General features: G+C 50.3%; 1 protein-coding gene and 4 long non-coding RNA genes across 8 annotated transcripts; 4 read left to right on the top strand and 1 right to left on the bottom strand.

Annotated features, from left to right (window-relative positions):
* The first annotated feature begins 16,186 nt into the window (after positions 1–16,186).
* On the top strand, positions 16,187–17,280 carry LOC123389869 (thyroid receptor-interacting protein 11-like). The gene is made up of 2 exons (XM_045072660.1): positions 16,187–16,278; positions 16,377–17,280. The coding sequence occupies exons 1-2, from the start codon at positions 16,187–16,189 to the stop codon at positions 17,278–17,280; spliced, it is 996 nt and encodes a 331-aa protein (XP_044928595.1).
* Positions 17,281–17,844: 564 nt separating this feature from the next.
* On the top strand, positions 17,845–22,285 carry LOC123389867. 3 transcript variants are annotated; one of them, XR_006604527.1, is made up of 4 exons: positions 17,845–18,174; positions 18,919–19,032; positions 21,371–21,724; positions 21,852–22,285. It is a non-coding gene; the product is annotated as an uncharacterized LOC123389867 (long non-coding RNA). The 3 variants fall into 3 exon arrangements; XR_006604526.1 differs by lacking the exon at positions 21,852–22,285 and adding an exon at positions 19,901–20,123 and having other exon boundaries at positions 21,371–21,841; XR_006604525.1 differs by lacking the exon at positions 21,852–22,285 and having other exon boundaries at positions 21,371–21,841.
* Positions 22,286–22,447: 162 nt separating this feature from the next.
* On the top strand, positions 22,448–23,495 carry LOC123389865. Its single transcript, XR_006604523.1, has 3 exons — positions 22,448–22,523; positions 22,748–22,837; positions 23,402–23,495. It is a non-coding gene; the product is annotated as an uncharacterized LOC123389865 (long non-coding RNA).
* An 8,726-nt stretch (positions 23,496–32,221) lies between these two features.
* LOC123389868 lies at positions 32,222–35,494 on the bottom strand. The gene is made up of 3 exons (XR_006604528.1): positions 35,364–35,494; positions 34,535–34,655; positions 32,222–32,284 (listed from the first exon to the last, which is right to left on the bottom strand). It is a non-coding gene; the product is annotated as an uncharacterized LOC123389868 (long non-coding RNA).
* A 9,946-nt stretch (positions 35,495–45,440) lies between these two features.
* LOC123389863 lies at positions 45,441–53,802 on the top strand. 2 transcript variants are annotated; one of them, XR_006604516.1, is made up of 9 exons: positions 45,441–45,972; positions 46,725–46,838; positions 49,181–49,534; positions 50,083–50,328; positions 50,552–50,641; positions 51,207–51,325; positions 51,545–51,742; positions 51,878–52,031; positions 53,277–53,802. It is a non-coding gene; the product is annotated as an uncharacterized LOC123389863 (long non-coding RNA). The 2 variants fall into 2 exon arrangements; XR_006604517.1 differs by lacking the exons at positions 45,441–45,972; positions 46,725–46,838 and adding an exon at positions 47,800–47,932.
* Positions 53,803–55,244: the final 1,442 nt, after the last annotated feature.

Below are 55,244 nucleotides of genomic sequence, written 5' to 3'. Positions count from 1 at the left end.
TTCTGGAGTCCTGGAAATGTTTTCATCTGACCATGCTGGTCGTGGTTCTAAAAATGCATACAGTTGTCAAAACGAAAATTATGCATGTACACCTGAAACTCATGTAACACTGCACATCAAATATACTAAAAAATAAAAACAAAAAGCCATACACTTAAAATACACACACTGTACACGATTTCCCTAATCACACTGACTGTAACAAGTATCAAGAGAAGAATCCCACTCATAACTACATTAGAAGGAGTAAAACACCTACGAACAAATGTAACCAAGCAAGTGAAAGACCTGCACGAAACTGAAAAGATGCAATTAATGCAAGGATATCCCGTGTTCATGTATGAATGAGTACTATTAAAATGTCCATACTATCCAAATCAACCTACAGAATTCAACGCTATCCCAGCATTTTTCGCAGAAAAAGAACAAACAATCTTAAAATTTGTATGAAACCGCAAAACACCCCAAATAGCAAAACAAAAAACAAAAAACAAAAAAACCAGGAGGCACCGCCTTTCCCAATTTTAAACTGTTACCACGAAGATACAGAAATCAAACGAAATGGCATCGGCATGAAAACAAATACACAGATCAATGAGACAGAGGAGAGTTCAGAAATAAACATACATATATGTATAGATATATATGGGTTTAATCACATATAATAAGAAAGCCAAGAATATGCAATAAGGAAACAAAAGAGTAACCTCCATCAATAGTGCTGGGAAAACAGGACAGCCACATGCAAAAGAATGAAACTGGACCACTACCTTACACCACAAACAAAAATTAAATAAAAGTGGACTAAAGACGTGAATGTAAGACCAGAAACCATAAAACTCCTAGAAGAAAACATTGTCAAGTAAGCTACTTGACTGAGGTCTTGCTGACAATTTTTTGATTTGGCAACAAAAGCAAAAGCAAACAACTCAGACTAAATCAAATTAAACAACTTCTGCACAGCAAAGAAAAAAAAAAAAACGAAAAGGCAGCCTGGTGAATAGGGGAGAGTATTTATATATCGTATATCTGATGAGAGATTAACATCCAGTATCTATACAACAGATATTGTATAGATGTAAGACATACATCTATATCTTATACAACTCGACAGCAAAATCTAGTTTGATTTAAAAATGCCCAGAGGATCTGAGGAGACATTTTTCCAAAGGAGACCTACAGATGGCCAACAGACACATTAAAAAAAAAATGCTCAACATCACAAGTCATCAGGGAAATGCCAATCAAAACCATCGTGAGTTCTATCACCTCACACCCGTTAGAATGGCTACTATCAAAAAGACTAGAAGACTAGACTAGAAGACGAGACGTGACAACTGCTGGCAAGGAGGGGAAGAAAAGGGAACCCTTGTGCACTGCTGGTAGAATGGATATGATGTAACCACCACGGAAAACAGTATCCTCACAAAGCTCAAAGTAGAACTACCACAGGATCAAGCAATTCAACTTCTGGTTCTTTATCTAAAGGGAACAAACACTATCTCCAAGAGACAGCGGCCTTTCCATGTTCACTGCACCACTGTTTACGATAACTAAGATATCTCCATCGACAGGTGCAGGGATTTTTACAAAAATCAGAGACACGTGCACATATGTGTGCATGCACATGCACTCACACACAATTGTTCAGGCATAGAAAAGAACGAAATTTTGCCATCTGTAACAACACAGATGGACCCTGAGGGCATTACACTAAGGGAAGTGAGACAGAAAAAGATACATACTGTATGATCTCACTTAAACATGGAATCTTCAAAACAAAAACAAAAGCAGAAACAAAAACAAACCACCATGAAAAATACTATGAACTCACAAATACAGAGAGTGGATTGGTGGTTGCCAGAGGCAGGGTGTAGGGGTGGGTAAAACAGGTAAGGCAATCAAAAGGAACAAACTTCCCGTTATCAAATAATTAAGGTCTGGGGATGTAATATACAGCTCCACATATGACTCTAGTTAATACGACTATATTGCATACCTGAAAGCTGAGAGTCATTTTTAAACGTTCTTATTTAAAAAAAAAAAAAAAAAAAAAAAAGGATGATGTTAACTAGACTTACTAGGGTGATCATTTCTCAATATTGAGAAATATCAAATCATGACATACATATCTGAAACTAATATTATATGTTAATTATACTTCAATTTCAAAGAGGACACTCATTTTTTAAAAAGTACCTTGATTGGGGTGACTTATGTTTTATAGGTCTACACTTATGTCAGAACTTAATACATTATACACTGTAAATATGTACACTTTATGGGATGTCCATTCTAATTCAGTAAAACTTCGAAGAAAAAAATAAAAAACCTAAATGGTGTCTTGAATAATTCGTTCCCTCTTCCCTTTTCCATAAATAAATTGCTACAGACAAACACTAAAAATGTAGATAACTTTAGAAAAGAAGAAACTTGAGTGAGCTGGGAAAACCACTTAAACTGAGCCTATGAAACCAACAACAAATGTCCTTTTCACGTGTGAAACAATAACTATTAGTCAAAATAAGGATCTAGATGGGAAAGCCCACGGTACCAGGAAGTTTCTGACCTAAATCTCATTCTCCGCCATCTCTTCCCCAACCAACTTCCAGCCACCAGTGATCATTTAAAAAGTCTAGACCTATATAATACTTTTGAAGGATTAAAGAATTTGGCACTCATATACATAAACTATACTTTTTTCCCCAAGGATCTGAGAGAGAGAACGCACGTGTGCGTTAACAGGAGAGGAAGAGAGAATCTCCAGCAGACTCTGTGCTGAGTGGGGAGCCTGAGGCGGGGCTGGATCAAAGGACCATGACCCGAGCTGAAGGCAGAGGCTTCAACCCACAATGTTTAAAATAAACATTTTTAAGTTGGTTCTAGGCAGACACATGGTAATGATATTACACTATACAGAGCTCTGATCAGTCATGGCTTTCAAACACTCTCTCTTTTTTTTACTAAGAACATGTTAATGGAGGAAAAACTCTTGGGAGAATTGGTGAGTTTGCAACTTACGTCTCCAGCTGCGGCAGCCTGCGAGTTGGTGTAAATCCCAAAGGGTGCAGAATCCGAGTAACTGGCGTTAAAAGCGGAAACCTGAAATAGAACGAAATTTTACTGGATGTCATTTTACCAGGGAAAACAGGGCCCAATTTCCCAAATAGACCAAAGCCTGGGACCTTCCCGGTACAAGCGAAAGAGATGAATTACGATTTCACGTAACCAGTTCTGGCAAGGGCCGCAGTGTTTTGGATGCGGGTTAGTTCTTTCAAAACTACAATGGTTTTAACATTTTTCACTTAAATCTTTCTAAACCAGACTGCTCGCTTTACTTTTTTGCTGGTATTTTCTAGGTATTTTCTAACGTTCTTTGATGATTAAAGGTTAACGTCAACATTTATTTATTGTGATAACAGTATTATCACAGCGGCAGGATGGCTGAAGGGTACACACACTGTGGGCTTCAGTATCAGACAAGCCCGCTCTGTTCCCTCTGCTAGTGCTGAGGGCCCCCTTTTTTGCCAATTCACTTACACTTCTCCTACAGACGAAAGTCAAAGGGCTGGGGGAAAATGCTCAGCAGACGTGACCAGATATCCAAGGTAGCCGCAAGTTCAGCCTCAGGACTGGGTATTGCTGTCTGCAGTCTGAGCAGAGTGTTATGCTCCCTGAGGACAACAAGAATGCTCAGTGTCGTGTTTCCCAGTGTTGATGTGGACGCTTTACACAAAGATCACCTAGGCTGTTTTTAAAAGTACAGACTTTCCAGTTCCTCTAACAGATCCCCACAGATGCAATCTGGAAAGCCGCATTTCAAAAATAATTCCAGGTGATTCGTAGGCATGTTAAAGTTGGAGAACCACGGGCTTAGCCCATAGAAGGCGTAAGAAGAAATGTTCTTTAATGATTTGAAGTTTAATGACCATTTTGAGACTATCCTATTCATATCTCAAATTTCCGGCCAAATGCTCAAGTAGGAATTTCCATTAAATGACATCACTGATCAGAACTGAACTGCAGCCACCCAAAAGCATCCTTAACATTCAGAGGTAAAGAGTAGTATGAAGAAAACAGCAGCATGAGCGAGGAAAGAGGAAACATAGAGGGAATTCAAAAAGCAGCAGCTAAATGTGATAAAGGACTAATTTAAGATAACGGTTTTCAAACAATGCTCCAGGGAACGCCAAGGTTCTACGGAGACAATTCCAAGGCATTCGGTGACAAGTAAACATTAAAAAAAAATTTCCTTAAAAGGGAACATTTTTGGTTTAGCATTGCAGCTGGGAAACTGTAGGGGATGAAAAAAGGTTCCTCTGCTTTAAAAAACAAAACAAAAAAAAAAAAAATGTTTTTTTTGAGAACCATCATTTATGCGGTACCTGGGTGGCTCAGCGGGTTAAGCCTCTGCCTTCGGCTCAGGTCATGATCCCAGGGTCCTGGGCTCAAGCCCCGTATCAGGGCTCTCTGCTTGCTAGGGAGCCTGCTTCCTCCTCTCTCTCTCTCTCTGCCTACTTGTGATCTCTACCTATCAAACAAACAAACAAACAAACAAATAAATCTTAAAAAAAGAAAAAAAAAAAAAAGAAAAAAAAACCATCACTTAAGAGAGAAAAACCCTCTAAAAGCCTGAGATACAGGAGAACCATTTTAGATTTCTAAATCAACATGACCATATATAATGAACTCTGCTCAAACCAAAAGCCTGATTTCTGGCCTGACACCCACACATACACCATACACATCTGTTTTGTGAATGAGATGCCTCCAGGAAAATCACGTTGTCCTTAAAATAATGACCGGTGCCCCTACTCCCTGCGTTCCTTTATAATAAAACTTGTGATTCCTGCCTGTATGCTAATTTATAAATCTTTTGAGCTTTTACAAAATGTAAAAAGTAAATGATCCTATAAAAACTGTTCATCCTCCAGAGCACTTTCTTCCCTGTGAAGAGCATGTTCCCAGGAGCGCCTGGGTGGCTCAGTGGATTAAAGCCTCTGCCTTTGGCTCAGGTCATGAGCCCCGGGAAGGAAGAAAACTCAACCAAGAAACACCTCTGTAAGAACCCAGCCTATATAAGAACATGGCACAGGGTGGCAAAAAAGGCAACCAGGTCTAGCCTTAGACCTGTCCCTAGGTATGTTGTAGTGGGCAAGGCCTTGACTGCTCTTGTCTGTAATAAAATTTAAAAATAAAATGAGACTTAAAAAAAAAAAAAGTAAAATCAGTAAAAGCAAAATAAAAGCAATACAAGTAGCTACCATGCGTGGGGGGGGGGGGGGCGCCTGGGTGGTTCAGTGGAGTAAAGCCACTGCCTTCGCCTCAGGTCAGGATCTCAGGGTCCTGGAATCGAGCCCCGCATCGGGCTCTCTGCTGAGCAGGGAGCATGCTTCCTCTTCTCTCTCTCTGCCTGCCTCTGTGCCTACTTGTGATCTGTCAAATAAATAAAGAAAATCTTTAAAAAAAAAAAAAAAAGCTACCGTGTATTCAGCGCTTCTCATATGCCCACTGCTACACATCATTCTCATGAGTTCTCTTAATAATCCAGAGAAGTTATCCCTTTAAAAACACGGACCTGGGGGATGCCTGGGTGACCAAGTCCGTTAAGCTGCTGCCTTCAGCTCAGGTCATGATCCCAGGGTCCTGGGATCGAGTCCCATATCGGGCTCCTTGCTCAGCAGGGAGCCTGTTTCTCTCTCTGCCTCTGCCTGCCACAATGCCTGCTTGGGCTCTCAATCTCTCTCTCTCTCTCTCTCTCTCTGACAAATAAGTAAATAAATAAATAAAATCTTTAAAAACAAACGACAACAACAACAAACACCTGAGGCTCCAAGAGATCCAGAACAGCTCAGGCCTGCCTGACAGCCCGACAGTGCCATAAACGCTCCTGTACAAATTAACTCACTCACTCCTCACTACAATCCTATGAAGTCAGGACTGTTATTATTCCCATTTTTCGGATAAGGAGACAGGCACAGAGAGATTATTCAACTTGTCCAGGTCACACAGCTAAGCAGTCTACCTCCAGAGCATGGACTCCCAACCACCATGCAATTCTGCTGAAGGTCACTGAGCCAGGCATAAGAGCGAGAGCCGGGATTCAGACCCAAGCTGAGTAATTTTAAACCTCGAAAGCATAACCCTTTCCACTAGGGCAGAAGAGAAAAACAGGCAGCCAGTGGTGCAAACTCAGTGATCTCAGAAATCAGGAAATTTTATTCTCAAATAAAACCAAGACTGGTCTCGGACGAAAGTCCTGAAAAAGAGTTCTCAACTCTCTCACACACCCACACAGTAACAAGCAACTGGCACCGATCGGGGGACCGTCCCATCAGATGGGACATGGACACTCGGGTTCAACGTAGTCCTCACCACTCCTGCCTGCCTTACACTGGCCGACTTGATCCATGTGCATCACTCCTGCCTCTGAAGGAATCCGAGTCGGCTACCCCTCCACCCATAGGACAGCCCAAATTCCCTTCACCAACGTCTGACTCTACAGTAAATACAATGATAAAAGGAGAACTCAAAAAACTTCTATTAAGGCCAAGACAGAAGTTTCAAAGACTCTGGCCGTAAGTTCGCTGGAAATCAAGAAATCAGGGATGCTGGGCACTGCCAGAATCAATGAAAAAGGAGGTATGTGAGTGGGCAGAGGCAGAAGGAAAAGAGGAAGCGGGAAAACATACTGAGGTTGCTCAGAGAGTGTCGAGCCACCACGGAAATAGAGGCAGAAAGCAAATGTCTCACGCTCCCACTTACCTGTTCACAGTTTATGAACGTGGCAGTGTCAAAACTGCTGGCTGTCCACGTGAGAAGGCTGGCCGGCTGCTCCGGAGTCATATAAACCAGCACACATTGGGTGATCAGGAGTGTTGGCAATCTTACGAGAAGAAAAAAGGCACATCCACATGTATTCATCAAACCGACTCTCTAGGGATGACTGGGTGGCTCTGTTGGGTAAGCACCTGGCTCGGGTCATGATCTCGGGGTAGTGAGATCAAGCCCACATCGGGCTCCCCATTCAGTGGGGAGTCTGCTGGAAATTCTCCCCTCCCCCTGCACACATGCTCTCCCCGCCAAGAAAGAAAGAAAGTAAGAAAGATAGATAGATGTCAAGTACACACTAAAAAAAATGGGACTCTCTAATGGCACCCATGGGGCAGTACTGGTGGGGCAGTAAAACTCTGTTTTTCACACCCCAGGAAAACAAGACACACTGAACAAGCACATCAACAGTCAATGTACTAATAGATGTAGAACACCATCGTGACCCAAAGTTTCAGACTGTAAAAAGGTGAGCAATGAGCAAGGATTTGTCTCGCTTCTGAAACAGTGTTAAAGGCACGTGGTGTTGTGTAGACATAGCTACAAATTCTCCCCTTACCCTACCCCCGATAGTCCAAAATGGTGGAGGAGTAGGAGACCTTGGTTTTGGCTGGTCCCAGGAGCTCAGTTAGAGAGCTATCACATCATTCTGAACACCCACAAACTCAAGCGGAGATCGAAGCATAGCTGCAACTCTACAAATAGGAAAGGGACCCCTTTCTGCAAGGTAGGAGGTGCCGAGAAGTGAATCCGAGGCAACATACCGGAAGATAAACCGTGGGGGTTGGGGGAGCCTCCATAAACCGGCACCACAAAGTGACAGAGCAGCAGAGCACAAAATCGGAACTTTCAGACGTCTGTCCTGGCTCACTAGGATGTCCCTGCCTGAAAGGAGCTCCGGTGGTGAAGCAGGGCAGAATCCTGGGTAGGAGAGTGTAGTCTCAGGATCCCAGCGTCCCAGAAAGACTGGGGGTGCCTGAGTGTGGCAGAGCTCCTGGGCATCGGAGCAGGGAAGACGGCTGCAATCAGAGAGCCCAGGAGGGGGTTCTCAGCTTGGGGTTGCTAGAAACTGGGAACCAAGGCATGGTCAGGTGACTGCTCCCGGACTAGGGGCCCAGGAAGCAGCAGAACCACCACAAGAACCCCCTTCCTCCCCTGGGAGGCGTGGCACAGGTGCACACTGCAGGAGTCGGCACAGTTTGCAGACTTGAAAGGGATCATGTGCCTGAGATAGAAATGCTCGGTCACAGGCTGGATGAGGATGGAGTGTGGTTGGAGACCAGGGAGATAGGAGTGATTGACTGCTTTCCTCTGAGGGCTCACCGATACCAGACTGGATAAAAAAGCAAGACCATTGAGGGCCACCCGGGTGGCTCAGTGGGTTAAAGCCTCTGCCTTCGGCTCAGGTCACGATCCCAGGGTCCTGGGACTGAGCCCTGCATCCGCATCCGGCTCTCTGCTCAGCAGGGAGCCTGCCTCCTCCTCCTCTCTCTCTGCCTGCCTCTCTGCCTACTTGTGATCTCTGTCAAATAAATAAATAAAATCTTAAAAAAAAAAAGCAAGACCATCGATATAATCTCTGTCTGCAAGAGACTCATCTTAGACTCAAAGACACCTCCAGATTCAAAGTGAGGGGGTGGAAAAAACATTTACCATGCTCACGGACCTCCAAAGAAAGCTAGGATAGCAATCCCTGTATCAGACCTATAGAGATGAAACCAAAGACCAATAATGGATGATGAAGGACACTATATCATAAAGGGTCTATCCAACAAGAAGATCTAACCATCGTAAATATTCATGCCCCTCACATGGGATCAGCCAATTATATAAGCCAGTTAATAACAAAATTAAAGAAACACACTGGTGATAATACAATCATCGTCAGGGACCTTAACACGCCCTCACTGCCAAGGACTGACTGTCTAAGCAGAAGATCAACAAGGAAACAAGGGCTCTGGACGACACACTGCACCGGATGGACTTCACAGATACAGTCAGAGCATTCCACCCTAAGGCAACAGAATACACAGTCTTCTCGAGTGCACGTGGAACATTCTCCAGAACAGAACACCTACTGGGACACAGATCAGGTCCCAACTGGTACCAAAAGACTGGGATCATTCCCTGCCTATTTTCAGACCACCATGGTTGGAAACTGGAACTCAATCACAAGAGGAAAGTTGGAAAGAACTCAAATACATGGAGGCTAAAGCAGAATCTTCAACTTCAGGGAAACCAATGGAAATGAAAGCATAACTGTGCAAAATTCTGGGGATGCAACAAAGAGAGGGAAGTATCCAGTAATACAAGCCTTTCTCAAGAAACAAGATAGATCTCAGATTACACAACCAAACCTGACACCTAAAGAAACTGGAGAAAGAACAGCCAATAAAGCCTACACTCAAGAGTAGAGCAGAAATCAATATAATAAAACCAAAAGGACAGTAGAACAGATCAATGACTAGGAGCTCGCTCCTTGAAAGAATTAGGAAGATCGATAATCCCCTGGACAGACTGATCAAAACAAAAAGAGCAAGGACCCAAATAAACAAAATCATGAATGAAAGAGGAGACGTCACAACCGCACCAAAGAAATACAAACACCCGTAAGGACGTATTACGAGCATCTATATGCCAACAAATTAGGCGATCCGGAAGAAACAGATGCATCCCTGAGATAGATACACGACCAAAACTGAACCAGGAAGAAATAGAAAACCTAAACAGACCCATAACCAGCAAAGAAACTGAAGCAGTAATCAAAAATCTCCCAACAAACCAAAGTCCAGGGCCAGAAGTCTTCCCAGGGGGAAATTCTACCAACGAGCTACACGAGAATTAATACCCAACCTTCCGAAGCTGTTTCAAACACCAGAAATGGAAGGAAACCTTCCAAACTCTTTCTATGAGGCCAGCATTACCTTGATCCCCAAACCAGACAGAGACCTCACCAAAAAGGAGAATTACAGAGCAATGTCCCTGATGAACACGGATGCAATAATTCTCCCGAAAATACTAGCTAATGGATCCAACAGTACATGAAGACGATTCTTCACCACGACCAGTGGAATTTAATTCCTGGGATGCAAGGGTGGGTTCGATGTCTGCAAATCAATCAATAGGGATAGACTACATAGATGAAGGAAAGGACAAGAACCATATGATCCTCTCAACAGAGGCAGAAAAAGCATAGGACAAACTACGGCATCCTTTCTTGATCAAAATTTCACAGTGTAGGGAGAGGTACATTCCCATATGGGAATGTACCTCAATATCATAAAAGCCATCTATGAAACGCCCACAGTGAATACCATTCTCAATGGGGAAAAAGAGAGAGCCTTTCCCTTTTCCCCTAAGGTCAGGAACACAACAGGGATGTTCAGTATCACCACTGCTGTTCAACATAGCACTACAAGTCCTAGCCTCAGCAATCAGACAACAGACAACAGAAAGAATAAAAGGCAGGGGTGCCGGCAAGGCTCAGTTGGCTACGTGTCTGCCTTCAACTCAGGGTCCTGGGATCGAGTCCTGATGATGCTCTCTGCTCAGCAGGGAACCTGCTTCTCCCTCTCCCTCCGTCTGATGCTCTGCCTACTTGTGATTTCTCTATCCAATAAACAAATAAAGTCTTTAAAAAAGTAAGAAAGAAAGAAAGAAAGAAAGGGCAAAGAGGACATGATACTCTATGTGGAAAACCCAAAAGACTCCACCCCAGAATTGCTAGAACTCATACAGGAATTCAGCAAAGTAGCAGGATATAAAATCAATGCCCAGAAATCAGTTGCATTTCTATACACTAACAAGGAGACAGAGAAAAGAGAAACCAAGGAGTCGATCCCATTTGCAATTGCACCCAAAACCATAAGATACCTAGGAATAAAGCTAACCAAAGAGGTAAAGGATCTGTACTCCAAAAACGGCAGAACACTTATAGGAAAGAAACTGAGGAAGACACGAAGAAATGCAGAAATGTTCCACGCTCATGGACTGGAAGAACACATATTGTTAAAATGTCTATGCTACCTAGAGCAGTCTACATAGTCAACCCAATCCCTATCAAAATACCAGCAACTTTTTTTTTCACAGAGATAGAACAAATAATCCCCAAACTTGTCTGGAACCAGAAAAGACCCCAGACAGCCAAAGGAGTGTTGAAAAAGAACACCAAAGCTGGTGGCATCCCAATCCCAATCTTAAGCTCTACTGCAAAGCTGTAATCATTCAGAGAGTACTGGCACAAAACCAGACAAATGGATCAATGAAACAGAATAGAGAATCTGGAAATACACCCTCAACTCTAGGGTCAACTAACCTTTGACCAAGCAGGAGAGAATATCCAATGGAAAAAAGACAGACAGTCTCTTCAACAAATGGTACTGGGAATATTGGACAGCTGCACGCAGAAGAATGAAACTACACTATTGCCTTACACCATACACAAAAATGGACTCAAAGTGGACGAAAGACCTACACCTGAGACAGGAATCCATCAAAATTGTAGAGAACACAGGCAGCAAGTTCCGTGACCTCAGCTGCAGCAACGTCTTGTCAGACACGTCTCCAAAGCCAAGGGAACTAAAGGCAAAAAATGAACTACCGGGACTTCATCCAGATAGAAAGATTTTGCACAGCATAGGGAACAGTCGACAAAACCAAGAGACAACTGGCAGGATGGAAGAAGGTACTTGCAAAAGACGCGTCACATAAAGGGACAGTATCCAAAATCTAGAGAGAGCTTCCCAAACTCAACACCCAAAGAATCATCTGATGGAGAAATAGGCAGAAGACATGGACAGACGTTTCTGCAAAGACGACATTCCAATGGCCAACAGGCACATGAAAAACTGCTCCGGATCACTGGGCGTCAGGGAAACACAAAGCCAAACCACAAAGAGAGACCATTGCACAATGGTCAGAAAGGCTAATATGTACGCATGCACCAATCTATATGACACCAGCATAAATACACACAAGATTTCTCTTCTATGTTAAGTTCCCTATACAGGGGAAGGCAGGGGAAGGCTCAGGGGCAGTGCCCCAGGGCGATGAGGGGCGGGGCCGGGGCCCCAAGAGCGGCAGGGACTCGCGCAGGGTGGGGGGGGGGGGTCTCCGAGGGCCGACTCACCAAAGGGCTGCTCTGGGACCCCGGCACCGGTCCGGACCCGGGCTCCAGTGTGTGCCGTGGCCCAGTCCCGGGCCAGGACCCCCCTGTGCCTGCTGTGTGGTGGCGGCAGGGGACGGGAGCACGCCACCGAGAGAGCCGCCAGCCCAGCCCTCCTGTTCCGAGCCCAGGCCCCAGCGGGCGGGCGCAGTCGCAGCGGCGGGAAACGGGCGCGTCCCCCGGCCAGGCTCTGGTTGGCCAGCTGCGGCTTCACCATGGCGACGGCAGGGGGCAGCGGGGCTCCGGCGGGGCAGCTGCAGAAGCGATTCCTAAACCGGTGCACTAGCGCCAGGCCGGGCTGACTCAGGCCTCGGCCGCCCCACACCTGGGCCACTCTGTGCAGAGCGGAGGACCCGCGCCCACCGGGCACCTCCACCGCCCGGCGCAACCCCATGCCTGGTCTAGGCGCACAGCCTCGGGAGGCCACAGAGGCACGGCGCAGGCGGCGGCCCGGGAACCGCCAAACCAAGGTGCGGGCGGAGCTGTTCCTGCAGGGCTGACGGGGCAAGGAGGGGCAGGACCCTCTGGAGTCTCTGGAGGCTGGAAATACCCAAAGTCTCCGTGAGGCCCGTCGTCTGCGCTGGTGTAGACATCCCTGAAATGCACCAAGGATCCTCTCTCCTAGCTGGACGGATGCGTCTGACTGCACTTTTCACCTCAATGAAAGAGACGCTGTTGCGTGGAAAGCTCATGCCGCCGCACTTTGTGTACTGCGACCCCACTTAGGGGGACGTCCAGGGCCAGGTGCATGTTCTGGCGGCAGGCACCTGGGTGCAGTCAGGCAGGAGCATGCACGAGGGGCCGCCCCAGGACAGCCAGCCAAGCAGGGGAAGGAGGGCAAGGGCCCAAGCCTGGTGTGGGGAGCTGCAGCGATGAGGGGGCTGGGACCCAGACCAGGGGCCCCAGGGTCTTGGCTGTTCCGAACGACCTGACCTGCGGCGGCGTCGCTGGCTGCGGAGGCGGCTTGCGGGAGCGCAGCGCGCGCGGAGCGCGCGCGCGGTGGGGGGGCGGGGCGGGAGCGCGCCTGAGGGTGCTGCTTGGAAACAGCGGCGGTTGGCTTTTGATTCTTAGCCTGGCGCACGCAGGGGTTCTGTGACACTTGGCGGGGTAGTCCGGCTGGACTGGACGCTTTCTCACCGCGGACCAGGGCAGTTGTATGACCGCCAGATGTTCTCTCCTGGGCTGGTGGTCTGGGCTGTGGCCTAGGCCATACCCTAGGGGCCGTGGACAGCAGCCACACCTCTTTGACCAGGGACATCTCTGATATTCACAGACATGTGCCGGGGAAAGGGACCTTCCCTGGGGACGCCATGGATGTGGCTGATGTCATCTCATCCCAGACACAGATCAATAGACGCCTCCCTGAGACAGAAACGCTGGAGGCTGAAGTGACTCACTGGAAGATGTTGTGCCCGTGTCCCACCCGGGGACCAAATACCATCGACCCGGAAACAGTGTGGAAACTGAAGAGCCACATCAGGGACCTACAGCAGAAGCAGATGCGGGAAATGGACAAACATCAGCTGGAAGTGGCCGTGTTGCAAAACACCCACCGGCAGAAGCTGGCCGACCTCACTGACCGGCACCGCAAGCAACTGATGGACTACCAGCGACAGGTGGAAGACCTGCAAAACCAAGATGCTGCCGGGAACGTGAACCGTGACCTTCTGGAGGAGAGGGAAATGGATCTCAGAAGGCTGAAGCAGCAGCTTACACAAATGCAGCGGCTCAACGACAGTCTGAACAACCTTGCTTCCGACCTCCGAGCGGAAAAGGAGAAGTTGGTTCGTCAGCTCCAAGACGCAACCCATCAGCTGGAGGAATCCGTTCTGCGCAACAACGAGGATTCCCTGAAGAACAACATCGCCGTGAGGGCTTTAAAGATAGAGAAAGGACGGTTAGTGGCCAAACTGTGTCGGGCCGAAAAGAAGCTTTTCGAACACAAGACTGAACAAAGCCTCAGAGAATGGTCACCCGCAGACAATGGCCATTCCATTAAACTCGGTCAGGAGAAAGACCTGGAGATACTACACCTCCAAGAGAGGATCGAGCAGATGGACGCCGAGCACCAGGAAACGAAGGAACTGCTGTCCTTTGCTTTGGAGGAGCAGAACCAATTGACAGAATGCCTCAGGGAGCAAGAGGAGTACATCAAGGAACTCCGAGAAAGGCCAGAGCTTCAGGAGGAACTCGGCCAGTCGACCGAAACCTTCAGAAGCCATGACGTCTTACCCGCATCCGTGGAGGACAAAGACATGCGTCTCCCATCCACGACCGACCAACACCCTCCTGTGGACCAAGACCCGGAGCGCCTCACACGACAGAGTCGCGCTGTCCCTCTGGTTGACCCTAAAGTCCTAGAGGAGATTGAAGAACTCGAGTGTGAGGTCTTTCAGCTCAACAGGTTAAAAGATGATCTCGAGGAGGAGATACAAGAACAACAGAAGATCATTCACAACCAGCAGCAGGGGAAGAGAGCACTGCTTCAGTCCTTACAGGAGCAGAAGGAGAAGGTGGACCGTCTTCAACACCGGCAGGAGGAGATGAACACCGAACGCGCTCAGCTCCTCGCAGCCAAAGACGAGATGATTCGGAATCTGCAAGTCACGCTAGAAGAGCTGAGAGCCCAGCTGCCCGACAAAAGCCCGCACATTCCGAGAGAACCCTGTGAGGATGAGGAGGTGCGAGCAAGCCAGCCTCTCCCCAGAGAGAACGCAGGCGAAGAGCGTGATCCATCTCAAGCTGAAATTCAAAGGTTAGTCCAAGGAATCAAAGCACAGGACCCGGAGACGAAGCTTCTCACTGAAGAGAACGTCCGGCTGACCGCGCAAGTGGATCGGCTCTCCAAAGAGGAGATCGGGAAACTCACTCGGATCATCCAGCAAAAGGATGTGGAGATTCAGGGTCTTTCCAGCAGAATCTCGGCGGCTTCTCACAGCCAGAACAGGCACGTGGAACAGCTTCAGGAGCAGTTGCAAGAGTGTGCTTTGAAAAGCCAACAGATCTTGGCCATCCTGAACGAGAAGATGAGGGAGAAGAGCCATCTGGAAAGGGACGATCACGAAAGGACCCATCGACTTGCTGCCAAGGAAGCAGACCTCCAGAGGGCGCAAGAGGAAAATCAGAACCTGTCCACCGGAGGGGAAAGCAGCGGCCAGGAGGTGTGTACAGAAAAGGATTCGGGACTTGTCACACGTGATTCGAGAAAAAGACCTGGAGGTGGCTGCGTTGAGTCAGATATGCCAGACCTTACTGAGGATCCTGCAAACACCCAGCCCTGGTCATGGGGTTCGAGGAGGTCGAATCGATCAGTTCCAGCAGCTTCTCCAGGAACGGGACACGTTAACACAGCGAGTGAAGATCATGGAGGAGTGGAAAGAGCAGGTGCTGACCACCGTCCAAAATCTGAAGCGTGAGTCCCCCCAGCTTCAGACACATCTGCGACAACTGCAGGCGTGGGCGTGCCCCAACAGCGAGAACGTCCTGAAACCGCAGACAGCCTCTCTGGACCAGATCCAAACTGACCAGGGACATGAAATAAACTTCCACGAGCTAGAGAAGGAACTGGCCCAACTTCAGCTCCGCATCGGGGAGCTCTGCGATGCCAAGGACCTCCTTTTAGGGAACCTGGATGTGATTTTCCTCCAGACCTCCAGCGACTCCCGGAAGGCCGTGAAATCTGACCCCGTGAGGGAGGCCTCTCAGGTGATCAGAGAGGAGGCAGAAGAGCTCCGAAAATCAGGGCGAGGAAAAGAGACAAGGATCCGAACCCTCCAGGAAGATCAGCAGAGATGGATTGCTTCAGGGGCTGCCACGGGGGAAGGAGAAGGCAAAGCACGGGAACACAGCGAGGCCGATTCCCACACGGAACGGCCGACGGAGAAACCGGGCCCTTCTGCAAAACTCCCTTCGGGCTCAGGAGCTCCGAACCCAAGCGGCAAGTGAGGAGCTGCTTTCCTTACAGGAGAAGCTCTGTGGCCAGCTGAGTGAGAACGAGCTGCTGAGGCAGGCGGTCACCAATCTGAAGGAGAGGATGGCAGATTTCGAAATGGACGCGTGTCGGCTGAGAGAGGAAAACGCCGAGATCGTGGAACGATCTAGAGAACAGGAAATGGAGAATCGGGCGTTGCAAGAGACCAATCGGCTGCTGTCAGTGACGCAGAGAGAGGAGAGGCATCCCAGCATGCTGCGATGAGAGAGAAGGCCCTGGCCTTGGAGCAACTGCTGCGAGAGAAAGAGGAGGGCGAGACCGGGGAACTGAACCGGCTCGCCGCCGCCGTTCGGTCCACGCAGGAAAAGGCAGCTGCGTGCCAGCGGGAGAGAGAGATGACGTCGTGTTGGCACTGACACAGAAAGAAACGGAAACCCGCGCCCCCTCCAGAAGGAGGTTCACCAGCTACGAGAGAGAGAGCTGCGCCTCACCCAGGAGCTGGAGAGAGGGCGGCAGCTCGCGGCAGAAGCCCCAAGATTCTCGTCGCCGGGAAGCTTTGGCCTCGGAGGACCGAGTGGCTCAGCTGAGAGAGGAAGTGACGGTCTTGCAGGGAAAACTCGTTTGGTCTTCCGCTGCCATGCAAAAGGCCAGCCACGGAGCCAGGCTGCAGGTAGAGTCGCTGCGGGAGCAGCTGCACGTGGTCACCCAGCAGAAGGAGGAAGCTGTGCTCCGGCTTGCCGCCTCCCAGGAGGAGGGAAGGCACTGTGATCAGACCCTAGCGAGCCTGAAGCTGGAACTGGCCGAATGGATGGAAAAGGCAGACGCCCTAGAAGGAAACCTGAAGTCCTTACAGGGACGTTTGCATCAAACCAATGCCGACTTGGAGGAGAAGGAGGACCGACTCCAAGAGTTCAAGAAACAGAACGAGGTCCAGCAGGAAATCCTGGAGGACACACAGAGGAAACTGATGACCTTAGTCAGTCAGTCCGAAGGAATGGCGGACAAAGCCCTCCTAAGGAGACTCTTCGTGGGAGCTTTCCAGGCAGCTGATGCGGAACGGCAGGAAGCGTTGAGCTTGATGGCAAGCACGCTGGGGATCCGAGAAGACCAGCTGCGGCAGCTGCGCAGCCGGGAGCCCGCGGGTGTGCCCAGCGGGGGGACTGGGGGGCCTGGATCCAGAAGCGCCCCCAACACCCCCTGCGAAACCAAATCACCAAGCCGTGGCCAATCGTTCCTTTTCAGACCTTTTTGTCCAGTTTCTAGAAGCGGAATCTCATTCAGCTTTTCCACCGCCAAAACCCTCTGCTCGTGTCGTGAAGCCCCCAGATTCAGGAGGCAGGGGAAAGCCGCCTAAGAAACAAGGCCCATCACGACGGAACGCTACCCTGGCATCCACACCCGGAAAAAAGGAGGTCAAGCCCCGCACCACAGCTGTGTCTCTTATTAATCCACCTGGACCGCAAATGGATGGATCGGAGCACCTTCTTCTAAATGCTGTCACTGACGCTTTACCCGTGTACACGCCGCATATACTATCACCTGCCCAGAAGGTTGGAAAGGCGGCCAAAGACCTCTCAAAGAAATAGACGATTGTGAGCCAGAGTGACACCACGCTTTGAAGATCCCAAGTCACTCTGTGTGTCTACCTTATCTCCTAATGTTCTTTTTCAAAATGCCAACTGTTTCACGGTTTTGCTTTCAGCCGAAGAAACAACATCTTTCTTTTATGACTTAACAAAAAAGGGGTCTCTCAATGACTGCAGAAGTATTCGCCAAAGTGAAAACACACCGGTGACTTCTTTTGTATGTTTTAAGATCTTATTTATCTTTTCGACAGAAATTGAGGGCACACGTACAGGGGGAGCACCAGAGGGAGAGAGAGAAGCAGGCTCTCTCCACGGACCAGGGATCCTGACCTGTGACCTGATCCTAGGACCCCGGGATCATGACATGAGCCAAAGACAGTTAACAGACTGAGCCACCCAGGTGCCACAGCAGTGGTGACGTTCGTAGGACAGTCGACACTGATGGCCTTGGAAGCTGTGGTCTGTAATGCTGGAAGGCTTACACAAGGGCCAAGCGTCTATGGATACCTTATGCAGAGAACACATCAACTTGTTTCAGTGTTCCAAAGGTATCAGATACACGACCACACGATCCTTGTATGGGAAACGAGGTGACTAGCACGAAAGTACACGATGAAGAGGAGGTTTAAAAAAAAAAAAAAAAAAAAGTTTGCTTTCCCCAGGTAAGTCTCATTTCTCTTAATTTTTTATTTTCTAATTTTTAAAAATCATTTCCTTTTCTGTTGTCTGCAAAAGCACGCTATGGCTAACCTGAATTCTCTCGGGCCTTATGTAGGTCGGCCTGCGTGGGACTATACTACTTATTCTCTGACTTGCTCCCCCCCGCCCCCACCCCCCCCCCAATCACTCTGCCTTAGAGACCATTTTTGAAATGGGAATGAATTCCATCTTATTCTTAAATGGAAAACCCAGCGGCTTATGGTTCTGCCCTAAGTTCCAGAAGTAGCTCCTCTTGATCATCCTTTAAGCGGTTTTTAACTGCAAGGTCCATGGTCGACTCCCTTGTTCATTTCTTCAGAAGCCCCTTCAAATCTTCATTGGCTGGATCATGGCGCAGGCTGTCAGGGAACTGGAGCTTACTTGGGAAGAAACTGTGCCTGGTCCCCGTGCTAAGGAGGGCTTGTTGGCCAGGGGATCCGATCTGGGGGAGCAGAGTGGGAAGGGAACTTGGGGTGAGGCCATCCGAGGCCCTCCAAAGTTACCGGATGCCAAGACAACACTTCCTATTGAACCTTCATCTCAGGCTTTCCATCAGAACGGACTCTGATATATGGACATCCATTTCCTGCTGAGACTCTTAAGGCGTAGGACAGGTGCTTCTCTAGGATGTGAAGCTGTCATGTGACCAGGAGGGAGACGTGGTCATCAAATCCAAAATGTAGTAACTTCCATTGGTGTTCACGCAGTTGATCCCAAGGGAATCGCTGGGTGGCCAAGGGGTAGAAGGAAGAGCGGACGTCCTCCGGCACCATGGAATCTGGCAATGCACTGTGGACAGAAGCCCCCACCTCCACCTGCAGGTAGGATATGCAGACTTGGGCTTCAGCCTGGAGCAGGAAGGCCTTGGGAACTATATTCAGCTGCTGGTGGTGGTGGTGGTGGGGGGGGGGGTCCCCATGACCCAGAGAAGAATGGACAGCTGGAGGGGAAGGCTCAGAGTCTGTGAGAGATGCTGTTTCCGGGAGAGCCCAGTGCATGGCCAGCAACTGCTGCTCTCATGGTCTCTCACCAGGGCCGAGGAGGGCCGTTTCTTGCTTTGGGAGCCCATGGACGACTGACAGACAGCATGGACAGAGAGTCCAGGGACTCCAGGAAGCAGGAGAGGAGGCTGCTACAGCCTTTTGACCCGGGCACGAACAGCTGGTTTTTTTCTCAAGCTTTTTGTTTTTGTAGTTGAGAGAGCGCCCTGGCTGGAAAAGGGGGTGAAAGGGAGAGGGAGAAGCGGGCTCCCCGCCGAGCAGGGAACCCCCTGCCAGGCCCCATCTCAGGATCCCGAGACCAGGACCTGAGACAAAGGCAGACGCTTCACCAACTGAGCCACCCAGTCACCCCCAACAGGTCAATTTTGCTTGCACAGATCCGAGAGCCTTCTGTTGAGGGGAGACCCTCCCCCCTCAGCGTGGGCTCGTTAACAAGGAACAGCTGAAATGGGTTTCTGTAAAACTGATAAACAAGGAATAGGTTGCCTCCGGTACCCAAAAAGTACGGAAAGATGTTGGACTTGTATGCCCTTTTTTCTTTGTAAGGATTTTACTTAGGGACTTGACAGATCACGAGAGAGAGAAAGACACAGAGAGAGAGAGAGGACAAAGGGCTGGTAGGGGCAGAGGGAGAGGGAGAAGCAGGCTTCCTGCCGACCAGGGAGCCTGATGCGAGGCTTGTTGCCAGGACCCTGAGATCGGGATCTGGGCCCAAGGCAGACCCTTGACTGACAGACAGAGCCACCCCTGCAGGTCCTCAACAAGTGTGTCCAACAAATAGCCTCACAGTAGGATCTCCTGGATGGGATGTCCCATCTGTATTCCCGGAGAAAGACGAATGCGCTAAGATCCTGCCCACAAAGTTTGCCTGTTTTAGAGCAGAGCGGTTTGGGTGCCCCGCGCGTAACAAGGTAAATCCTGTCTCCTTCAAGGTCAAGGCACATGCGACCGAGAGGCACTGAACAGAACATACTGGCCAAATGTATTAGAGCAAAATATTCACCATCGTTAAATCTGTGGGGCTCCCTCATGGCTTTTTCAACGACTTAACCTCAAAGAGAAAGCAAGAGCAAAAGCTAGCAAAGGAGCCGGGGCCCGGGGTGGTGGCAGGGACAGAAAGGCAGAGGCGGAGAAAAAAATCCCAAGCGGACTCCACCCTGAGCACGCAGCCCGACATGGGACCCTAGCCCATGACCCTGAGATCCTGACCTGAGCCAAAAGCTCAACCCACTGAGCCCCCCAGCTGTCTCCGGTGTTTTCAGGGTACAGGGGTTTGTTTTATCAGGGATGGTAAGACAAGCAGATATACAAGGAACTCTCACAACGCAAGAAGCGTTCATCGACTCCCTGATCCCGAGAGAGGAGGTCCTGAGAGCCATGGAGGGCCACCCAGGGAAGCACCAGGGGCGGTCAGGAGAAAGAGGGAGTGAAGGGACAGACGACACGGGCAAGACCCTTTACTGTGGTTTCCATGGCAAGGGGCAGGTGAATCCGGCTAAGCACATTTAAGACTGCCTAGTCGGTGTCATGTCAGTGGGTTCCGGGACACAGTGGTGTCTGTCTGGAGTAGTCTGTCCCTGCCCCTGGGGTGATCAGGGCAGGGGATAGTGGCCCAGAGTGAGAGTTTCTTACAAGAGGTGGTTGGGGGTAAAGGCTCCAAATTGGTTGCTTTACATGTGAAAGCTCTGCCTGTAGGCAAGCTGCTGACCATCTCTAGGAATTAAGTAAGCCTGCCAGGGAAAGTCCCTCCAAAGTCAGCAAGGCCCGAGATGTCAAAGCAGTAAAGACAGAAGGCAGAATCTACGGTTATTATACTCGCTATAAACAGAACGTGCATTAAGTCCGTGAAGGTTAGCCAACCGGTGCATCTTGGCAACATTACACTTCATTCAGAACCTACGCTGTAGAGGCACAGAAGGCAATCGGCCTCCTTGGAATTTTGCCAATTAAATTATGTTAGTGAACTTGTGATTTCCTTTTTACTTTTTACTGGGTTAGAGATTTGATGTATTCATTTAAGAGAGCGAGAGAGAGAGAGAGCGAGAGCGAGCAGCAAGTGGGACAGAGCAGGACCCAGGGGGAGCAGCAGGGAGAGGCAGAGGGAGAAGCAGACTGACTCCTTGCCCAGCAGGGAGCTTGACACGGGGCTCTATTCCAGGATCCCGGGATCAAGACCTGAACTGATGTCAGGTGATTAACCATGTGAGCCACCCGGGTGCCCTTGTAAATGTTGGATCTACAACCGGGTCAAATTCTGAACCTACGATGAATTAGTTCGTGGGGGCCCCGGGGGGTCCCCCTACCTCCTGTATGCAGTTTTCTCTCTCCCACTCCTCCTTTGCTCGGGTTTGTGTCTTCCTGGATATACTGGGGGTGGGGTGGGGGAGTGTCTTTTGCCCTGCTCCTCGTTCTCGGTTTTTTTTCCCAGAGAGTCTCAAATCAGCATCATCAGCCTTGGGGCTTCTGTCGCGGCGAGGGTTGTATGGTCTCACGCCTCCTGGCGGAAGTCGAGGTGGGACCGCATCCCCTCAGTGTGCCATTCTTACATTTCCCTGCGTCGGGGCCTCCCTCCTCCGTTGCACCCACAACACAGAGGGTCACCCCCAGGGCTGTGCTTGGGGTGTGCTTTCCCCCCATAGGATCCGGACGTCCGCATCCATCACTGGCCCAACACCCAGTCCCTGGAACTGAAGCACACCAGTCAGCATGTCCTGCGGTTGCCAACCTCAGGGGGGAGCCCTGGAGACCAATACAGGCCACATGCAGGTCACATGGGTGACAGCTCCCCCCAAGATCCAGTCCATTCTCCTTCATTCTCACCTTGTTGGCAAGGAGGGGACCTTAGTTTGGAAACGGATGGCGACCTCCATGTGAGATAACAGAACACGGGCCAACACACAAGCTGGCCGGCGATGGCCAGTTCCCTCCCAGATCGTGACTGTCACCTCTGAAGCCAGTTAGTTAGCGAAGGAGCAGGTCAAGCTGACCCCCGCGTCCTCAGTTAACATACGGACACCGTGCCTGTGATGCTGCCGCTTGTTTTAATCACCATCTCCTCAGGTCCCCGATGAGAGAGAGAGATTCCTGCTCCAGACTTGTGGGATGCCCTGACACCCGACACGGGTGACTGACCAACAGTTTACTCGTCACATACCCTCACGCTTCAGGGGAGGAGGATACCACACACCGTGCAGGACGACACAGACGTCGCGCTTGAGAACAGAGAGAACCAGCAGCAGCAGGGCCTTCGAAGGCAAGACTTGCTTCTCGAAACAAGAGGGTGTGGCAAGTCCTGGTTCCCATGGGAGGGGGTGAGTGGCTGGCCTGAAGAATTTCAGTGGGCTTCTAGGGAACCGAACGCTGCTCCCCCAAAACCAACAGGCACTATGGCTAGTCCCTGGGATGAGAAGGGTGTTTGGGGAAGAGACCTCCCCTGTGAGGGAAGAGGGAGAGGAGAACGTGCAGGATGCCATTCGGGTCCCTCCTTGGTCTTCCGCGTGTCAACACAGCCCCTGACACGGAATCTTCATTGCAGGACTTATGCCCCAAGAGGGTACGACAAAACGCTTCTAGAACTAACAACGGAACTTCACAGAGAAACAGTATACGGGCTAAACACAGAAAGGTAAGCTGTATTCCTCTGTGCCGGCAACGAATATGGAGGCTCCACAATCCAACACACCTTCGCAAAGAAACTACTACTTCGTACAAAGAAACTACTTCGGGATCAATCTAACAGTGCCTGTCCAGGCATCCCATGCTGAAAGCTATTTAGCACTGGTACAGGAAGTCCAAGATAGAAATAAATGGAAGAGATACACCACGGTCGTGATCTGGAAGACTAGGCATCGTCACGATGTCAATTCTCCCCAGACTGATAGAGAGAGACTTAACGCCATTTCTATCAAAATCCTGTCAGCTTCGTTTGTTTTCGTAGAGATAGACAAAAATATTCTAAAATCTATGTGGAAGGAGAAAGGAATCAGAGTAGTTTCAAAACCGGTTTTGAAAAGAAGAGTAATTTGGGAACACAGTCTTTAGAGTTTCAGAACTTAGTAGTAGTTGTAACAAGGAAGCCCGTGTTGGTATTGGCAGGAGGACAGTCCCACAGAACAAAGACTCCAGAAACAGTCCCCACAAATATGCCCATCTGAGTTTTGAAAAGGGTGCTGAAGCAATTCCATTCCAGGCAGCTCGGTTTGGTGCCGACCACAGCCATCTAGAGCTTGTGAGGAGCTCAGAGAGGCCACCCTCAGAACACAGCAGCAGCAGAGGAGGAGGACGGTGGGTGTGACCGAGGTCCTGCCAGGTGGGAATGGGAGAGAGACTGTGTGCCCAGGGTTGTGTGGGCGGGGCCCAAAGACCTATCCGGCGGGCGATGCCTTCCGAAGGCCGGGGGAGCAGGGAAAAAAACTGTCCATTCAGCGTGTGGGCCCGGCACCCAGGAGCGGGCAGGTGGTTAGGATAGCTGACGGGCGGGGCACTGAGACACTTGAGCTGAGTCTGAGCAAAAGCACCTCCCGTGTTCCAGGCTTCTGTGAGGCTTGCTGCTTGTCTGGCGTCTCAAGACCCCACAACCTTGTCCCGGTGGGCGTAGCACCTCACAACCTCCAGACCCACGGCCACCGGTCTGGGGACACCCCTTTCCCGCTCCTGTACTTCGTCCTCAAGGTCGGCGCGGAGGAGGACCAAGAAGTGAGCAGCCCTTGGGAAGATGCTCCTCTGCACGGAGGTACCTGTAGGGCATGATGTCAGGGCCCCGTGTCTCCGGGGGGGCTGGGGCCTCGCTGGGAGGCGGGCCTGTGTCTCAGGAGTACACCGGTTTGCCAAAAGGTAGCCGTCAGCTTGTGTGCCCCTCCTTTCGCAGCTGAGAGGAGCCCAGAACGGGGCCTCGTTGATGGAGCTGCTAACTATGTGGGGGGCCTGGAGACAGCGCGAGCGGAAATGCGGCCGAACCGGGCAGATGAGGTTTCAGCCTTGCTGGGGCTCAAGTCCTGCTAGAAGAGACCGACTTGAAGCCCGTAAGTGGAGTGTTGATGGGGGAGGAGTTCCGTTCTCCTTCTCGAGTAGGTTACGTTCCACGAGGGGTTGTCAGGATCCCCACCGTGCACCTGAGATCAGGCCAGTCAGGGGTCCGTGGGGGTGTGTGTGTGTGTGTGTGTGTGTGTGTGTGTCTGTGTGCGTGTGTGTGTGTGTGTGGGGGGAATGGCCTTCCTTTTGGGCGCGTTGTGGGGGTATCAGTGATTGGAACCCATGATGAACAGGACTGACAGGATGCGTGAGGGACTCACCCCCTGGCTGGCCAAGACAGGAAGGAAATAACGACCCGTGAAATTCGTCATTACTGTTCTGCATTGAGTGCTGGGAAGTACAGGGTGCGTTAGAGTTTGTAATTTGCTGAGTAATGTTTAAGCGGAGACCAGGAGGCTAAGAAATCAAGGCGGATGTGGGAAGGTGTTCCGTTAGGGCCGGGAAGGATGTGTAGTGTTGAAGGAATTGACAGAATGTCCTTGAAGCTGGGGCCACGTGGGGACCGTGGGGTGGGGAAAACCAACGTTTGGGGTGACGACTTGTCGTTTTTGTAGGGTCTTGGAAACGAATCATAGTGATTTAAAACATGGGGTCCAGACCCCAAGCAGTTCCTACCTCTGCCTCTTATGAGCCGTGTAGCTAAAGCATTGTGCGTCTCCGTTCCCTGATGGGACGAATGGGGATGATGATAATCCCACGTCACAGAGGACTGTAAAGACGAAGTGAAATTTAACATTAACAAAACACTTAGCGCCATGTCTGACACGCAGGAGGTGTCAGTGGTGGCTAGTTCAAGACGTCAAGAAATACACAGATAAGTTTTGAAGACGTGGGGGGGACAGTCTGTGGTGACGTTTGTGAACATACGTGGACTCCACGCAACTTCATTTCTTCTCCAGCTTTCAGATGCTCTTGACCACATGTGTCACACTGTTGAATGAGAAAGAATTTTTCTCAAATGGACAGTTACTTGTCCAGAGAGTCTGCAGCGCCACTGAAATGACGAGAGGGAAATAAAAGGCTTTGCCGTACCGTGTCCCAATTAGCTGTGCTTCAAATGTCCTGATAAATTGATTTAGTTCGTATTTGTGGGTAACCGTTTGTGCGAACTTGCTTCAAGTCAATGGACTCTAGAGCCATTGAGACACAGAATACGGACAGAGAAGTAGTATGGCTAGAGCTTGGCTAGAGCTTGGACTCTCTATGGGATAGGTGTTTTGTTCTGTTTCGTTTTTGTTTTCAGGTAGGAAACATCTTTATTATTGGCCTTGACTCATTCATCATACAGTGTCCAACGTGGATTCCGTATCCTGACAACCTGCCTGGCGCATTAATCCGCTGGCCGCTCTGGTCCAGACGTCAGGCCGTCCCCCGAGGGAAGGAACCCCACCGGCCTCAAAAGTTCATGCTTGGGGTGCTGAGCGCCAGCCTGTCCCAGGAATGGGCCCCTTGGTTCCTGGCCCTCTACTCCGGCCAGCAGTTCTGGGGAGGCCGAGGCTGGAGCCCGACACTCTCCTCGGTTTCGGGATCGTTTAAGAAAACCGAGGAGACAAACGTTTCACCGTCTTTAAAAACACAGGAGTCTGAGGAGAGAAGCCAAGGTCCGTCGCTTGGGAGCTCCGTGGGAGGACGAAGCATCCGTGTCCCTTGCCGCCGACCCACGCTGCGCCGCCTCCTTATGCCCACGCGGAAGCCCATTTTCAGGCGGCGGTATTGGCACAGGTGGTGCTGGCCGACCTGGCAGCGACGGTCGGAGCCGCGGGTGTAGCCGGGGTAGCTGCGGTTGCTGTGGATGCCTCCGCTGGAAGCAGCTCTCGTGGCCCTCGCAGGGGAAGACGCTGTAGCGCTTGCCGCTCGACATGTGCCCACACCCCATGCAGTCCACCTGCAGCTCCGGCTTCGCCAGGCTCGGAGTCGCTGGCAGCGCCCGGGGCTGAGGCCCAGGAAGCTGCTGGAGGCCTGCAAGGCCCCGTGGCCAGCACTTCGCGAGCTGCCGCCCCCTCTGTGGCCGCACCTTCCCTGCCTGGGCCTCAGGCGGGGGGCCCCAGACTCGCTGGCCTTTGCCACCTCGCCACCCACCCTGGGAGCCGGCCTCGTGCTGCAGCCGCTTTTCTCTGGGATAGTTTTTATCATTTCTCTGCTCTCCTCTGTCTCAGTCTCCGACGCCTTCCTGCGTCTGCAGCCCACACATTGTCGGGGAAGTTTGGGTTTGGAATGGCAGACTAAATAGTGGTTCCCAACCCAGTGCTAACCAGCAAAGCATGAAGGACTTTGGCGTTTTTTGCCTTTTTTTTTTTTTTTTTTTTTTTTTTTATTTTGTTCATTGGACAGTGAGAGATCACAAGTAGGCAGAGAGGCAGGCAGAGAGAGGGGGAAGCAGGCTCCTTGCTGAGCAGAGAGTCCGATGCAGAGCTGGATCCCAGGACCCTGAGATATTGACCTGAGCCGAAAGCAGAGGCCTTAACCCACTGAGCCACCCAGGCGCCCCCTGTGGCCATTTTTTTTTTAAAGAAAAGACAGATGCTTATGTCCGACTCTCGACTCAGGGAGTCAGAGCCCTCTGGGATAGGCCCCAGGGTATAAGGACCAAGCATGTTTACCATCTAGATGCATTTCACGGCAGCTTTTTTGGCACTGGGCTTTCCATTATCTGGAAAAACATTCAGCGAGATTGGGAGAACCCAAGAAACTAACGTTTGATGACATTTAGCAGGGCTCTGCCCTTCAGGGTCTGGGATATCGTGAGCTACATGTTTGGTGTAACGTGTTACACACCCTTAGGTCTTGTCAGAAAGGGATGGATTGGGGCGCCTGGGTGGCTCCGTAGGTTAAAGCCTCTGCCTTCGGCGCACGTCATGATCCCAGGGTCCTGGGATGGAGCCCCGCATCGGGCTCTCGGCTCAGCAGGGAGCCTGCTTCCTCCTCTCTCTCTGCCTGTCTCTCTGCCTACTTGTGATCTCTCTCTGGGAAAAAAAAAAATATATATATTAAACCTTTAAAAAACAAAATAAATTAAAAAAATTTTAAAACGTTACGGACTGTTTTTTCTTTTGCTTGGTTTTGTACATCAATTTTATGTATTTAACAGAGAACGAGCCAGACAGCATAAGCAGGGGGGACAGCAGGGGGAGAGGGAGAAGCAGGCTCCCCACTGAGCAGGGAGCCCAACAAGAGGCTGGATCCCAGGACCCTGAGATCAGGACCAGGACCAGGACCTGAGCTGATCCCAAGAGTCGGACTCTGAGCCAAACCGAGCCACCCAGGCACCCTTACAGGAAAATAAATGGCCAGGCTAACGAAAGAGCAGGGGACAAAGTGAGGCCTGTCATTAGAAGAGGCAGGTGAGACCTGTTCACCAACGGCAAGGTACGCGTCGTCTTCTCACTCAGGACTGAACAGATACAGAGAGTCAACATATTTGTGAGATAATCAGATCAATCTGAACTGTGACTTGACATGTCACGCTACTGAGAAATTTATTTTGAAATGTTTAAAGAGTGACGATACTTTTGTGGGTCTATCTATGTGTGTGTGTCGCACAAGGGCAGTTTTGTTCCCTGGGAGATGTGTGGCCACGTCTAGGACACATTCGGTGGTCAGAAGCAGGAGTGAGGAAGACACTCTCTGCCTCTGGTGTGTGGAGACCAGGGGTGCTGCTAAGCATCCTAGTAAGCTCAGGACAGGGCCCTCAGCCAAGAACGATGGGGCCCAAGATGTGGGGAACGCCAAGATTGGGAAACCCTGTTCTGGAGACACATGTTGAAGTGGCTGTGCGTCAAATGACAGGATGAAGATATTTGCTTCAAGGGGCACCCGGGTGGCTCAGTGGGTTGAGCCGCTGCCTTCGGCTCAGATCATGATTCCAGGGTCCTGGGATTGAGCCCTGCAGGGGGCTCTCTGCTCAGCACGGAGCCTGCTTCCCCCCCCCTTCTCTCTCTGCCTGCCTCTCTGCCTACTTGTGATCTGTCAAATAAATAAATAAAATCTTTAATTAAGAAAAATAAAAAAGAAGAGATTTATTCAACATAGGCCTAAATTGATTAACAACGTCAATGTCCAACAGATCAATGAGACAGAGGAGAGTTCAGAAATAAACATACATATATGTATAGATATATATGGGTTTAATCACATATAATAAGAAAGCCAAGAATATGCAATAAGGAAACAAAAGAGTAACCTCCATCAATAGTGCTGGGAAAACAGGACAGCCACATGCAAAAGAATGAAACTGGACCACTACCTTACACCACAAACAAAAATTAAATAAAAGTGGACTAAAGACGTGAATGTAAGACCAGAAACCATAAAACTCCTAGAAGAAAACATTGTCAAGTAAGCTACTTGACTGAGGTCTTGCTGACAATTTTTTGATTTGGCAACAAAAGCCAAAGCAAACAACTCAGACTAAATCAAATTAAACAACTTCTGCACAGCAAAGAAAAAAACAAAACGAAAAGGCAGCCTGGTGAATAGGGGAGAGTATTTATATATCGTATATCTGATGAGAGATTAACATCCAGTATCTATACAACAGATATTGTATAGATGTAAGACATACATCTATATCTTATACAACTCGACAGCAAAATCTAGTTTGATTTAAAAATGCCCAGAGGATCTGAGGAGACATTTTTCCAAAGGAGACATACAGATGGCCAACAGACACATTAAAAAAAAATGCTCAACATCACAAGTCATCAGGGAAATGCCAATCAAAACCATCGTGAGTTCTATCACCTCACACCCGTTAGAATGGCTACTATCAAAAAGACTAGAAGACTAGACTAGAAGACGAGACGTGACAACTGCTGGCAAGGAGGGGAAGAAAAGGGAACCCTTGTGCACTGCTGGTAGAATGGATATGATGTAACCACCACGGAAAACAGTATCCTCACAAAGCTCAAAGTAGAACTACCACAGGATCAAGCAATTCAACTTCTGGTTCTTTATCTAAAGGGAACAAACACTATCTCCAAGAGACAGCGGCCTTTCCATGTTCACTGCACCACTGTTTACGATAACTAAGATATCTCCATCGACAGGTGCAGGGATTTTTACAAAAATCAGAGACACGTGCACATATGTGTGCATGCACGTGCACTCACACACAATTGTTCAGGCATAGAAAAGAACGAAATTTTGCCATCTGTAACAACACAGATGGACCCTGAGGGCATTACACTAAGGGAAGTGAGACAGAAAAAGATACATACTGTATGATCTCACTTAAACATGGAATCTTCAAAACAAAAACAAAAGCAGAAACAAAAACAAACCACCATGAAAAATACTATGAACTCACAAATACAGAGAGTGGATTGGTGGTTGCCAGAGGCAGGGTGTAGGGGTGGGTAAAACAGGTAAGGCAATCAAAAGGAACAAACTTCCCGTTATCAAATAATTAAGGTCTGGGGATGTAATATACAGCTCCACATATGACTCTAGTTAATACGACTATATTGCATACCTGAAAGCTGAGAGTCATTTTTAAAGGTTCTTATTTAAAAAAAAAAAAAAAAAAAAAAAGGATGATGTTAACTAGACTTACTAGGGTGATCATTTCACAATATTGAGAAATATCAAATCATGACATACATATCTGAAACTAATATTATATGTTAATTATACTTCAATTTCAAAGAGGACACTCATTTTTTAAAAAGTACCTTGATTGGGGTGACTTATGTTTTATAGGTCTACACTTATGTCAGAACTTAATACATTATACACTGTAAATATGTACACTTTATGGGATGTCCATTCTAATTCAGTAAAACTTCGAAGAAAAAAAAAAAAAACCTAAATGGTGTCTTGAATAATTCGTTCCCTCTTCCCTTTTCCATAAATAAATTGCTACAGACAAACACTAAAAATGTAGATAACTTTAGAAAAGAAGAAACTTGAGTGAGCTGGGAAAACCACTTAAACTGAGCCTATGAAACCAACAACAAATGTCCTTTTCACGTGTGAAACAATAACTATTAGTCAAAATAAGGATCTAGATGGGAAAGCCCACGGTACCAGGAAGTTTCTGACCTAAATCTCATTCTCCGCCATCTCTTCCCCAACCAACTTCCAGCCACCAGTGGTCATTTAAAAAGTCTAGACCTATATAATACTTTTGAAGGATTAAAGAATTTGGCACTCATATACATAAACTATACTTTTTTCCCCAAGGATCTGAGAGAGAGAACGCACGTGTGCGTTAACAGGAGAGGAAGAGAGAATCTCCAGCAGACTCTGTGCTGAGTGGGGAGCCTGAGGCGGGGCTGGATCAAAGGACCATGACCCGAGCTGAAGGCAGAGGCTTCAACCCACAATGTTTAAAATAAACATTTTTAAGTTGGTTCTAGGCAGACACATGGTAATGATATTACACTATACAGAGCTCTGATCAGTCATGGCTTTCAAACACTCTCTCTTTTTTTTACTAAGAACATGTTAATGGAGGAAAAACTCTTGGGAGAATTGGTGAGTTTGCAACTTACGTCTCCAGCTGCGGCAGCCTGCGAGTTGGTGTAAATCCCAAAGGGTGCAGAATCCGAGTAACTGGCGTTAAAAGCGGAAACCTGAAATAGAACGAAATTTTACTGGATGTCATTTTACCAGGGAAAACAGGGCCCAATTTCCCAAATAGACCAAAGCCTGGGACCTTCCCGGTACAAGCGAAAGAGATGAATTACGATTTCACGTAACCAGTTCTGGCAAGGGCCGCAGTGTTTTGGATGTGGGTTACTTCTTTCAAAACCATAATGGTTTTAACATTTTTCACTTAAATCTTTCTAAACCAGACTGCTCGCTTTACTTTTTTGCTGGTATTTTCTAACGTTCTTTGATGATTAAAGGTTAACGTTAACTAGGGTGATCATTTCACAATATTGAGAAATATCAAATCATGACACCCTACGTCACCCTACTGTTATTGTGATAACAGTATTATCACAGCGGCAGGATGGCTGAAGGGTACACACACTGTGGGCTTCAGTATCAGACAAGCCCGCTCTGTTCCCTCTGCTAGTGCTGAGGGCCCCTTTTTTTGCCAATTCACTTACACTTCTCCTACAGACGAAAGTCAAAGGGCTGGGGGAAAATGCTCAGCAGACGTGACCAGATATCCAAGGTAGCCGCAAGTTCAGCCTCAGGACTGGGTATTGCTGTCTGCAGTCTGAGCAGAGTGTTATGCTCCCTGAGGACAACAAGAATGCTCAGTGTCGTGTTTCCCAGTGTTGATGTGGACGCTTTACACAAAGATCACCTAGGCTGTTTTTAAAAGTACAGACTTTCCAGTTCCTCTAACAGATCCCCACAGATGCAATCTGGAAAGCCGCATTTCAAAAATAATTCCAGGTGATTCGTAGGCATGTTAAAGTTGGAGAACCACGGGCTTAGCCCATAGAAGGCGTAAGAAGAAATGTTCTTTAATGATTTGAAGTTTAATGACCATTTTGAGACTATCCTATTCATATCTCAAATTTCCGGCCAAATGCTCAAGTAGGAATTTCCATTAAATGACATCACTGATCAGAACTGAACTGCAGCCACCCAAAAGCATCCTTAACATTCAGAGGTAAAGAGTAGTATGAAGAAAACAGCAGCATGAGCGAGGAAAGAGGAAACATAGAGGGAATTCAAAAAGCAGCAGCTAAATGTGATAAAGGACTAATTTAAGATAACGGGTTTTCAAACAATGCTCCAGGGAACGCCAAGGTTCTACGGAGACAATTCCAAGGCATTCGGTGACAAGTAAACATTAAAAAATTTCCTTAAAAGGGAACATTTTTGGTTTAGCATTGCAGCTGGGAAACTGTAGGGGATGAAAAAGGTTCCTCTGCTTTAAAAAACAAAACAAAAAAAAATTGTTTTTTTTGAGAACCATCATTTATGCGGTACCTGGGTGGCTCAGCGGGTTAAGCCTCTGCCTTCGGCTCAGGTCATGATCCCAGGGTCCTGGGCTCAAGCCCCGTATCAGGGCTCTCTGCTTGCTAGGGAGCCTGCTTCCTCCTCTCTCTCTCTCTCTCTGCCTACTTGTGATCTCTACCTATCAAACAAACAAACAAACAAACAAATAAATCTTAAAAAAAGAAAAAGAAAAAGAAAAAAAACCATCATTTAAGAGAGAAAAAAACCCTCTAAAAGCCTGAGATACAGGAGAACCATTTTAGATTTCTAAATCAACATGACCATATATAATGAACTCTGCTCAAACCAAAAGCCTGATTTCTGGCCTGACACCCACACATACACCATACACATCTGTTTTGTGAATGAGATGCCTCCAGGAAAATCACGTTGTCCTTAAAATAATGACCGGTGCCCCTACTCCCTGCGTTCCTTTATAATAAAACTTGTGATTCCTGCCTGTATGCTAATTTATAAATCTTTTGAGCTTTTACAAAATGTAAAAAGTAAATGATCCTATAAAAAAACTGTTCATCCTCCAGAGCACTTTCTTCCCTGTGAAGAGCATGTTCCCAGGAGCGCCTGGGTGGCTCAGTGGATTAAAGCCTCTGCCTTTGGCTCAGGTCATGAGCCCCGGGAAGGAAGAAAAAAAGAAAACTCAACCAAGAAACACCTCTGTAAGAACCCAGCCTATATAAGAACATGGCACAGGGTGGCAAAAAAGGCAACCAGGTCTAGCCTTAGACCTGTCCCTAGGTATGTTGTAGTGGGCAAGGCCTTGACTGCTCTTGTCTGTAATAAAATTTAAAAATAAAATGAGACTTAAAAAAAAAAAAAAAGTAAAATCAGTAAAAGCAAAATAAAAGCAATACAAGTAGCTACCATGCGTGGGGGGGGGGGGGGGGCGCCTGGGTGGTTCAGTGGAGTAAAGCCACTGCCTTCGCCTCAGGTCAGGATCTCAGGGTCCTGGAATCGAGCCCCGCATCGGGCTCTCTGCTGCTGAGCAGGGAGCATGCTTCCTCTTCTCTCTCTCTGCCTGCCTCTGTGCCTACTTGTGATCTGTCAAATAAATAAAGAAAATCTTTAAAAAAAAAAAAAAGCTACCGTGTATTCAGCGCTTCTCATATGCCCACTGCTACACATCATTCTCATGAGTTCTCTTAATAATCCAGAGAAGTTATCCCTTTAAAAACACGGACCTGGGGGATGCCTGGGTGACCAAGTCCGTTAAGCTGCTGCCTTCAGCTCAGGTCATGATCCCAGGGTCCTGGGATCGAGTCCCATATCGGGCTCCTTGCTCAGCAGGGAGCCTGTTTCTCTCTCTGCCTCTGCCTGCCACAATGCCTGCTTGGGCTCTCAATCTCTCTCTCTCTCTCTCTCTCTCTGACAAATAAGTAAATAAATAAATAAAATCTTTAAAACAACGACAACAACAACAAACACCTGAGGCTCCAAGAGATCCAGAACAGCTCAGGCCTGCCTGACAGCCCGACAGTGCCATAAACGCTCCTGTACAAATTAACTCACTCACTCCTCACTACAATCCTATGAAGTCAGGACTGTTATTATTCCCATTTTTCGGATAAGGAGACAGGCACAGAGAGATTATTCAACTTGTCCAGGTCACACAGCTAAGCAGTCTACCTCCAGAGCATGGACTCCCAACCACCATGCAATTCTGCTGAAGGTCACTGAGCCAGGCATAAGAGCGAGAGCCGGGATTCAGACCCAAGCTGAGTAATTTTAAACCTCGAAAGCATACCCCTTTCCACTAGGGCAGAAGAGAAAAACAGGCAGCCAGTGGTGCAAACTCAGTGATCTCAGAAATCAGGAAATTTTATTCTCAAATAAAACCAAGACTGGTCTCGGACCAAAGTCCTGAAAAAGAGTTCTCAACTCTCTCTCACACACCCACACACAGTAACAAGCAACTGGCACCGATCGGGGGGACCGTCCCATCAGATGGGACATGGACACTCGGGTTCAACGTAGTCCTCACCACTCCTGCCTGCCTTACACTGGCCGACTTGATCCATGTGCATCACTCCTGCCTCTGAAGGAATCCGAGTCGGCTACCCCTCCACCCATAGGACAGCCCAAATTCCCTTCACCAAGGTCTGACTCTACAGTAAATACAATGATAAAAGGAGAACTCAAAAAACTTCTATTAAGGCCAAGACAGAAGTTTCAAAGACTCTGGCCGTAAGTTCGCTGGAAATCAAGAAATCAGGGATGCTGGGCACTGCCAGAATCAATGAAAAAGGAGGTATGTGAGTGGGCAGAGGCAGAAGGAAAAGAGGAAGCGGGAAAACATACTGAGGTTGCTCAGAGAGTGTCGAGCCACCACGGAAATAGAGGCAGAAAGCAAATGTCTCACGCTCCCACTTACCTGTTCATAGTTTATGAACGTGGCGGTGTCAAAACTGCTGGCTGTCCACTTGAGAAGGCTGGCCGGCTGCTCCGGAGTCATATAAACCAGCACACATTGGGTGATCAGGAGTGTTGGCAATCTTACGAGAAGAAAAAAGGCACATCCACATGTATTCATCAAACCGACTCTCTAGGGATGACTGGGTGGCTCTGTTGGGTAAGCACCTGGCTCGGGTCATGATCTCAGGGTAGTGAGATCAAGCCCACATCGGGCTCCCCATTCAGTGGGGAGTCTGCTGGAAATTCTCCCCTCCCCCTGCACACATGCTCTCCCCGCCAAGAAAGAAAGAAAGTAAGAAAGATAGATAGATGTCAAGTACACACTAAAAAAATGGGACTCTCTAATGGCACCCATGGGGCAGTACTGGTGGGGCAGTAAAACTCTGTTTTTCACACCCCAGGAAAACAAGACACACTGAACAAGCACATCAACAGTCAATGTACTAATAGATGTAGAACACCATCGTGACCCAAAGTTTCAGACTGTAAAAAGGTGAGCAATGAGCAAGGATTTGTCTCGCTTCTGAAACAGTGTTAAAGGCACGTGGTGTTGTGTAGACATAGCTACAAATTCTCCCCTTACCCTACCCCCGATAGTCCAAAATGGTGGAGGAGTAGGAGACCTTGGTTTTGGCTGGTCCCAGGAGCTCAGTTAGAGAGCTATCACATCATTCTGAACACCCACAAACTCAAGCGGAGATCGAAGCATAGCTGCAACTCTACAAATAGGAAAGGGACCCCTTTCTGCAAGGTAGGAGGTGCCGAGAAGTGAATCCGAGGCAACATACCGGAAGATAAACCGTGGGGGTTGGGGGAGCCTCCATAAACCGGCACCACAAAGTGACAGAGCAGCAGAGCACAAAATCGGAACTTTCAGACGTCTGTCCTGGCTCACTAGGATGTCCCTGCCTGAAAGGAGCTCCGGGTGGTGAAGCAGGGCAGAATCCTGGGTAGGAGAGTGTAGTCTCAGGATCCCAGCGTCCCAGAAAGACTGGGGGTGCCTGAGTGTGGCAGAGCTCCTGGGCATCGGAGCAGGGAAGACGGCTGCAATCAGAGAGCCCAGGAGAGGGGGTTCTCAGCTTGGGGTTGCTAGAAACTGGGAACCAAGGCATGGTCAGGTGACTGCTCCCGGACTAGGGGCCCAGGAAGCAGCAGAACCACCACAAGAACCCCCTTCCTCCCCTGGGAGGCGTGGCACAGGTGCACACTGCAGGAGTCGGCACAGTTTGCAGACTTGAAAGGGATCATGTGCCTGAGATAGAAATGCTCGGTCACAGGCTGGATGAGGATGGAGTGTGGTTGGAGACCAGGGAGATAGGAGTGATTGACTGCTTTCCTCTGAGGGCTCACCGATACCAGACTGGATAAAAAAGCAAGACCATTGAGGGCCACCCGGGTGGCTCAGTGGGTTAAAGCCTCTGCCTTCGGCTCAGGTCACGATCCCAGGGTCCTGGGACTGAGCCCTGCATCCGCATCCGGCTCTCTGCTCAGCAGGGAGCCTGCCTCCTCCTCCTCTCTCTCTCTGCCTGCCTCTCTGCCTACTTGTGATCTCTGTCAAATAAATAAATAAAATCTTAAAAAAAAAAGCAAGACCATCGATATAATCTCTGTCTGCAAGAGACTCATCTTAGACTCAAAGACACCTCCAGATTCAAAGTGAGGGGGTGGAAAACCATTTACCATGCTCACGGACCTCCAAAGAAAGCTAGGATAGCAATCCCTGTATCAGACCTATAGAGATGAAACCAAAGACCAATAATGGATGATGAAGGACACTATATCATAAAGGGTCTATCCAACAAGAAGATCTAACCATCGTAAATATTCATGCCCCTCACATGGGATCAGCCAATTATATAAGCCAGTTAATAACAAAATTAAAGAAACACACTGGTGATAATACAATCATCGTCAGGGACCTTAACACGCCCTCACTGCCAAGGACTGACTGTCTAAGCAGAAGATCAACAAGGAAACAAGGGCTCTGGACGACACACTGCACCGGATGGACTTCACAGATACAGTCAGAGCATTCCACCCTAAGGCAACAGAATACACAGTCTTCTCGAGTGCACGTGGAACATTCTCCAGAACAGAACACCTACTGGGACACAGATCAGGTCCCAACTGGTACCAAAAGACTGGGATCATTCCCTGCCTATTTTCAGACCACCATGGTTGGAAACTGGAACTCAATCACAAGAGGAAAGTTGGAAAGAACTCAAATACATGGAGGCTAAAGCAGAATCTTCAACTTCAGGGAAACCAATGGAAATGAAAGCATAACTGTGCAAAATTCTGGGGATGCAACAAAGAGAGGGAAGTATCCAGTAATACAAGCCTTTCTCAAGAAACAAGATAGATCTCAGATACACAACCAAACCTGACACCTAAAGAAACTGGAGAAAGAACAGCCAATAAAGCCTACACTCAAGAGTAGAGCAGAAATCAATATAATAAAACCAAAAGGACAGTAGAACAGATCAATGACTAGGAGCTCGCTCCTTGAAAGAATTAGGAAGATCGATAATCCCCTGGACAGACTGATCAAAACAAAAAAGCAGCAAGGACCCAAATAAACAAAATCATGAATGAAAGAGGAGACGTCACAACCGCACCAAAGAAATACAAACACCCGTAAGGACGTATTACGAGCATCTATATGCCAACAAATTAGGCGATCCGGAAGAAAACAGATGCATCCCTGAGATAGATACACGACCAAAACTGAACCAGGAAGAAATAAATAGAAAACCTAAACAGACCCATAACCAGCAAAGAAACTGAAGCAGTAATCAAAAATCTCCCAACAAACCAAAGTCCAGGGCCAGAAGTCTTCCCAGGGGGAAATTCTACCAACGAGCTACACGAGAATTAATACCCAACCTTCCGAAGCTGTTTCAAACACCAGAAATGGAAGGAAACCTTCCAAACTCTTTCTATGAGGCCAGCATTACCTTGATCCCCAAACCAGACAGAGACCTCACCAAAAAGGAGAATTACAGAGCAATGTCCCTGATGAACACGGATGCAATAATTCTCCCGAAAATACTAGCTAATGGGATCCAACAGTACATGAAGACGATTCTTCACCACGACCAGTGGAATTTAATTCCTGGGATGCAAGGGTGGGTTCGATGTCTGCAAATCAATCAATAGGGATAGACTACATAGATGAAGGAAAGGACAAGAACCATATGATCCTCTCAACAGAGGCAGAAAAAGCATAGGACAAACTACGGCATCCTTTCTTGATCAAAATTTCACAGTGTAGGGAGAGGTACATTCCCATATGGGAATGTACCTCAATATCATAAAAGCCATCTATGAAACGCCCACAGTGAATACCATTCTCAATGGGGAAAAAGAGAGCCTTTCCCTTTTCCCCTAAGGTCAGGAACACAACAGGGATGTTCAGTATCACCACTGCTGTTCAACATAGCACTACAAGTCCTAGCCTCAGCAATCAGACAACAGACAACAGAAAGAATAAAAGGCAGGGGTGCCGGCAAGGCTCAGTTGGCTACGTGTCTGCCTTCAACTCAGGGTCCTGGGATCGAGTCCTGATGATGCTCTCTGCTCAGCAGGGAACCTGCTTCTCCCTCTCCCTCCGTCTGATGCTCTGCCTACTTGTGATTTCTCTATCCAATAAACAAATAAAGTCTTTAAAAAAGTAAGAAAGAAAGAAAGAAAGAAAGGGCAAAAGAGGACATGATACTCTATGTGGAAAACCCAAAAAAGACTCCACCCCAGAATTGCTAGAACTCATACAGGAATTCAGCAAAGTAGCAGGATATAAAATCAATGCCCAGAAATCAGTTGCATTTCTATACACTAACAAGGAGACAGAGAAAAGAGAAACCAAGGAGTCGATCCCATTTGCAATTGCACCCAAAAACCATAAGATACCTAGGAATAAAGCTAACCAAAGAGGTAAAGGATCTGTACTCCAAAAACGGCAGAACACTTATAGGAAAGAAACTGAGGAAGACACGAAGAAATGCAGCAGAAATGTTCCACGCTCATGGACTGGAAGAACACATATTGTTAAAATGTCTATGCTACCTAGAGCAGTCTCTACATAGTCAACCCAATCCCTATCAAAATACCAGCAACTTTTTTTTTCACAGAGATAGAACAAAATAATCCCCAAACTTGTCTGGAACCAGAAAAAGACCCCAGACAGCCAAAGGAGTGTTGAAAAAGAACACCAAAGCTGGTGGCATCCCAATCCCAATCTTAAGCTCTACTGCAAAGCTGTAATCATTCAGAGAGTACTGGCACAAAAACAGACAAATGGATCAATGAAACAGAATAGAGAATCTGGAAATACACCCTCAACTCTAGGGTCAACTAACCTTTGACCAAGCAGGAGAGAATATCCAATGGAAAAAAGACAGTCTCTTCAACAAATGGTACTGGGAATATTGGACAGCTGCACGCAGAAGAATGAAACTACACTATTGCCTTACACCATACACAAAAATGGACTCAAAGTGGACGAAAGACCTACACCTGAGACAGGAATCCATCAAAATTGTAGAGAACACAGGCAGCAAGTTCCGTGACCTCAGCTGCAGCAACGTCTTGTCAGACACGTCTCCAAAGCCAAGGGAACTAAAGGCAAAAAATGAACTACCGGGACTTCATCCAGATAGAAAGATTTTGCACAGCATAGGGAACAGTCGACAAAACCAAGAGACAACTGGCAGGATGGAAGAAGGTACTTGCAAAAGACGCGTCACATAAAGGGACAGTATCCAAAATCTAGAGAGAGCTTCCCAAACTCAACACCCAAAGAATCATCTGATGGAGAAATAGGCAGAAGACATGGACAGACGTTTCTGCAAAGACGACATTCCAATGGCCAACAGGCACATGAAAAAACTGCTCCGGATCACTGGGCGTCAGGGAAACACAAAGCCAAACCACAAAGAGAGACCATTGCACAATGGTCAGAAAGGCTAATATGTACGCATGCACCAATCTATATGACACCAGCATAAATACACACAAGATTTCTCTTCTATGTTAAGTTCCCTATACAGGGGAAGGCAGGGGAAGGCTCAGGGGCAGTGCCCCAGGGCGATGAGGGGCGGGGCCGGGGCCCCAAGAGCGGCAGGGACTCGCGCAGGGTGGGGGGGGGGGTCTCCGAGGGCCGACTCACCAAAGGGCTGCTCTGGGACCCCGGCACCGGTCCGGACCCGGGCTCCAGTGTGTGCCGTGGCCCAGTCCCGGGCCAGGACCCCCCCTGTGCCTGCTGTGTGGTGGCGGCAGGGGACGGGAGCACGCCACCGAGAGAGCCGCCAGCCCAGCCCTCCTGTTCCGAGCCCAGGCCCCAGCGGGCGGGCGCAGTCGCAGCGGCGGGAACGGGCGCGTCCCCCGGCCAGGCTCTGGTTGGCCAGCTGCGGCTTCACCATGGCGACGGCAGGGGGCAGCGGGGGGGGCTCCGGCGGGGCAGCTGCAGAAGCGATTCCTAAACCGGTGCACTAGCGCCAGGCCGGGCTGACTCAGGCCTCGGCCGCCCCACACCTGGGCCACTCTGTGCAGAGCGGAGGGACCCGCGCCCACCGGGCACCTCTCCACCGCCCGGCGCAACCCCATGCCTGGTCTAGGCGCACAGCCTCGGGAGGCCACAGAGGCACGGCGCAGGCGGCGGCCCGGGAAACCGCCAAACCAAGGTGCGGGCGGAGCTGTTCCTGCAGGGCTGACGGGGCAAGGAGGGGCAGGACCCTCTGGAGTCTCTGGAGGCTGGAAATACCCAAAGTCTCCGTGAGGCCCGTCGTCTGCGCTGGTGTAGACATCCCTGAAATGCACCAAGGATCCTCTCTCCTAGCTGGACGGATGCGTCTGACTGCACTTTTCACCTCAATGAAAGAGACGCTGTTGCGTGGAAAGCTCATGCCGCCGCACTTTGTGTACTGCGACCCCACTTAGGGGGACGTCCAGGGCCAGGTGCATGTTCTGGCGGCAGGCACCTGGGTGCAGTCAGGCAGGAGCATGCACGAGGGGCCGCCCCAGGACAGCCAGCCAAGCAGGGGAAGGAGGGCAAGGGCCCAAGCCTGGTGTGGGGAGCTGCAGCGATGAGGGGCTGGGACCCAGACCAGGGGCCCCAGGGTCTTGGCTGTTCCGAACGACCTGACCTGCGGCGGCGTCGCTGGCTGCGGAGGCGGCTTGCGGGAGCGCAGCGCGGGAGCGCGCGCGAGGTGGGGGGCGCGGGAGCGCGCCTGAGGTGCTGCTTGGAAACAGCGGCGGTTGGCTTTTGATTCTTAGCCTGGCGCACGCAGGGGTTCTGTGACACTTGGCGGGGTAGTCCGGCTGGACTGGACGCTTTCTCACCGCGGACCAGGGCAGTTGTATGACCGCCAGATGTTCTCCTGGGCTGGTGGTCTGGGCTGTGGCCTAGGCCATACCCTAGGGGCCGTGGACAGCAGCCACACCTCTTTGACCAGGGACATCTCTGATATTCACAGACATGTGCCGGGGAAAAGGGACCTTCCCTGGGGACGCCATGGATGTGGCTGATGTCATCTCATCCCAGACACAGATCAATAGACGCCTCCCTGAGACAGAAACGCTGGAGGCTGAAGTGACTCACTGGAAGATGTTGTGCCCGTGTCCCACCCGGGGACCAAATACCATCGACCCGGAAAAACAGTGTGGAAACTGAAGAGCCACATCAGGGACCTACAGCAGAAGCAGATGCGGGAAATGGACAAACATCAGCTGGAAGTGGCCGTGTTGCAAAACACCCACCGGCAGAAAGCTGGCCGACCTCACTGACCGGCACCGCAAGCAACTGATGGACTACCAGCGACAGGTGGAAGACCTGCAAAACCAAGATGCTGCCGGGAACGTGAACCGTGACCTTCTGGAGGAGAGGGAAATGGATCTCAGAAGGCTGAAGCAGCAGCTTACACAAATGCAGCGGCTCAACGACAGTCTGAACAACCTTGCTTCCGACCTCCGAGCGGAAAAGGAGAAGTTGGTTCGTCAGCTCCAAGACGCAACCCATCAGCTGGAGGAATCCGTTCTGCGCAACAACGAGGATTCCCTGAAGAACAACATCGCCGTGAGGGCTTTAAAGATAGAGAAAGGACGGTTAGTGGCCAAACTGTGTCGGGCCGAAAAGAAGCTTTTCGAACACAAGACTGAACAAAGCCTCAGAGAATGGTCACCCGCAGACAATGGCCATTCCATTAAACTCGGTCAGGAGAAAGACCTGGAGATACTACACCTCCAAGAGAGGATCGAGCAGATGGACGCCGAGCACCAGGAAACGAAGGAAACTGCTGTCCTTTGCTTTGGAGGAGCAGAACCAATTGACAGAATGCCTCAGGGAGCAAGAGGAGTACATCAAGGAACTCCGAGAAAGGCCAGAGCTTCAGGAGGAACTCGGCCAGTCGACCGAAACCTTCAGAAGCCATGACGTCTTACCCGCATCCGTGGAGGACAAAGACATGCGTCTCCCATCCACGACCGACCAACACCCTCCTGTGGACCAAGACCCGGAGCGCCTCACACGACAGAGTCGCGCTGTCCCTCTGGTTGACCCTAAAGTCCTAGAGGAGATTGAAGAACTCGAGTGTGAGGTCTTTCAGCTCAACAGGTTAAAAGATGATCTCGAGGAGGAGATACAAGAACAACAGAAGATCATTCACAACCAGCAGCAGGGGAAGAGAGCACTGCTTCAGTCCTTACAGGAGCAGAAGGAGAAGGTGGACCGTCTTCAACACCGGCAGGAGGAGATGAACACCGAACGCGCTCAGCTCCTCGCAGCCAAAGACGAGATGATTCGGAATCTGCAAGTCACGCTAGAAGAGCTGAGAGCCCAGCTGCCCGACAAAAGCCCGCACATTCCGAGAGAACCCCCTGTGAGGATGAGGAGGTGCGAGCAAGCCAGCCTCTCCCCAGAGAGAACGCAGGCGAAGAGCGTGATCCATCTCAAGCTGAAATTCAAAGGTTAGTCCAAGGAATCAAAGCACAGGACCCGGAGACGAAGCTTCTCACTGAAGAGAACGTCCGGCTGACCGCGCAAGTGGATCGGCTCTCCAAAGAGGAGATCGGGAAACTCACTCGGATCATCCAGCAAAAGGATGTGGAGATTCAGGGTCTTTCCAGCAGAATCTCGGCGGCTTCTCACAGCCAGAACAGGCACGTGGAACAGCTTCAGGAGCAGTTGCAAGAGTGTGCTTTGAAAAGCCAACAGATCTTGGCCATCCTGAACGAGAAGATGAGGGAGAAGAGCCATCTGGAAAGGGACGATCACGAAAGGACCCATCGACTTGCTGCCAAGGAAGCAGACCTCCAGAGGGCGCAAGAGGAAAATCAGAACCTGTCCACCGGAGGGGAAAGCAGCGGCCAGGAGGTGTGTACAGAAAGGATTCGGGACTTGTCACACGTGATTCGAGAAAAAGACCTGGAGGTGGCTGCGTTGAGTCAGATATGCCAGACCTTACTGAGGATCCTGCAAACACCCCCAGCCCTGGTCATGGGGTTCGAGGAGGTCGAATCGATCAGTTCCAGCAGCTTCTCCAGGAACGGGACACGTTAACACAGCGAGTGAAGATCATGGAGGAGTGGAAAGAGCAGGTGCTGACCACCGTCCAAAATCTGAAGCGTGAGTCCCCCCAGCTTCAGACACATCTGCGACAACTGCAGGCGTGGGGGCGTGCCCCAACAGCGAGAACGTCCTGAAACCGCAGACAGCCTCTCTGGACCAGATCCAAACTGACCAGGGACATGAAATAAACTTCCACGAGCTAGAGAAGGAACTGGCCCAACTTCAGCTCCGCATCGGGGAGCTCTGCGATGCCAAGGACCTCCTTTTAGGGAACCTGGATGTGATTTTCCTCCAGACCTCCAGCGACTCCCGGAAGGCCGTGAAATCTGACCCCGTGAGGGAGGCCTCTCAGGTGATCAGAGAGGAGGCAGAAGAGCTCCGAAAATCAGGGCGAGGAAAAGAGACAAGGATCCGAACCCTCCAGGAAGATCAGCAGAGATGGATTGCTTCAGGGGGCTGCCACGGGGGAAGGAGAAGGCAAAGCACGGGAACACAGCGAGGCCGATTCCCACACGGAACGGCCGACGACGGAGAAACCGGCCCTTCTGCAAAACTCCCTTCGGGCTCAGGAGCTCCGAACCCAAGCGGCAAGTGAGGAGCTGCTTTCCTTACAGGAGAAGCTCTGTGGCCAGCTGAGTGAGAACGAGCTGCTGAGGCAGGCGGTCACCAATCTGAAGGAGAGGATGGCAGATTTCGAAATGGACGCGTGTCGGCTGAGAGAGGAAAACGCCGAGATCGTGGAACGATCTAGAGAACAGGAAATGGAGAATCGGGCGTTGCAAGAGACCAATCGGCTGCTGTCAGTGACGCAGAGAGAGGAGGCATCCCAGCATGCTGCGATGAGAGAGAAGGCCCTGGCCTTGGAGCAACTGCTGCGAGAGAAAGAGGAGGGCGAGACCGGGGAACTGAACCGGCTCGCCGCCGCCGTTCGGTCCACGCAGGAAAAGGCAGCTGCGTGCCAGCGGGAGAGAGATGACGTCGTGTTGGCACTGACACAGAAAGAAAAAGGAAACGGAAACCCGCGCCCTCCAGAAGGAGGTTCACCAGCTACGAGAGAGAGAGCTGCGCCTCACCCAGGAGCTGGAGAGAGGGCGGCAGCTCGCGGCAGAAGCCCAAGATTCTCGTCGCCGGGAAGCTTTGGCCTCGGAGGACCGAGTGGCTCAGCTGAGAGAGGAAGTGACGGTCTTGCAGGGAAAACTCGTTTGGTCTTCCGCTGCCATGCAAAAGGCCAGCCACGGAGCCAGGCTGCAGGTAGAGTCGCTGCGGGAGCAGCTGCACGTGGTCACCCAGCAGAAGGAGGAAGCTGTGCTCCGGCTTGCCGCCTCCCAGGAGGAGGGAAGGCACTGTGATCAGACCCTAGCGAGCCTGAAGCTGGAACTGGCCGAATGGATGGAAAAGGCAGACGCCCTAGAAGGAAACCTGAAGTCCTTACAGGGACGTTTGCATCAAACCAATGCCGACTTGGAGGAGAAGGAGGACCGACTCCAAGAGTTCAAGAAACAGAACGAGGTCCAGCAGGAAATCCTGGAGGACACACAGAGGAAACTGATGACCTTAGTCAGTCAGTCCGAAGGAATGGCGGACAAAGCCCTCCTAAGGAGACTCTTCGTGGGGGGAGCTTTCCAGGCAGCTGATGCGGAACGGCAGGAAGCGTTGAGCTTGATGGCAAGCACGCTGGGGATCCGAGAAGACCAGCTGCGGCAGCTGCGCAGCCGGGAGCCCGCGGGTGTGCCCAGCGGGGGGACTGGGGGGCCTGGATCCAGAAGCGCCCCCAACACCCCTGCGAAACCAACCAAATCACCAAGCCGTGGCCAATCGTTCCTTTTCAGACCTTTTTGTCCAGTTTCTAGAAGCGGAATCTCATTCAGCTTTTCCACCGCCAAAACCCTCTGCTCGTGTCGTGAAGCCCCCAGATTCAGGAGGCAGGGGAAAGCCGCCTAAGAAACAAGGCCCATCACGACGGAACGCTACCCTGGCATCCACACCCGGAAAAAAGGAGGTCAAGCCCCGCACCACAGCTGTGTCTCTTATTAATCCACCTGGACCGCAAATGGATGGATCGGAGCACCTTCTTCTAAATGCTGTCACTGACGCTTTACCCGTGTACACGCCGCATATACTATCACCTGCCCAGAAGGTTGGAAAGGCGGCCAAAGACCTCTCAAAGAAATAGACGATTGTGAGCCAGAGTGACACCACGCTTTGAAGATCCCAAGTCACTCTGTGTGTCTACCTTATCTCCTAATGTTCTTTTTCAAAATGCCAACTGTTTCACGGTTTTGCTTTCAGCCGAAGAAAAGAAACATCTTTCTTTTATGACTTAACAAAAAAGGGGTCTCTCAATGACTGCAGAAGTATTCGCCAAAGTGAAAACACCGGTGACTTCTTTTGTATGTTTTAAGATCTTATTTATCTTTTCGACAGAAATTGAGGGCACACGTACAGGGGGAGCACCAGAGGGAGAGAGAGAAGCAGGCTCTCCACGGACCAGGGATCCTGACCTGTGACCTGATCCTAGGACCCCGGGATCATGACATGAGCCAAAGACAGTTAACAGACTGAGCCACCCAGGTGCCACAGCAGTGGTGACGTTCGTAGGACAGTCGACACTGATGGCCTTGGAAGCTGTGGTCTGTAATGCTGGAAGGCTTACACAAGGGCCAAGCGTCTATGGATACCTTATGCAGAGAACACATCAACTTGTTTCAGTGTTCCAAAGGTATCAGATACACGACCACACGATCCTTGTATGGGAAACGAGGTGACTAGCACGAAAGTACACGATGAAGAGGAGGTTTAAAAAAAAAAAAAAAAAAAAAGTTTGCTTTCCCCAGGTAAGTCTCATTTCTCTTAATTTTTTATTTTCTAATTTTTAAAAATCATTTCCTTTTCTGTTGTCTGCAAAAGCACGCTATGGCTAACCTGAATTCTCTCGGGCCTTATGTAGGTCGGCCTGCGTGGGACTATACTACTTATTCTCTGACTTGCTCCCCCCCCCCCCCCAACCCCCCCCCAAATCACTCTGCCTTAGAGACCATTTTTGAAATGGGAATGAATTCCATCTTATTCTTAAATGGAAAACCCAGCGGCTTATGGTTCTGCCCTAAGTTCCAGAAGTAGCTCCTCTTGATCATCCTTTAAGCGGTTTTTTTTAACTGCAAGGTCCATGGTCGACTCCCTTGTTCATTTCTTCAGAAGCCCCTTCAAATCTTCATTGGCTGGATCATGGCGCAGGCTGTCAGGGAACTGGAGCTTACTTGGGAAGAAAAAACTGTGCCTGGTCCCCGTGCTAAGGAGGGCTTGTTGGCCAGGGGATCCGATCTGGGGGAGCAGAGTGGGAAGGGAACTTGGGGTGAGGCCATCCGAGGCCCTCCAAAGTTACCGGATGCCAAGACAACACTTCCTATTGAACCTTCATCTCAGGCTTTCCATCAGAACGGACTCTGATATATGGACATCCATTTCCTGCTGAGACTCTTAAGGCGTAGGACAGGTGCTTCTCTAGGATGTGAAGCTGTCATGTGACCAGGAGGGAGACGTGGTCATCAAATCCAAAATGTAGTAACTTCCATTGGTGTTCACGCAGTTGATCCCAAGGGAATCGCTGGGTGGCCAAGGGGTAGAAGGAAGAGCGGACGTCCTCCGGCACCATGGAATCTGGCAATGCACTGTGGACAGAAGCCCCCACCTCCACCTGCAGGTAGGATATGCAGACTTGGGCTTCAGCCTGGAGCAGGAAGGCCTTGGGAACTATATTCAGCTGCTGGTGGTGGTGGTGGGTGGGGGGGGGGGTCCCCATGACCCAGAGAAGAATGGACAGCTGGAGGGGAAGGCTCAGAGTCTGTGAGAGATGCTGTTTCCGGGAGAGCCCAGTGCATGGCCAGCAACTGCTGCTCTCATGGTCTCTCACCAGGGCCGAGGAGGGCCGTTTCTTGCTTTGGGAGCCCATGGACGATTGACAGACAGCATGGACAGAGAGTCCAGGGACTCCAGGAAGCAGGAGAGGAGGCTGCTACAGCCTTTTGACCCGGGCACGAACAGCTGGTTTTTTTTCTCAAGCTTTTTGTTTTTTGTAGTTGAGAGAGCGCCCTGGCTGGAAAAGGGGGTGAAAGGGAGAGGGAGAAGCGGGCTCCCCGCCGAGCAGGGAACCCCCTGCCAGGCCCCATCTCAGGATCCCGAGACCAGGACCTGAGACAAAGGCAGACGCTTCACCAACTGAGCCACCCAGTCACCCCCAACAGGTCAATTTTGCTTGCACAGATCCGAGAGCCTTCTGTTGAGGGGAGACCCTCCCCCCTCAGCGTGGGCTCGTTAACAAGGAACAGCTGAAATGGGTTTCTGTAAAACTGATAAACAAGGAATAGGTTGCCTCCGGTACCCAAAAAGTACGGAAAGATGTTGGACTTGTATGCCCTTTTTTCTTTGTAAGGATTTTACTTAGGGACTTGACAGATCACGAGAGAGAGAAAGACACAGAGAGAGAGAGAGACAAAGGGCTGGTAGGGGCAGAGGGAGAGGGAGAAGCAGGCTTCCTGCCGACCAGGGAGCCTGATGCGAGGCTTGTTGCCAGGACCCTGAGATCGGGATCTGGGCCCAAGGCAGACCCTTGACTGACAGACAGAGCCACCCCTGCAGGTCCTCAACAAGTGTGTCCAAACAAATAGCCTCACAGTAGGATCTCCTGGATGGGATGTCCCATCTGTATTCCCGGAGAAAGACGAATGCGCTAAGATCCTGCCCACAAAGTTTGCCTGTTTTAGAGCAGAGCGGTTTGGGTGCCCCGCGCGTAACAAGGTAAATCCTGTCTCCTTCAAGGTCAAGGCACATGCGACCGAGAGGCACTGAACAGAACATACTGGCCAAATGTATTAGAGCAAAATATTCACCATCGTTAAATCTGTGGGGCTCCCTCATGGCTTTTTCAACGACTTAACCTCAAAGAGAAAGCAAGAGCAAAAGCTAGCAAAGGAGCCGGGCCCCCGGGGTGGTGGCAGGGACAGAAAGGCAGAGGCGGAGAAAATCCCAAGCGGACTCCACCCTGAGCACGCAGCCCGACATGGGACCCTAGCCCATGACCCTGAGATCCTGACCTGAGCCAAAAGCTCAACCCACTGAGCCCCCCAGCTGTCTCCGGTGTTTTCAGGGTACAGGGGTTTGTTTTATCAGGGATGGTAAGACAAGCAGATATACAAGGAACTCTCACAACGCAAGAAGCGTTCATCGACTCCCTGATCCCGAGAGAGGAGGTCCTGAGAGCCATGGAGGGCCACCCAGGGAAGCACCAGGGGCGGTCAGGAGAAAGAGGGAGTGAAGGGACAGACGACACGGGCAAGACCCTTTACTGTGGTTTCCATGGCAAGGGGCAGGTGAATCCGGCTAAGCACATTTAAGACTGCCTAGTCGGTGTCATGTCAGTGGGTTCCGGGGACACAGTGGTGTCTGTCTGGAGTAGTCTGTCCCTGCCCCTGGGGTGATCAGGGCAGGGGATAGTGGCCCAGAGTGAGAGTTTCTTACAAGAGGTGGTTGGGGGTAAAGGCTCCAAATTGGTTGCTTTACATGTGAAAGCTCTGCCTGTAGGCAAGCTGCTGACCATCTCTAGGAATTAAGTAAGCCTGCCAGGGAAAGTCCCTCCAAAGTCAGCAAGGCCCGAGATGTCAAAGCAGTAAAGACAGAAGGCAGAATCTACGGTTATTATACTCGCTATAAACAGAACGTGCATTAAGTCCGTGAAGGTTAGCCAACCGGTGCATCTTGGCAACATTACACTTCATTCAGAACCTACGCTGTAGAGGCACAGAAGGCAATCGGCCTCCTTGGAATTTTGCCAATTAAATTATGTTAGTGAACTTGTGATTTCCTTTTTACTTTTTACTGGTTAGAGATTTGATGTATTCATTTAAGAGAGCGAGAGAGCGAGAGAGCGAGAGAGCGAGCAAGCAAGTGGGACAGAGCAGGACCCAGGGGGAGCAGCAGGGAGAGGCAGAGGGAGAAGCAGACTGACTCCTTGCCCAGCAGGGAGCTTGACACGGGGCTCTATTCCAGGATCCCGGGATCAAGACCTGAACTGATGTCAGGTGATTAACCATGTGAGCCACCCGGGTGCCCTTGTAAATGTTGGATCTACAACCGGGTCAAATTCTGAACCTACGATGAATTAGTTCGTGGGGGCCCCGGGGGGTCCCCCTACCTCCTGTATGCAGTTTTCTCTCTCCCACTCCTCCTTTGCTCGGGTTTGTGTCTTCCTGGATATACTGGGGGTGGGGTGGGGGAGTGTCTTTTGCCCTGCTCCTCGTTCTCGGTTTTTTCTTCCAGAGAGTCTCAAATCAGCATCATCAGCCTTGGGGCTTCTGTCGCGGCGAGGGTTGTATGGTCTCACGCCTCCTGGCGGAAGTCGAGGTGGGACCGCATCCCCTCAGTGTGCCATTCTTACATTTCCCTGCGTCGGGGCCTCCCTCCTCCGTTGCACCCACAACACAGAGGGTCACCCCCAGGGCTGTGCTTGGGGTGTGCTTTCCCCCATAGGATCCGGACGTCCGCATCCATCACTGGCCCAACACCCAGTCCCTGGAACTGAAGCACACCAGTCAGCATGTCCTGCGGTTGCCAACCTCAGGGGGGAGCCCTGGAGACCAATACAGGCCACATGCAGGTCACATGGGTGACAGCTCCCCCCAAGATCCAGTCCATTCTCCTTCATTCTCACCTTGTTGGCAAGGAGGGGACCTTAGTTTGGAAACGGATGGCGACCTCCATGTGAGATAACAGAACACGGGCCAACACACAAGCTGGCCGGCGATGGCCAGTTCCCTCCCAGATCGTGACTGTCACCTCTGAAGCCAGTTAGTTAGCGAAGGAGCAGGTCAAGCTGACCCCCGCGTCCTCAGTTAACATACGGACACCCGTGCCTGTGATGCTGCCGCTTGTTTTAATCACCATCTCCTCAGGTCCCCGATGAGAGAGAGATTCCTGCTCCAGACTTGTGGGATGCCCTGACACCCGACACGGGTGACTGACCAACAGTTTACTCGTCACATACCCTCACGCTTCAGGGGAGGAGGATACCACACACCGTGCAGGACGACACAGACGTCGCGCTTGAGAACAGAGAGAACCAGCAGCAGGGCCTTCGAAGGCAAGACTTGCTTCTCGAAACAAGAGGGTGTGGCAAGTCCTGGTTCCCATGGGAGGGGGTGAGTGGCTGGCCTGAAGAATTCAGTGGGCTTCTAGGGAACCGAACGCTGCTCCCCCAAAACCAACAGGCACTATGGCTAGTCCCTGGGATGAGAAGGGTGTTTGGGGAAGAGACCTCCCCTGTGAGGGAAGAGGGAGAGGAGAACGTGCAGGATGCCATTCGGGTCCCTCCTTGGTCTTCCGCGTGTCAACACAGCCCCTGACACGGAATCTTCATTGCAGGACTTATGCCCCAAGAGGGTACGACAAAACGCTTCTAGAACTAACAACGGAACTTCACAGAGAAACAGTATACGGGCTAAACACAGAAAGGTAAGCTGTATTCCTCTGTGCCGGCAACGAATATGGAGGCTCCACAATCCAACACACCTTCGCAAAGAAACTACTTCGTACAAAGAAACTACTTCGGGATCAATCTAACAGTGCCTGTCCAGGCATCCCATGCTGAAAGCTATTTAGCACTGGTACAGGAAGTCCAAGATAGAAATAAATGGAAGAGATACACCACGGTCGTGATCTGGAAGACTAGGCATCGTCACGATGTCAATTCTCCCCAGACTGATAGAGAGAGAGACTTAACGCCATTTCTATCAAAATCCTGTCAGCTTCGTTTGTTTTCGTAGAGATAGACAAAAATATTCTAAAATCTATGTGGAAGGAGAAAGGAATCAGAGTAGTTTCAAAACCGGTTTTGAAAAGAAGAGTAATTTGGGAACACAGTCTTTAGAGTTTCAGAACTTAGTAGTAGTTGTAACAAGGAAGCCCGTGTTGGTATTGGCAGGAGGACAGTCCCACAGAACAAAGACTCCAGAAACAGTCCCCACAAATATGCCCATCTGAGTTTTGAAAAGGGTTTGCTGAAGCAATTCCATTCCAGGCAGCTCGGTTTGGTGCCGACCACAGCCATCTAGAGCTTGTGAGGAGCTCAGAGAGGCCACCCTCAGAACACAGCAGCAGCAGAGGAGGAGGACGGTGGTGTGACCGAGGTCCTGCCAGGTGGGAATGGGAGAGAGACTGTGTGCCCAGGGTTGTGTGGGCGGGGCCCAAAGACCTATCCGGCGGGCGATGCCTTCCGAAGGCCGGGGGAGCAGGGAAACTGTCCATTCAGCGTGTGGGGCCCGGCACCCAGGAGCGGGCAGGTGGTTAGGATAGCTGACGGGCGGGGCACTGAGACACTTGAGCTGAGTCTGAGCAAAAGCACCTCCCGTGTTCCAGGCTTCTGTGAGGCTTGCTGCTTGTCTGGCGTCTCAAGACCCCACAACCTTGTCCCGGTGGGCGTAGCACCTCACAACCTCCAGACCCACGGCCACCGGTCTGGGGACACCCCTTTCCCGCTCCTGTACTTCGTCCTCAAGGTCGGCGCGGAGGACCAAGAAGTGAGCAGCCCTTGGGAAGATGCTCCTCTGCACGGAGGTACCTGTAGGGCATGATGTCAGGGCCCCGTGTCTCCGGGGGGGCTGGGGCCTCGCTGGGAGGCGGGCCTGTGTCTCAGGAGTACACCGGTTTGCCAAAAGGTAGCCGTCAGCTTGTGTGCCCCTCCTTTCGCAGCTGAGAGGAGCCCAGAACGGGGCCTCGTTGATGGAGCTGCTAACTATGTGGGGGGCCTGGAGACAGCGCGAGCGGAAATGCGGCCGAACCGGGCAGATGAGGTTTCAGCCTTGCTGGGGCTCAAGTCCTGCTAGAAGAGACCGACTTGAAGCCCGTAAGTGGAGTGTTGATGGGGGAGGAGTTCCGTTCTCCTTCTCGAGTAGGTTACGTTCCACGAGGGGTTGTCAGGATCCCCACCGTGCACCTGAGATCAGGCCAGTCAGGGGTCCGTGGGGGTGTGTGTGTGTGTGTGTCTGTGTGTGTGTGTCTGTGTGCGTGTGTGTGTAGGGGGAATGGCCTTCCTTTTGGGCGCGTTGTGGGTATCAGTGATTGGAACCCATGATGAACAGGACTGACAGGATGCGTGAGGGACTCACCCCCTGGCTGGCCAAGACAGGAAGGAAATAACGACCCGTGAAATTCGTCATTACTGTTCTGCATTGAGTGCTGGGAAGTACAGGGTGCGTTAGAGTTTGTAATTTGCTGAGTAATGTTTAAGCGGAGACCAGGAGGCTAAGAAATCAAGGCGGATGTGGGAAGGTGTTCCGTTAGGGCCGGGAAGGATGTGTAGTGTTGAAGGAATTGACAGAATGTCCTTGAAGCTGGGGCCACGTGGGGACCGTGGGGTGGGGAAAACCAACGTTTGGGGTGACGACTTGTCGTTTTTGTAGGGTCTTGGAAACGAATCATAGTGATTTAAAACATGGGGTCCAGACCCCAAGCAGTTCCTACCTCTGCCTCTTATGAGCCGTGTAGCTAAAGCATTGTGCGTCTCCGTTCCCTGATGGGACGAATGGGGATGATGATAATCCCACGTCACAGAGGACTGTAAAGACGAAGTGAAATTTAACATTAACAAAACAACACTTAGCGCCATGTCTGACACGCAGGAGGTGTCAGTGGTGGCTAGTTCAAGACGTCAAGAAATACACAGATAAGTTTTGAAGACGTGGGGACAGTCTGTGGTGACGTTTGTGAACATACGTGGACTCCACGCAACTTCATTTCTTCTCCAGCTTTCAGATGCTCTTGACCACATGTGTCACACTGTTGAATGAGAAAGAATTTTTCTCAAATGGACAGTTACTTGTCCAGAGAGTCTGCAGCGCCACTGAAATGACGAGAGGGAAATAAAAGGCTTTGCCGTACCGTGTCCCAATTAGCTGTGCTTCAAATGTCCTGATAAATTGATTTAGTTCGTATTTGTGGGTAACCGTTTGTGCGAACTTGCTTCAAGTCAATGGACTCTAGAGCCATTGAGACACAGAATACGGACAGAGAAGTAGTATGGCTAGAGCTTGGCTAGAGCTTGGACTCTCTATGGGATAGGTGTTTTGTTCTGTTTCGTTTTTGTTTTCAGGTAGGAAACATCTTTATTATTGGCCTTGACTCATTCATCATACAGTGTCCAACGTGGATTCCGTATCCTGACAACCTGCCTGGCGCATTACTCCGCTGGCCGCTCTGGTCCAGACGTCAGGCCGTCCCCCGAGGGAAGCCAACCCCACCGGCCTCAAAAGTTCATGCTTGGGGTGCTGAGCGCCAGCCTGTCCCAGGAATGGGCCCCTTGGTTCCTGGCCCTCTACTCCGGCCAGCAGTTCTGGGGAGGCCGAGGCTGGAGCCCGACACTCTCCTCGGTTTCGGGATCGTTTAAGAAAACCGAGGAGACAAACGTTTCACCGTCTTTAAAAACACAGGAGTCTGAGGAGAGAAGCCAAGGTCCGTCGCTTGGGAGCTCCGTGGGAGGACGAAGCATCCGTGTCCCTTGCCGCCGACCCACGCTGCGCCGCCTCCTTATGCCCACGCGGAAGCCCATTTTCAGGCGGCGGTATTGGCACAGGTGGTGCTGGCCGACCTGGCAGCGACGGTCGGAGCCGCGGGTGTAGCCGGGGTGCCTGCTTGCGGTTGCTGTGGATGCCTCCGCTGGAAGCAGCTCTCGTGGCCCTCGCAGGGGGGAGGCTGACGCTGTAGCGCTTGCCGCTCGACATGTGCCCACACCCCATGCAGTCCACCTGCAGCTCCGGCTTCGCCAGGCTCGGAGTCGCTGGCAGCGCCCGGGGCTGAGGCCCAGGAAGCTGCTGGAGGCCTGCAAGGCCCCGTGGCCAGCACTTCGCGAGCTGCCGCCCCCTCTGTGGCCGCACCTTCCCTGCCTGGGCCTCAGGCGGGGGGCCCCAGACTCGCTGGCCTTTGCCACACCTCGCCACCCACCCTGGGAGCCGGCCTCGCCTCGTGCAGCAGACGCTTTTCTCTGGGATAGTTTTTATCATTTCTCTGCTCTCCTCTGTCTCAGTCTCCGACGCCTTCCTGCGTCTGCAGCCCACACATTGTCGGGGAAGTTTGGGTTTGGAATGGCAGACTAAATAGTGGTTCCCAACCCAGTGCTAACCAGCAAAGCATGAAGGACTTTGGCGTTTTTTGCCTTTTTTTTTTTTTTTTTTTTTTTAAATATTTTGTTCATTGGACAGTGAGAGATCACAAGTAGGCAGAGAGGCAGGCAGAGAGAGGGGGGAAGCAGGCTCCTTGCTGAGCAGAGAGTCCCGATGCAGAGCTGGATCCCAGGACCCTGAGATATTGACCTGAGCCGAAAGCAGAGGCCTTAACCCACTGAGCCACCCAGGCGCCCCCTGTGGCCATTTTTTTGTTTAAAGAAAAGACAGATGCTTATGTCCTCACTCTCGACTCAGGGAGTCAGAGCCCTCTGGGATAGGCCCCAGGGTATAAGGACCAATGTTTACCATCTAGATGCATTTCACGGCAGCTTTTTGGCACGGGGGGCTTTCCATTATCTGGAAAAAACATCAGCGAGATTGGGAGAAACCCAAGAAACGTAACGTTTTTGATGACATTTAGCAGGCAGGGTCTGGGATATCGTGAGCTACATGTTTGGCACTGGTGCATTACTGTTAACGACCCTAGAACTCTTGTCAGAAAGGGATGGATTGGGGCGCCTGGGTGGCTCCGTAGGTTAAAGCCTCTGCCTTCGGCGCACGTCATGATCCCAGGGTTCCTGGGATGGAGCCCCGCATCGGGCTCTCGGCTCAGCAGGGAGCCTGCTTCCTCCTCTCTCTGCCTGTCTCTCTGCCTACTTGTGATCTCTCTCTGGGAAAAAAATATATATATATTAAACCTTTAAAAAACAAAATAAATTAAAAAAATTTTAAAACGTTACGGACTGTTTTTTTTCTTTTGCTGGTTTGTACAAATCAATTTTTATGTATTTAACAGAGAACGAGCCTAGACAGCATAAGGGTCAGGGGGGACCTCAGAGGGGAGAGGGATAAAGAAGCAGGCTTCCGCCACTGAGCAGGGAGCCGCCCAACAAGAGGCT

The sequence above is a fragment of the Mustela putorius genome, unplaced genomic scaffold (assembly GCF_011764305.1).
Source record: "Mustela putorius furo isolate JIRA1106 unplaced genomic scaffold, ASM1176430v1.1 tig00004040_pilon_pilon_pilon, whole genome shotgun sequence".
Taxonomy (NCBI): Eukaryota; Metazoa; Chordata; class Mammalia; order Carnivora; family Mustelidae; genus Mustela; species Mustela putorius.
This window is presented reverse-complemented; position numbering and strand designations above follow the sequence as displayed.

What these genes read in the sequence shown, in the direction of transcription:
- LOC123389869 (XM_045072660.1), top strand. Translation starts at nt 16,187, where the DNA reads ATGAGAGAGAAGGCCCTGGCCTTGGAGCAACTGCTGCGAGAGAAAGAG. An exon ending in CGGCTCGCCGCCGCCGTTCG is followed by an intron (nt 16,279 to 16,376) that starts GTCCACGCAGGA and finishes CGCCCCCTCCAG; the next exon opens with AAGGAGGTTCACCAGCTACG.